We start from the raw sequence: 72089 nt of genomic DNA on the forward strand, positions 1-72089 counted from the left end.
AACTAAGGTTTGCTTTTTAATTTTTAATTATAATTAAAAAGTAAAAGTACACTTGTGAGGGATTTGTCAGGTCATGGCAGATTTCAATGCTTTCTGCACCTGTTCTTTTCCTTATCTAAATTATTATAACACTAAATTATCATTCTATCGATCTGTCTATCTATCTGTCTGTCTATCAGTCTGTCTGTCTGCCAACCTACCTACCTAACTAACTAAACAAACACCCAGTCACCCACCCACCCTAATGGGTAGGGCTTTGAGCTATTAACTAAAAGTTTTTTTTTTTTTTTTTTTTCCCCCCACTTTTTCCCCCCAATTTTTCTCCCCTAATCTAGTCGTGTCCAATTACCACGAGTGCAATGAGTAGCGTCCTCTATACTGATTCGACCCTTCACCGCTGACTGAGGACGCCTCTCAACTGACATACGCCCCCTCCGGCACGTACAGTCAGTACAGACTGCAATTTTCACCTGCACGAGTCGAATACACTGACGGGCACTGTGTACGGAGGGCCACACCCCCATCAGCATTATTCCTCAGCCCTGTGCAGGCACCATCAGTCAGCCAGCAGGGGCCGCAGTCGCACCAGTTATGATGACCTGTGATCCGACTTTCTTTCCCTCTAATCCTGAACAACAGCCAATCGTTGTTCGTGCTGCTGCCCAGCCCAGTCGGAAAGGCAGAGCTGAGGTTCGATGCGATGTATTCGAAACCCCAACTCTGGTGTGCTAGCGTAACTGAAAGTTTGAGAGTTCGAATCCCAGCTCTGGCATGCAGCCACTGTTGGGCCCTTGAGCAAGGCCCTTAACCCTGTCTGCTCCAGGGGTGCCGTACAATGGCTGACCCTGCACTCTGACCCCAGCTTTCAAACATCTATCTATCTATTATAAAATGCATGTGTTGATGTCAAATGTCTTTAACTTTGTGGTATGACTGACTAATTTCTAATCAGTGTGAATACCATTAGCTGGGTGTGCTCATACAAATGAAGCTATTTGGTTGTTGTCCCTTTATTTATTTATTTTTGTTAAGGAGTCATCTTCTAGGACAGCTGGTAGCCTAGTTGTTAAGGTACTGGACTAGTAATCAAAAGGTTGCCAGTTCAAGCCCCACCACTGCCAGGTTGCCACTGTTGGGCACCTGAACAAGACCCTTAACCCTCAATTGCTTTGATTGTATACTGGCAAAACTGTAGGTCGTTTTGGAAAAAAGTGTCTGCTCAATGCAGAATATGTAAATGAATATATGTGTGTGTGTATGTATGTGTGTATATACCTGCTCTGTGGTGGTCCTGTGGGGGTCCTGACCACTGAAGAACAGCATGAAAGGGGGGCTAACAAAGCATGCAGAGAAACAGGTGGACTACAGTCAGTAATTGTAGAACTACAAAGTGCTCCTATATGGTTAGTGGAGCGGGTAAAGTGAGTGTAGAAACAAGGAGGTGGTTTTAATGTTCTGGCTGATCGGTATATATATTCTGTATAGAGTAAAAATGTGTCAACGACTAGGATGTGGTTGGCAAACAGATGCCCCTGTGATTAGCACCCCTACCAGGGTGTGTGCTAAAAAGTTAACAAGTCCGGCTTTACAATCAAACCACCACTTAACATACACTATGACATTTAGAGTTGTTTCCACCCCTAGTTTTTGGGAATTTGTGCCTGTATTGTCAAATGAGTGTTTGTAAGGCCAGTCTGGTCAACAGGCCACTGGATTTCTTTTTTATGTACCTTGCTTTGCGCACAGGAGCAGAGTCATGCTGGGAAAGGAAAGAGTCTGAGAAAGAAGCCTATAATTCAATGCAATGGGTTTAGCTAGAACATCAAAACTCAGTACTCAGGAATGGTGTCCACAAACATCGTTTCTTATATACAACTTAAGGCTTTTAATATGAAAAAAATGCATAAATGAAAGAAAAGCCCAGATAATCACCTAATGATTATTTATTTATTTTATTTTCATTATTTATATATTCATTCATTTTCACTAACCGCTTTATTCAGGTCAGGGTGAGCCCAGTGCCACAAAGAAAAAGTGACCCTAAGGCAGGAGTATGCCCTGGACATCACGGCATCATTGTGGGGCATCACACCCTCACATTCTTATGCTCACTTACACCTAGGGGCAATTTAGAGTTTCCAGTATACTTTCTGCATGTCTTTGGGAGGTTGGAAGAAGCCCCCACGGACACTTAGAACATTGGAGTATTAAACCCAGGTCCTCAGAACACATTGATTTGCAGCTCCCACTGTACCAGCTGCATTACTGTACCACCCACAGTACATGACAGCACCACCATCCAGAGAAGTATGTAAATAATATGCTGGTCTTTACACTCACCAGATTTTAACACTTTTTGGAGATTTTTTGGAGTTTTTAGGCATCAAAATACTACTTAAGGGTGTAACTTTAAATATTGGCATGTCCTACCTCTAGTACAGTTCTAAAAAATCTATAGAAGCTGGTCTGACAGCTCATATTTGTCTGACAGTTTAATTGTGGTGCATACACTGATCAGCCATAACATTAAAACCACCTCCTTGTTTCTACACTCACTGTCCATTTTATCAGCTCCACTTACCATATAGAAGCACTTTGTAGTTCTACAACTACTGACTGTAGTCCATCTGTTTCTCTACATACTTTTTTAACCTGCTTTCACCCTGTTCTTCAATGGTCAGGACCCCCACAGAGCAGGTATTATTTAGGTGGTGGATCATTCTCAGCACTGCACTGACAATGACATGGTTGTGGTGTGTTAGTGTGTGTTGTGCTGGTATGAATGGATCAGACAGCAGCGCTGCTGGAATTTTTAAATACCGTGTCCACTCACTGTCCACTCTATTAGACACTTCTACCAAGTTGGTCCACCTTGTACTGTAGATGTAAAGTCAGAGACGATCGCTCATCTATTGCTGCTGTTCGAGTTGGTCATCTTCTAGACCTTCATCAGTGGTCACAGGGCGCTGCCCACAGGGCACTGTTGGCTGAATATATTTTTGCTTGGTGGACTATGAAGTGTTTATAAACTCCATCAGCGCTGCTGTGTCTCATCCAGTCATACCAGCACAACACACACTAACACACCACCACCATGTCAGTGTCACTGCAGTGCTGAGAATCATCCACCACCCAAATAATACCTGCTCTGTAGTGGTCCTGACCATTGAAGAACAGCATGAAAGGGGGGTAACAAAGCATGCAGAGAAACAGATGGACTACAGTCAGTAATTGTAGAACTACAAAGTGTTTCTATATGGTAAGTGGAGCTGATAAAATGTGACAGTGAGTGTAGAAACAAGGAGGTGGTTTTAATGTTATGGCTGACCAGTGTATATTGTACAGTTTTGGGCTTTTAATGTTAATTACTCCATCTCTACAAAGAATGGAAAATATGTTTTGCTATTTTCTGCACTTTTAAAAATGTTTCGGCCAAAGCAAACCTGTAAGTGCTTTCTACTTTGTTTTTTTGAAAATAGAAAGCAATTAGAGTAAGCCAGGTCAGTTATTTCCATAAGATCCAGTTGTATGCCTGTAGATGTTTCACTGTTGCTAATTCTACTTATTCATTAGTCTGTGTTTTTAAACTGGTGTGAAAGACGCTTTAACTTGTCATTAACACTGATGTGCTCATCGTCTGTTCTTCAGATGACAAGGCAAGGTTCTGCTCTATCATCACAGTGATGCTCACAACCAGGTTTTAACTTGTCCTACCTGAAAGCACCAATCACCTACGCATGCAAACTGCCACCCACTCAAGCACCCATCCATCTACACAGGAAACACAGAAAACCTAACACATGCCATTTTTAGCTTCCAATACACAGACACACACACACACACACACATACAGATGCACATATGACACTACCAAAAAGCCAAGTCACCTCTTCTATTTTTTAAATAATGTGTTTCAGCTGCAACAGTGCTAACAGGTGTAATGGATCAATTATATAAAGGAAATTACACACTTTCAACTTTGTAGCACCAGTTTAGAGAAGGTTCTTTCCTGTTCCAGCATGACTGTGCCCCTGTGCACAAAGTAAGGTCTGTAAAGGCATGAAAAACAGCTAGGTTTAAAGAAACGCCAGTGATCTGCACGGAACCCATGATCTCAGCCCCACAAAACAGTTTTGGAATGAACTGGAACATCAGTTGAGGCTTTCTTGACCAACATCAGTGCCTAGCCATTCAAATTCTCTTTTGACTGAATAGATGCAAATTCCCACAGACGTATGTCAAAGTTTTGTGAGAAGCCTTGTCAGAGGAGTGGTTGTAGTTATAGCTGATAAGATCACAATCATTTCAAGACATTGTTTAGATTGGATAGGTAGCACTGTCGCCCCACAGCAAGAAGGTCCTGGGTTCGATCCCAGGTGGGGCGGTCCGGTCCGGGTCCTTTCTGTGTGAAGTTTGCATGTTCTCCCTGTGTCTGTGTGGGTTTACTTCGGGTGCTCCGGTTTCCTCCCACAGTCCAAAGACATGCAAGTGAGGTGAATTGGAGATACTAAATTGTCCATGACTGTGTTTGATATAACCTTGTGAACTGATGAATCTTGTGTAATGAGTAACTACTGTTCCTGTCATGAATGTAACCAAAGTGTAAAACATGACGTTAAAATCCTAATAAACAAACAAACTACATTTTTGATGCACATCAATAATAACATTTTCCTTTTCTGGAATTAACAGACCAGCCAAAACCATTAAAAACAATCCCAGACTTACTAGAATCTACGCAATAGAATTACGCATTAATGCTAGTTGTGTTCCTCCAGTCACTCTATCAGTGTTTGTCTATGGAATCTGCATTGGCATTGGCATTACTATGTGCATGTAGTGTAATACCACTGTATTTGCCTACCCACGTACTTTTTAATTTGTTTGTTTATTTTCACTAAACCTCTTCATCCTGGTCATGGTGGGCTCTGTGCTGCCTGAAAACACTGTTTTATTGGACACCACACACTCATTTATTCGCATATATACACACACACAAAACGACTCCCCCAAGTACCAGTCTACACACAGCCACAGATAAACAAAAAAATAAAGCCAGATGCATGGACAACTCAAGCTTTTGATCATTGGTGCTATTAGGAGCGGATCTCCGTACCTGCTGAGAGGCGCGCTGCAGATTTAATAGTGATTCGGAAAACCACCATGGCTTTCGACTGCATCAGTAATTAAGCCTGAGCTTGAGGGGCTGGCTGCAGTCCTGCCTCAGCCTTTCCCTTCAAGCTCATTACTCTGCACAGATGTTGCATTTCACTCGCCCTCTGAAGTTCAGAGCCTCTTGCGCTCATGCCAGCACTGGTTTGCGTGGCTCGTACAGGCGGGCGCACTGTTAACTTGCACCATCTGACCTGTCAGATTATATCAGAAGTCAGATGTGTTTCATTTTATGTTTTTGTAATTGTTTAATTATTTTTATATATATATATATATATATATATACAGGTATATATTAAAGAATTCAATATGGAATGATTAAAAGTGTGTTTTAAGCGTGTTTAGGGGGTGTCTTAAACCAGGGGTTTGGTTGTGGGGGGTGGGTTGTAAGAAAAATACTAATAATTACAATAATTACAAATTACAACAAATTTTATTAAGGCACATATACTGATCAGCCATAACATTAAAACCACCTCCTTGTTTATACACTCACTGTCCATTTTATCAGCTCCACTTACCATATAGAAGCACTTTGTAGTTCTACAATTACTGACTGTAGTCCATCTGTTTCTCTGCATGCTTTTTTAGCCTGTTTTCACCCTGTTCTTCAGTAGTCAGGACCCCCACAGGACCACCACAGAGCAGGTATTATTTGGGTGGTGGATCATTCTCAGCACTGCAATGACACTGACATGGTGGTGGTGTGTTAGTGTGTGTTGTGCTGGTATGAGTGGATCAGACACAGCAGTGCTGCTGGAGTTTTTAAATACCGTGTCCACTCACTGTCCACTCTATTAGACACTCCTACCTAGTTGGTCCACCTTGTAGATGTAAAGCCAGAGACGATCACTCATCTATTGCTGCTGTTTGAGTTGGTCATCTTCTAGACCGTCATCAGTGGTCACAGTGCGCTGCCCACAGGGTGCTGTTGACTGGATGTTTTTGGTTGGTGGACTATTCTCAGTCCAGCAGTGACAGTGAGGTGTTTTAAAACTCTTATCGGCATTGCTGTGTCTGATCCACTCATACCAGCACAACACACACTAACACACCACCACCATGTCAGTTTCACTGCAGTGCTGAGAATGATCCACCACCCAAATAATACCTACTCTGTGGTGGTCCTGGGAGAGTCCTGACCATTGAAGAACAGCATTAAAGGGGCTAACAAAGCATGCAGAGAAACAGATGGACTACAGTCAGTAATTGTAGAACTACAAAGTGCTTCTATATGGTAAGTGGAGCTGATAAAATGGACAGTGAGTGTAGAAACAAGGAGGTGGTTTTAATATTATGGCTGATCGGTGTAAACAGAAATAAACGTGTACATGAACGTCCCCTTGTGGAGGCTTTACATTACATTCTGTAAACCACATTGGGACCAGATTGCCATTTTTATTAATTAAGTGTATTTCGTTTTTTTTGTTACGTTTTGATAAACTGTTTGTGTTACCTGGGTTGTGATAATAAATCATGGAGAAAATGTGGTTCGCTTGAAAAAAAGTAAAAAAAACTCCATCTTAAACCAGCCTCTTAAACCTGTCTGCTAGACTCATAAATGACCTAACTCAATCTGCAGGACACTTTCACACCTCTTCACCTAACGGGTGAAGTAATAAACGCCCAAAGTAAACGAGGAAACATTACTTTTGTCTGCGCTAATGATTTTTCCATTTGAGGCTCCAAGGTGCACCGGGCTATATTTACTTTTTTTTTTATTATTGCAAACAGGGTGAAAAACAACGCTACACATCTAAAGAACACAGTAAAGAAGAATTGTTGAAACAGTTAAACCAAAGCAGGTTTTTCAAAAGACTGACGAAAGAGCAACTGAAAAACACAAAGAGCCGGGCTGGTTTGTTTACATCCGTCCTGCTAGTCACATGATTGACGTGCTCTCAATAGGCCTTTATTAACACAACCTTTACAGCTTACAATTGAAAAAATAACGTCTTTGGCATGATACTACATAGATGGCACACACAGCGACTTCAGACTCGACTCAGACTTGTTTCAAATGTCTCGGACTCGACTTGTGACTCGCAAAAAATGACTTGTAGACAACAAAAGGCAGCAGCATGTATTAACATTAGTTACCTGTGACAGTTAATTATATATTATATTCTGACCTGCAACACACGCAATGGGTAAATGTTCCAGCCAGCTTCCAGCGTAGTGATGAAGCGTCGCTCCCTACTCCCTCCTTTGGATTTGAATCTCACTTAAAATGGTGGAATACCCTACGTAGTGCACTTCACTGGAACAGCTGTGAATGAAACGCTCCTACAGAATTGGCGCTAATGAGTGTAAGAACCGCTTTCTGAACCAATCAGACCTTCTGATTTAAATTTTTAGTAAGAAATGCTGTTATTTGTATTTATTTAGTTTGCAGCATCACACAGATGATGTGTCAATGAAACGCTTGATTGGCTTTCTAACGAGTTAGTGTTTTACTTCACAACCGGGAAAAGTTTGGAGGTTTTTAATTATATGCACATTTACAAACTAACGGATTATATTCCTAATGGGACATACGCTTATAAATTTCATTCTTATTAATTTTACATTTCCAATATACAATAGACCCTTGACTTACGAATTCAATTGGTTCTGAAGGGCTGTTCTTAAGTCAAAATGTTCTTTAGTTAAACCTATTTTTCCCATAAGAAATAATGTAAATAGAATTAATCTGTGCCAGACCTTCCAAACCTCCCCCTTACTTAACCTCTCTAATGTCTTAAATGCTCTTTTTTGTTATAAATAGAAGTATATTTTCCCTTAATCCTGAATTATAGAATAGATAATACTCTAATAAATAATAATAAACTACAATACACAGTAGTACTGTACATAAAAAACATTTCAGTACAGTACGTTTGCTGTACCATACATCGTAATAAATTTCCTTCTCTTTTTTATAAAATGTATCTACCAGAAACAACAATAACTCTCATATTTCTCTATTATTTCCTTCTTTATTTCAGTAGTATTGTATTTTGTAGGTGTAATTTCACAAAAGAAAGAATACTTTACTCAGCGATTTCCTTCTTCTCTCTCACTCACTGTCCCCTCTGTCTGATACACAGTGACACCTACTGGCAGGAGTAATTATACAACAACAAATGTAATACTATAGATTTGTTCATTTTCTCACCACTAAGCTTTCTCTGCACCTTAGTTGGGGCCATTTTAATATTGAATTTTACAAAATATAAAGACAACTATAAATAAAACTCTGTCCGCTGTCCGAATGTTTGCTCACGGTATATATATAGAGAGAGAGTCAACTTGTTCGTGACGTCACGTGTTTCAGGAATTTCGGTTCGTAATCCGAAATTTGTTTGTACGTTAAGTTGAAAAAGATCGTTCGTAACCCAAAATGTTTGTATGGTAAACCGTTCATAACTCAAGGGTCTACTGTATGTTTTGTGTATATTATATTAACTCGTAACTTGACTCAGACTCTAGCCTAAAGACTCGTGACTTGACTCAGACTCTAGCCTAAAGACTCGTGACTTGACTCTGACTCTAGCCTAAAGACTCGTGACTTGACTCGGACTCGTATGTTGTGACTTGTGAACATCTCTGTGATACTATGGTTTTACTGGGATTGTGATTGGTTTGGTCAAGTGTCTTTACAAGTTTCCTCTCAAGGTTTCTTCCTTGCCACCTCAATAAGGGTTTTTAATTTGTCAGTCCTGGAAGCTGTAATTAGTTTTGAGACCACGAATCAATTTACCTTGACTTTACTGATCTTTTGGTGGACATTTTTGTTGTTTGAGGAACAGCAGTAAAACCCGAAGCCTTAGAAGTCATGTTGAAGCTAATGATTCATAATGTTATTAAACTCCACTATTCCCTTCTCCTCATTCACGAATCCCACATTCCTTCTGTATCCACTTTCAAAGGTTTGTAATGAAAGCCACTTTGTTAGTGTGCAACTCCATCCCTAATGGTATCGCGTTTACATCAGACAGACCACGATCAGACAAACGGCATTGATGAGAACCGCCTTTGTAGGTCTGTGGGCTTGTATGAGGGACAACGGACAGCGAGACAAGCAAAAGAGATGCCTTTTATCACATGCAATTTCCCACCCCCCGTGTCTTTCTAGCTCTCTTTCTCAAACACACACACACACACACACACACACACACACACACACAACCTAACCTTTACATACCTCTTACATTACCATGGTTGACTGGTTAGCCTCAGATGTGCTATGGCAACACTGTCAATTAACGCAGTGAGATTTTAATGAGCGAGTTCACGCTGACAGAGCGCTTGTCTGTAAACACACTGTCCACTTGCACCACACTGAGAAAAACACTGGCTCCCTCCTAAATCATTAATGCCAGAGCTACTGAGCGAATATGTACGACAAGCCAGCCAGGATATGCAAACACACTTGCATTCTTGTGATCAGAAAGCCAGCGAAGCTTCAAACGCAGGACAGATATCACCGCCGCTAAGGCTTGGCCAACATCTGGCTCAGGACTGAAGTTGACCGAGAGCTTTTGTCCTGAGCTGCAGCCCATGTTGCTTCCTAAATATGTGGGTGGATGAAAAGAACATAGAAGAGGTAGATGTGGCAGGATTAGAGAGAAGGGGAAAAAACATCATGATTTCCACCCAAAGGCATTTCATCATCTCCTTAAAATAAATAAACTTCCTTGTACAATTAGATTCTTCATTAATTTTTAATGAGATGTTTAGATACTGCGTTTTGAAGGAGATTGCAAGCCTGGCTGCAACCACAAACATCTGCAAGAAAAAAGCAAACAGAGATTCATTCAGAGCGTTTCTTTTAATCAAGCAATATCAGATTTTATCTTCTATTTTGACGTCACATCCAACTGAATCAGCCGCTAAACCTGAACCCTGACCTGTGTAGATGAAGTACATTCAAGATGTACTTCAGCAACTGTCCACTTCAACAAAACTGTCCACTTTTACAAAAAGAGACTAAAAAAGAGAGACAGCTCGTGCACACAAAAAACAGCAATGAGGAATGACTGTAATAGGCACTAGTTTTAAAAGCCATCCGTATGCACAGACTCTGTTGAGGATGGCAGACAGTAATTAATTTATCAACACAGATTTAAATGTTTTTGTTTGTTTGACACTTTGAAAAAGGTATTATTTCTTGCCACTCAGGTGGAGCAGCAGTAAAACACACACTAGCACACCGGAGCTGGGATCTCGAATACATCGTATCGAATCTCAGCTCTGCCATCCGGCTCGGCTGAGCAGCCACATGAACATCGATTGGCCTGTTGTTTATATGGGGGTGGGGTAGTAGTAAGCCGGATAGGGTCTCCTTGGAACTGATACAACTACGAACTCTGCTGGCTGATTGATGGCGCCTGCACAGGGATGGGGAAGGAGTGCGTTGATCAGGGTGTGTCTCTCCGTGCACAGGGCTGATCCGCATTAGCACTCGCCTAGTGCAGGTGAAAAAATGCATACGGCTGCTGCCCACATGTCGGAGGGGGTGTGGGTTAGCTTCGTTCTCCTCAATTAGAGTGTACCGAACAGTTCATTCCAAGCACTAAATAAACATGATAATCATAATGAATAGAGGTGCTGTCTGTTTATTATAGCTATTGCAGTCAGGATAATTGGTGCCACTAAAACTATTCTGAGTGTGAAAATGACCTGAGGTGTGAATGTGTGTGTGTTTGCCCGGTGATGGCCTGGCGACCTGTCTGGGAGAATTGTTCCCACTGTGACCCAGAACAGGATAAAGTGGTAAAATGGACAATGAATGAATTAATGTTTACAATACACAACAATGCAGCAAAAGTGTGCTTGTTAAATGTTTTATTTTATAATCATTATGGATGTGACAATGCACCACAAGACAGTTAAAAATCGATTCACATGTGTAATGATTCTAATAGGTTTACATGTATAATGAATCGAAATTCACTTTAAACAGCAGAGGGCACTGGTGCTATTCACCTCACCTGGTTGACGTCACTACAGGGTTGCCAGGTTCGAAAATTTCCAGCCAAATTTATTGTGAGGATACTTTCCTTATTTGTAATATTCATTTATTTATTTAATATAGGATTTATTTAAAAGTTTTTTTTTTTTTTACACAAAAAGGGAAATGTGCAGCATTGTTTTACATAATTTGTACCTACTTCAGAAAGGACATTCATTATTTAGATAAATAAAATATTTAATTTTATTGAAAGAGAAATAATAAAAGGATACTTTGTCATTTGTCTTCAATTTCAGTTTGTTTAAAAAATCAGGAAAAAATTGTATCTGGAACCCGGTATCATGAATCACATCATGGGTAGAGTGTATCGTTACATCCCTAATAATCATAGGCATTAATATAGAGGTTTGCTAATGTTACTATACCAGTCTCTTCTCAAATAAAGCTCCCTATTAGATCTTAAAACTAATGACTGAAAGTTGCTTCCTATTAATAATTAGAACGCTCATATAGACCAGATTTATCTGTCAGACTGCCAAATGATGAAGTGACAGTTTCAGCAGCACAAAATGTCCGGATTTTTGGCAGATGAGAACTGGAGCTGTGCTTTTTTTCAGTATCTTGCTGTTTCTGCTGTCAAAAGCAACAGTTTGGCAGTTAATGTCTTAAAACTACAGCAGTGTCTTTTAACAACACATGGCAAGACTAGAAACACATGATTAATTTTCATTTAATTTCATTGTCATTAATCACCTTATCCTGGTCAGGGTCGCTTGGCTGGGTTCATTATTTATTTATTTATTAGGATTTTAACATGACAGAGACGGTAGTTATTGGTTACACAAGATTCATCAGTTCACAGTTTAATGTCAAACAGTCATGGACAATTTTGTATCTCCAGTTCACCTCACTTGCATGTCTTTGGACTGTGTGAGGAAACCGAAGCTCCCGGAGGAAACCCACACAGACACGGGGAGAACATGCAAACTCCAAACAGAAAGGACCCAGCTGGAGATCGAACTCGGGACCTTCTTGCTGTGAGGCGACAGTGCTACCCACTGAGCCACCATGCCGCCCTGGGTCCATTGAGTGCTGGGCAGGAATACCCTGGACAGGGTGACGATTTATTGCAGGGCTTTGGTCGTGGACCACCCCACACCCAACCTCCCCTTAGACATAGCAAATCATGTCCATGTAGACACCGGCCGTCTGACAGCACCGCTAATGCCAAGTTCACACTACATGACTTTCCAAGTCGTCAGGTCGCTGTACAGTTCACACTACACAACTGGATCTCTTGTAATCGGGAGTCTTTTAAGTCATTGTGGATTTCACACTACACGACTGATCGGGGGTTTCACACTACACAATCTACCATTAGGAGAAATCGCAGACGAGTCCGTCTGGTCTCCCAAACTACGTTTTTTCACAACAAACGCGAGAAGTGACGAGGGGCTTTACTATACTACGTCCAAAAATGCATGTCAACAATAAGCGAGCGATCAAAGTTGTTTGTGCGCTGATGTGCAGCGGAAAAGCAAAGAAGAAAAAAATCCATGAATCTGAGTTGATTTGGTTATGAGAACAGCATGTATTGTTCTGTAGTGAGTTGTGTTGGTATTATGTTTTGTAGAGAACGATAAGGTCAGAAATACTGTAAAACTTGTGTGTGTGTGTGTGTGCCGATGTATTCTAATAAAACTATATCATGCCCCTGTCCCACCTTTTACAACTCCACCCCTGCCAGTCGCCCGACTGATATCCAGATATTTAGCATGCTAGATATCTCTCTTCAGTCGGCGAGCGCTCGAAAAGCCGATCGGATCGAGTTGTTGAGTATTTCACACATAGCGATCGAGAGCCGAGTTTCGATCTCTGAGCAAATGCTGAGTTGTCTCCAAGCCGGCAAATCTAGCGGCGACCAGTCGGCGAGCGAAAATCAGGGCAAAAATCGTGTAGTGTGAACTAGGCATAAGATTCAAACAGGGATCTCAGTGTTATAGAGTAATAGACCACTACACCACTTGAGCGCACATATTATTCATGATATCTATTGATTTTTCATCAAGAATTGGTCTTTTTCTACATGTTGAAAACTGGTATAGATTGGCATGTTGGTATGATATCCAAAAATAAAAATGCTTTGTCATTTTAAGATGTGTTTTTCCCCCAGATATTTTAGATGATTTATGTCATTCAGATTTGTACATTATGCTGTCATCAGGTTTTTTTTTTTTTAACATTAATTGCATTGCTATATTCCTTCATTAGTTTTTAATGAAGACATATTATGCCCTCAGTCGTTTGCTGTATATTGGGGCGTGTAGCTTCATTCATTAGCTTCTACAGAAGAATTCACTGAACATCTGAGCATATGGTTTAGGTTTTTTTGGTTGAGATATGTAGCTGTGTGTGTGTGTGTGTGTGTGTGTGTGTGTATGAGTGAGTGAGAGAGAGCTGATGTTTTAGCATCTGTTTTTTAAAGATGACATAAGTAGCACCCACTATTAATAACATCTGCTTTAATCAAGCAGACTAGGGTAATCATTTTTAGTGAAAAAGTCTTATTATTATATTTAGAAGTTTGGTAATACTCTCCCATCAACAAACTGTATATTAGTACTGTATATTTCTGTTTATTTCTAAAATCTTTTTATTTTTTATACATGTCAAGAATATAATAGTTTGTGAAAATCAAACCACAATCCTGATGGTACCCATTTTAATAAAAAAAAAACATATACACTGATCAGCCATAACATTAAAACCACCTCCTTGTTTCTACACTCACTGTCCATTTTATCAGCTCCACTTACCATATAGGAGCACTTTGTAGTTCTACAATTACTGACTGTAGTCCATCTGTTTCTCTGCATGCTTTGTTAGCCCCCTTTCATGCTGTTCTTCAATGGTCCGGACCCCCACAGGACCACCACAGAGCAGGTATTATTTAGGTGGTGGATCATTCTCAGCACTGCAGTGATACTGACATGGTGGTGGTGTGTTAGTGTGTGTTGTGCTGGTATGAGTGGATCAGACACAGCAGTGCTGCTGGAGTTTTTAAACACCTCACTGTCACTGCTTGACTGAGAATAGTCCACCAACTAAAATATATCCAGCCAACAGCGCCCCATGGGCAGCGTCCTGTGACCACTGATGAAGGTCTAGAAGATGACCAACTCAAACAGCAGCAATAGATGAGCCATCGTCTCTGACTTTACATCTAAAAGGTGGATCAACTAGGTAGGAGTGTCTAATAGAGTGGACAGTGAGTGGACACGGTATTTAAAAACTCCAGCAGCACTGCTGTGTCTGATCCACTCATTCCAGCACAACACACACTAACACACCACCACCATGTCAGTGTCACTGCAGTGCTGAGAATGATCCACCACCTAAATAATACCTGCTCTGTGGTGGTCCTGTGGTGGTCCTGACCATTGAAGAACAGGGTGAAAGCAGGCAAAAAAAAATATGTAGAGAAACAGATTGTAGAACTACAAAGTGCTTCTATATGGTAAGTGGAGCTGATAAAATGGACAGTGAGTGTAGAAACAAGGAGGTGGTCATAATGTTATGGCTGATCAGTGTATGTATGAATTCTCTCTAGCTACATCTGCAGTTGTTTTGGTTTACCTGATGACAGAATTCATCTGAACAGCAGGAAATGTTACATTCAATTCCAAAATGTGCTGTTACATCACGCTCCTGTGTTTTTTCCTTGTTCCGTAGCTGCCTCGAGCTTTAGTTTCTGTCGGCCTGCTGTGGAGTACAAGGCTCTTCCAGAAGACTTTAAGTATCAGCTGAACCGCTGCACTGGTGGAAACCTTACTTGGCACGAGGGCCGCGGGAACGTAACAGCAGGCGGTCGGACTGTCAAACTTCTGCAGCAGCCTGGAACTGAAACCCTGCAGGTAACTTCACAAAGCTCTGTGAACAGTCTGTCATTTCAAAAGGAGGTTATACTGCCTCCCTACAATTCATTAATAGCACCCATGAAAAGGGCAAAAGTTTATAAGCTGATAAAACGTGGATTTATTAATAATAATAAATTTCTCTACTAGTTTAACAAGCTTTTTCTTCTTCTATTAGTGTAAATTTGTGCTAAAGTAATGTATGTATCAGCTCAATAAACAGGGTATACAAAATAATGGAAACAAACTATATCATTATCAAATTGCTGTACGACTAACCTTTACATTTAAAACAGCTTTAATCCTTCAAAATGATATATGATGGCATGTTAAATCATTCTTTCCGAAAAAGGGGAAATAAAGCTCCTCTTCACAGTCTGCACTTGACTTTCCATAACACTTCAATTATGTTTAAATCTGGTTAATGGGGAGGCCAGTGAGTGCTTTACTTTATCCTGAGGTACATTCACCCACTACTGAATTATTTTAGGAGTGTGTATAGAGGCACTAGACATTTATTTTTTTTAGTGCTTTATCCTGGACTGGGTTGCTGAATCACTTACTCACAGCCAGGAGCGATTTAGGGGAGTGAGTTCATTTTCAATCCTCTGTATTAGGGGGTTGGTTGAAAACTGGGTTGTCTGAAGTAAACATGCAGAAATGCTCACAGATGGTGATCAGAGGTGAGATTCAAACTAGGGCTGGGCGGTACATCGCAAATATCGATATTACTTTTTACACGATGTTGAAAATGACCATATTCGATATATCGAGTATGCGTAGAATACACAGGTTACCATTTGAGAACATTTAAAACAGAGCACCAAAGCACTGCGCGGAACCCTGTCCTTCATGTATGAGCAGGTGAGTGCGTGCACGTACACACATGCAAACTGAATCACTGAGTCAACGAGTCTGAAAACGACTCTTTTCAAACTAATTATTCATTGGAATCGAATCGGGGAGCTGTGCTCTTATCTGTGGTAAAGATTCATTCGTTCATTCATTCATTCGGGAGCAATCAGAGCTTCCAAATTCAGATCTTGGGCGGAATTTCAATCTCTCTCTTCATTGGTTGTTGTATAAGTGACAGCTTAGTGAACGAATTACCAGTTTTAGCTTTTTACCGCGAAAGCCGAGAGAATAAATTATCTAAACCGGTTTTCATTAGTTAGGAGGATAAACACAGTTGTTAATGGATTTATATATTTTGGAAATATTCTGGAAACATACAAGATGGCCTCCAAGAAGCAAAGCATTATCAAATATTGAACTTTTTCTGGATTTTTTTGATGCTCATTTATTCGAAGTAAAAGGGACAGCAGAAATGTAATTGTGAGATTCTGCTGGTTTGTTTAATGTTGTCTATATATATATAACATCAATATTGTTAATATTAATACAAATACAGCCTTGTAATAATTAGAGATGAATGAGTACCGATACTAGTATCGGGTATTAGCCCGATACCGCGCTCATTAACTCGTACTCGTACTCGCAAACGAGGCTCCGATACTAAACCTCCGATACTGTGTTCCTAGTGCACGTTGCTGCGTTAACGCAGGGATTTTCAACCTGTGGGGCGGCAGTGCTTGTCTGGGGGGGGCGTGACATTACGAGATTTTTTCACTTCTAAAACTAAAGCAATTCATTTTTCACCCACGGGAGACAGATTGAATCATTCTCACTGACCACACTCACACGCACGTTTAATGTTATTTAGTTCCGTTTGACAAAAAAAAACAAAAAACGATAAAGCTAACAATAGAGCTAACAGCGAAGATAAACCGGTTACAAAAGCAGCGACCGCTGTTACAGGACGTGTTTGTGTTCAATACTCTGTTCACAGTGTCGATACAAGTGATTCAGGAGTCGACTCATTTCGTCAATCGTTTACGATTTACCTAGGTGAACCACGAATGTACGTGCTGATAGAATCGGCTCAGATGGGATCGGACTGTATTATCTTTTTAAAGTAAATATTCCAATCAGCAGAATCGCATCGCATGTATGATGTGCACAACGTTAATTACGTGCGTTTATTAATGAACGTTTACGTTAGCTTGTCAGAAGCTTTCTCAGTGATGTCTGTGTGGTGTCTTTTTGTTTTGTTTTTACAATTAGTGATGGCAACCCAAGCAACTGTTCCACTGCACTATTTTACACTAAAAACTACACTATTCCATAATGCTCCAGATTGCATCATTCTAAATAGGTATCGGTATCGGCGAGTACAAAAATACAGGTCCTTCTCAAAAAATTAGCATATTGTGATAAAGTTCATTATTTTCCATAATGTAATGATAAAAATTAAACTTTCATATATTTTAGATTCATTGCACACCAACTGAAATATTTCAGGTCTTTTATTGTTTTAATACTGATGATTTTGGCATACAGCTCATGAAAACCCAAAATTCCTATCTCAAAAAATTAGCATATTTCATCCGACCAATAAAAGAAAAGTGTTTTTAATACAAAAAAAGTCAACCTTCAAATAATTATGTTCAGTTATGCACTCAATACTTGGTCGGGAATCCTTTTGCAGAAATGACTGCTTCAATGCGGCGTGGCATGGAGGCAATCAGCCTGTGGCACTGCTGAGGTGTTATGGAGGCCCAGGATGCTTCGATAGCGGCCTTAAGCTCATCCAGAGTGTTGGGTCTTGTGTCTCTCAACTTTCTCTTCACAATATCCCACAGATTCTCTATGGGGTTCAGGTCAGGAGAGTTGGCAGGCCAATTGAGCACAGTAATACCATGGTCAGTAAACCATTCACCAGTGGTTTTGGCACTGTAAGCAGGTGCCAGGTCGTGCTGAAAAATGAAATCTTCATCTCCATAAAGCTTTTCAGCAGATGGAAGCATGCAGTGCTCCAAAATCTCCTGATAGCTAGCTGCATTGACCCTGCCCTTGATAAAACACAGTGGACCAACACCAGCAGCTGACATGGCACCCCAGACCATCACTGACTGTGGGTACTTGACACTGGACTTCAGGCATTTTGGCATTTCCTTCTCCCCAGTCTTCCTCCAGACTCTGGCACCTTGATTTCCGAAAACAGTACTTTGGACCACTGAGCAACAGTCCAGTGCTGCTTCTCTGTAGCCCAGGTCAGGCGCTTCTGCCGCTGTTTCTGGTTCAAAAGTGGCTTGACCTGGGGAATGCGGCACCTGTAGCCCATTTCCTGCACACGCCTGTGCACGGTGGCTCTGGATGTTTCTACTCCAGACTCAGTCCACTGCTTCCGCAGGTCCCCCAAGGTCTGGAATCGGCCCTTCTCCACAATCTTCCTCAGGGTCCGGTCACCTCTTCTCGTTGTGCAGCGTTTTCTGCCACACTTTTTCCTTCCCACAGACTTCCCACTGAGGTGCCTTGATACAGCACTCTGGGAACAGCCTATTCGTTCAGAAATTTCTTTCTGTGTCTTACCCTCTTGCTTGAGGGTGTCAATGATGGCCTTCTGGACAGCAGTCAGGTCGGCAGTCTTACCCATGATTGCAGTTTTGAGTAATGAACCAGGCTGGGAGTTTTTAAAAGCCTCAGGAATCTTTTGCAGGTGTTTAGAGTTAATTCGTTGATTCAGATGATTAGGTTAATAGCTCGTTTAGAGAACCTTTTCATGATATGCTAATTTTTTGAGATAGGAATTTTGGGTTTTCATGAGCTGTATGCCAAAATCATCAGTATTAAAACAATAAAAGACCTGAAATATTTCAGTTGGTGTGCAATGAATCTAAAATATATGAAAGTTTAATTTTTATCATTACATTATGGAAAATAATTAACTTTATCACAATATGCTAATTTTTTGAGAAGGACCTGTACATGTACTTGTACTCGTACTCTGTTGGGAAAAAATGGTATTGATGCATCCCTAGTAATAATACAAAATATAAACACTGATTCTGTCACATTGTATCAGAACTACAGTATTTGTGTTTTTAAGATAACTTATAAACAAAAGCTAAAATATGGGCAGTGGCCTGCCATTGTACTTTAGGTTTACGTTATATAGTATCATATATCGCGACTTCTCAAAAGCATATCGAGATATGACTTTTTTAGTCATATCACACAGCCCTAATTCAAACCAAGGTCCCCAGCTTTACATGCTGTGCCACAGGACCATTACTATCCTGGAATATGAAGACCATGAGTGTTAATATTTAGTTGCCTCTTCTTCTTGCAGCAATAATAGCTGACACTTTGTTTGACTTTTAAGAAGGTGGGAGGTAACCGGAGCACCTGGAGGAAACCCACACAGACACGGGGGGAACATGCAAACCACACAGAAAAGACCTGGAACACTTCACCTGGGAATCAAACAAAGTTTTTTCTGTGAGGCAACAGTGCGACCCACCGAGCCACCGTGTCGCCCTTGATTTTCAAGGTCAGGGCTGTATTCAGGCTGCTGGAATTTCTCCACAAGACATCATGGCAAACCACTTCATTATATACCAGGGTGCAGTCACGCTTGGACAGAAAAGGGCCTTTTCCCAACTGTTGACACAAAATTGACAGCACTGGCCTTGCATTGCATTGACTTGCATTGACTACTCTGGTGGCGCAAAGGTCTTCTGCAGTAGCCCACCACTGCTGAGATCCGGGGTTGACACACAGACAGGATTTGATATGTCTGGGGGGGATGGTCGAAGCAAAACTGCTCACAGACGGTGATCAGAGGTGAGATTCAAACCAAGGTTTCCAGGAACCAGCTCTACCTGCTGTGCCACAGGGCCATTATTGTCCTGGAATATGAAAAACGCCAAAAACGAGTATGTGCACCATATGAAGCACCTGGTACAGTAAAATTGCCTAGTATTTATTGGTCCTAATGAATTTTATACAGTGACCATCTTACATCACTGCATGTACTGTTAGATTTGATTAGATTAGACAAAACTAAGGTATGAAACACTCTGGACATTCACACACACACACACACACACACACACACACATACACATACACACACACATACATACATACACATACACACACACATACATACATTCACATTCAGGGTAGTTTTAGTAGCTCCAGTTAACCTGACTGCATTTCTTCGGACTGTGGAAGGAAACCAGAGCACCCATAGAAAACCCAGGCAGACACAGGGGGAACATGCAAACCACACTTCACCTGGGAATCGAACAACGATCTTTCTGTGAGGCGACAGTTCTACCCACTGCACCACCGTGTCACCCCTGACTTTCAAGGTCAGGGCTGTATTCAGGCTGCTGAAATTTCTCCACAAAAGACATCACACCAAACCACGGCATTATAGACTTCTCTTTGCACCAGGGTGCAGTCATGCTTGGACAGAAAAAGGTATTTTCCCGAATGTTGACACAAAATTGACAGCATTTATTGTATAATTCATTTATACACTGTGCTCTGGTGGCGCAGAGGTCTGTTGCACTAGCCCACCACTGCTGAGATCCGGAGTTGACACACAGACAGGATTGGATATGTCTGGGGGGGATGGTCGAAGCCTTGTGATGGATTGGTGTACTGTCTAGTGCAAGGGTATTCCTGTCTGTCATTCCTAAGTGTTTCCTGGTGGAATCGAACCTTCTATGACCCTGATCAGGATGAAACAATTGATGAAAATAAAATGATATGATTTTATACACTTGTTAGCAATGAAATAACAATGAAAAAACACCTGCATTTTATTATTATTGTCTACATTCTTTTGGCCACAGAGTGTAGCAGGAACGAACCAATTATTATCATTAGCCGGCTAATAATTAAGTGAACTCTCTAGAGTGCTTGGTTGCTTTGAAACCACCATGCTGATGTGCAATTAGCTAATTAAAAACAGTAGTACTTGAAGACTAATAAATTATAGATGCATGTAATAGCAATGATTGCAATTGCAACAATTTACCGTGGCATTTCTCAGCTTGTCCTAGAGGTCCAGGATAGTTTTCACTTTTGTTTAGTTATATTTAATGATGTGTAATTTTTTTTGCTTTTTGCTTTATCTAATAACATTAGTTAGTTATAAGAACTTTTAAAGGGTATATAAAGCTGTGCAGTTCAGCTTTCACAGATCTGTAACCATGGAGAAATTACCATTGCCGAGCACCTTTGAACTTTGCTAGCACTCTTCTTTAAAGCAAGGCAACTCTCTATTAAAAAATGCTTCCGGCTTGCCATCACAAACCTCAGACTTTTTATATCTATCCAGTTTCAGTTCTTTACACTGTGTGCTTCTCTCTTTGTAGCTCAACTCGTTCCCTCTTGGCTTTTTGAAACTCTTTATTTGACAGCAGGATGCATCACACATCATATGTGCAGTCAGGCCAGAAAAACATATTCTCACTTTTAACTGGACTGTTTGTGTCTATTGACTTCATGTGAAGCTGCTGCCCGCCTGGTTTCCAATCAGCCCAAACACTGACACATCACCCCACCGCTGCGTTCTCTTTACTGGCTTCCTGTAGCTGCCCGCATTCAATTTAAAACAATGATGCTTGCATACAAAACCTAAAATGGACCAGCCCCAAGCTACCTTAGAGAACTCATAAAACCCTGCTCTGTACCATGCAACCTTCGAGCCACAAGCTTCGCTCGTCTTGATCCTCCACCCAGAACTCGAGGCAGACAGGCATCAAGACTCTGTACTAGCAATCAATTGGTGGAACAAACTTCCCTTGGCTGTTTGAACATCTGAGTCTCTCGCCATCATCAAAAGAACTAACATGCACTTTTATACTATCTGTCTAAAAATCTTCTACCTATACATTTGTTCTGTATCCTTGGACTGTTGTGTACTTCAACTAGAGTAAGAAAATGTTTACTGTGGAATGCCAGACTGTGAGGAATTGACTCACAATTTCTGAAGGCATCTCATTGCTGCTACAGAGGTAGCACTATTTCTGACTAAATGATCTTGCTCACCACCACCAGAGAAAAATAGGAGAATCAAATGTGTACTGGTGAACACCTTGTACCTTAAATACTGTAACATTGTATTACTAGACCGTACTGCAATGTACTACTAACTTCAGGTAAGACAGCAGGATGCACCACACATCTTATGTTCTCACTTTTAACTGGACTGTTTGTGTCTATTGACTTCATGTGAAGCTGCTGCCCGCCTGGTTTCCAATCAACCCAAACACTGATACATCACCCCACCGCTGCGTTGTCTTTACTGGCTTCCTGTAGCTGCCCGCATTCAATTTAAAACAATGATGATTGCATATGAAACCAAAAATGGCCAAGCCCCAAGCTACCTTAGAGAATTCTGTACCACACAAGCTTTGAGCCACAAGTCTCGCTCGTCTTGATTCTCCACCCAGAACTCGAGGCAGACGGGCATCAAGAATTTTCTGTACTAGCACCCAATTGGTGGAACGAACTTCCCCTGCCTGTTCCCTTACCTGTTCCATCTTCAAAAGATGATTAAAGACCTCCTCACTAAGCACTTACACTGAGAACTAACATTCACTTCTATACTATCAAAAAATATTCTACCTATACCTACCGATACCTGTTCTGTATCCTTGGACTGTTGTGTACCTGAACTAGTGTAAGGAAATGTTTACTGTGGAATACCGAAATGTGAAGAATTGGCTAACAGTTTCACAAGGCATCTCATTGCTGCTGGGCATGTTTCATTTAAGGTGAAAGAAAAGGTTATACACTGATCAGGCATAACGTTATGACCACCTTCCTAATATTGTGTTGGTCCCCCTTTTGCTTCCAAAACAGCCCTGACCCGTTGGGGCATGGAGTCTGACACCTTTCTATCAGAACCAGCATTAACTTCTTCAGCAATTTGAGCTACAGTAGCTCGTCTGTTGGATCGGACCTCACGGACCAGCCTTCACTCCCCACGTGCATCGATGAGCCTTGGCTGCCCATGACCCTGTCGCAGGTTTACCACTGTTCCTTCCTTGGACTACTTTTAATAGATACTGACCACTGCAGACCGAGAACACCCCACAAGAGCTGCAGTTTTGGAGATGATGTGACTTAGTAGTCTAGCCATTACTATTTGGCCCTTGTCAAACTTACTCAAATCCTTACGCTTGTCCATTTTTCCTGCTAACACATCAACTTTGAGGATAAAATGTTCACTCGCTGCCTAATATATCCCCCCTACTAACAGGTGCCGTGATGAAGAGATAATCAGTGTTATTCACTTCACCTGTCAGTGGTCATAATGTTATGCCTGGTTGGTGTACATTCTTCCCTGAACTGTATTAGTCTGCATAAGGCTTCTCACTCTCCTGTTTAATGCTTTTGGGGCTTTTATTTATGAATTGTGTTGTGTAAATGGTTTAGTCTGTTTTAACAGTGGTAGCACTGTTTCTGACACTTCACATTCTAAATGATCTTGCTCACCACCACCAGAGAAAAATAGTTTTACCTTAAATACTGTCACATCCTATTACTAGACCCTACTGCAATGTACTACTAACTTTAGGCGAGAACTTCAGCTTGAATGAACAAGCTGTCCCAAAGATGGTGTGGCGGCTATATTAAGAAGTAAACTCCACCTGTAAATCCACATAGCCTGGTGGGGTAGGGGTGCGACTTGTGTATTACCACCCCTTGCTTGTTTTGAGGGTTGTATATTTTTTCTTTTTTTGGGAACTGGGTTGTTGTAGACTGCCGTGACCGTAATATAAAGTTGGTTCCTAGTGTGTCTTTTGTCATTTTTAAACAGATTCTTAGGTTGTGTTTATACCTGTCAGCTTTGTTTTGATTAAAACGAACCCTGGTGTGATTGCTCTGTTAGTGCGGTTTGTTACAGGAGGTGACCGATAGTTTTTGAGCAGGGGGGTCTCGGTCCATTACTAATCGAATTCTGGTGCGATTTGTTTCAGGCATGAACATAATCCAACCACACACAGTTTGTGAGTCACAAAATGCGAAACTAGACGTGCCACGAGAGAACACAGTATATTTTTGGTGTGTGTGGAGAAATTTCTGGCGCTGTTTGACCACTGTAACTGTAAATGCAATGGCTGTATTAAATACACTGATCAGCCATAACATTAAAACCACCTACTTGTTTCTGTACTCACTGTCCATTTTATCAGCTCCACTTACCATATAGAAGCACTTTGTAGTTCTACAATTACTGAGTGTAGTCCATCTGTTTCTCTGCATGCCTTGTTACCCCCCTTTCATGCTGTTCTTCAATGGTCAGGACCCCCACAGGACCACTACAAAGTAGGTATTATTTGGGTGGTAGATCATTCTCAGCACTGCAGTGACACTGACATGGTGGTGGTGTGTTAGTGTGTATTGTGCTGGTATGAGTGGATCAGACACAGCAGCTCACTGTCACTGCTGGACTGAGATTAGTCCACCAACCAAAAACATTCAGCCAACAGCGTCCCATGGGCAGCATCCTGTGACCACTGATGGAGGGCTAGAAGATGACCAACTCAAACAGCAGCAATAGATGAGCGATCGTCTCTGACTTTACATCTACAAGGTGGACCAACTAGGTAGGGGTGTCTAATAGAGTGGACAGTGAGTGGACACGGTATTTAAAATGGACAGTGAGTATAGAAACAAGGAGGTGGTTTTAATGTTATGGCTGATCAGTGTATATACATTTTTGGCTGCAATTCATCTTTTAGAACTTTAGCAGAAGCATCATGGTGGCGTGACACCAATAATGAAGATATAATAGCTGTGAGAGATCACTTATCACATTTAAGTACCGTGTCTATAACTGCTATATTGCCTTCATGCTACAGCTTCACTCTTTTAAAGAGCCATTCTCGTTATGGCTTCAGTTCACATGTAAGCCATAAACCCGAGCCACGAGAGAGATGGGGTTACTATTCCGAGTCAATCTGACCGACTGCGTTTTGCATTATTAAGGTGGCCGATATATTACATGCATTTTCCTACATTTTCTGGCATGCCCTTCTCCAAAGACATGGCCATGAATAACAAAGACAGAAGAGGTGAAATAAAGGAATAAAATCCATTCTCTCTCTCTCTCTCTTTCTTTCTCTCTCTTTTTCTTGTTGTACCCCTTCCCCCTTCGTGCTCTCTATACAACCATCCATCCAAATCAGGACTTTATTTGTAGAGAATGGAAAAGATGCAGTTGAGCCGGGAGGCAGTGCAAAAGCGATGGCTCTTGCTCCAGAACAGCTTTTAATAGACTGCAGCGTCTCCTGGCTCCTGAACGCTGCTGATGGATGACCGAATACTATGGGCAGAGATATGGACCGTAGTCTGTGCTCAACACAACTGATCCGTTACGTTTTTATATTGTCAAAACATCCTCCTGTGGCCCGTGTTTTATGCCCCAAGGTAAATCCAGATTCCACCAATAGGGCACGCTTGATTTTATTGTACTTTCAAGTTGAGTGATTACAGTTAAACCCACCCAGTTAATCCCAAGTTTGATTTGTGAAACGTTATTACAGGCAAGAACATGGAGTTAAAATCCTTTTTTTTGTTCTATAATTTAAATTGAGGTGCTGTTCATTCACTAAGCTCTTTTGTGTTAAGTGCTGAAAGCTAATCATGTGGATTTTTTCATTTCATTTTTCCAGACTCCTCTTCAGACAGAATCATTAGCTAAGATTTATTAGAGACTGGAGCCATCTGAGAGTCTTGGAGTGTATAGTGTCTAACCGCAGTGCACTTCTCATGTGCTTTTGGGGTAATTTACAACCTTAGGCACATTTTCATATACAGATTAATATAACTTTATTATATTCAGTCAGTTATTTCATCATTGGGCTTATATGCACTTATACAGCAAAGTAGCATTTCCGCAAGCTGTTAGTTTTTATTACACCAAATTAACATAATTTCACTTTTAATTATTTATATATATTTTTATTTGCTTCTAATGAGTTATTTAATAGACATATTTCCATGCATATTGAACTATTTTATTGACTGAGTGGCAGAATTACTACATTGATGTACAGTGGTATAAAAAAGTAATTTTCCTGTCCCAATCGCTTCTGTAATGGTTTTTTTTGTTACATTAAAGGATTTGATCAGATCATTAGACAAAGAGGAAAAAATACAATGCATCTTGTAACCATAATTAGATTTACTTTAGGACAAAGGTCACTTTTGGGACAAAGTAATTATTAACTGCAGTCCATCTGTTTCTCTACATACTTTTTTAACCTGCTTTCACCCTACAGGACCACCACAGAGCAGGTATAATTTAGGTGGTGGATCATTCTCAGCACTGCAGTGACACTGACATGGTGGTGATGTGTTAGTGTGTGTTGTGCTGGTATTAGTAGATCAGACACAGCAGCACTGCTGGAGTTTTTAAATACCGTGTCCACTCACTGTCCACTCTATTAGACACTCCTACCTAGTTGGTCCAACTTGTAGATGTAAAGTCAGAGACGATCACTCATCTATTGCTGCTGTTTGAGTTGGTCATCTTCTAGACCTTCATCAGTGGTCACAGGACGCTGCCCATGGGGCACTGTTGGCTGGATATATTTTTGGTTGGTGGACTATTCTCAGTCCAGTAGTGACAGTGAGGTGTTTAAAAACTCCATCAGCACTGCTGTGTCTTATCCACTCATACCAGCACAACACACACTAACACACCACCACCATGTCAGTGTCACTGCAGTACTGAGAATGACCCACCACCCAAATAATACCTGCTCTGTAGTGGTCCTGTGGGGGTCCTGACCATTAAAGAACAGCATGACCACGTGTTAATCAGAGTGTCGTGTAGTGTAAACTTGGCATAAGCTGTACAACAGCCAGGTGTATGTTTACATTACATTTACAATGTTGTAGCATGTCAGACAAATGAAAGAAAACAGTAACATTCATTTTTTATTATTATTTCATTTGTCTGACATGCTACAACATTGTAAATGTAATGTAAACATACACCTGGCTGTTGAATGTTACTGTTTTCTGTTTTGGATTAATTATTTATGTAAACAAAATACACAAATATTTTTAATAATAAATGTTCTTTGTACAATTATCACATTCGTTCTCTGAACATCTTTACATATTTAAACAAAACCTGTTAATGTAACTCAAATATGCCTAAATGTGTTGAATCGAAATTGAATCGAAAATCGAAGATCGAAGATCGAATCGAATCGGGACCTTGTGAATCGGAATCGAATCGATCCAGGAAATTAGTGGCGATACCCAGCCCTAGTTGATCGGTGTATGTGCTTCATATGTCACTTTTTTACTGATTTTGATTTGATTGTAAATTTGTGAGTGTGAACACAGGGACTAAAATGTAAGAATGTATTATTTTCCTGTTTGGTCCGGACCAAGAGAACCAAACTACATGTATAAACACAACGTTAATGTTACTGAATATTGTCAAGACAATGTGTTCTGTATTCAGCTGTGTTCTGTATTCAATTTTCTTTTTCTTTTTTTAGCTATTTTACTCAAATGTTTTAGTTGGTGTGTACAGATAAATGCTTCACATGATGTGACATCCTCATTTGATTCATTCTTTGCTGTAAAAAAAAAAAAGAGTTCCACACAAAGCACTAATGCACCACGTCTGCTTGTTTAAATATACCAGGTTGAGTAGAATGAAAGCTAGCTTCCTTTTTTTAGTAATTCTATTATTCTATTTGTGAGGAACTGTTTATCTGCGATGAACAATAGGGTTGTTGGAACACTCATTGTCCTGTTGGTGTTGGTGTGCCTCACTGAACAGCATCTACACTACAGCCGGATGCTCAGTGACCGATTAGCTCCGTATCTGTGATGATTTGGACTTTGATTATTGGTTCTTGAGCTTTCGGGGTGCACAATTGGTTCTGGGAGCGTCTCTTATGATTCCAGTCATCACACAGGGACTAGATGAATGTGATAGCAAGGACATGTGTTTCTAGACTAGTCCCACAGGGTGTACCATCCTCTGATTCAGCTTGTGTGTGTGTGTGTGTGTCTGTGTTTTTTGTGTATTTCTGGTGTTGCAAATGAAAGATCTCCCCAGGGCCACTCAAGAGCGAACACTGCTGGTAAAATAGGTTGTCATGGAAGAAGGGAGGGAAAATGAGACTAAGGGCAAGAACTGTGAAGGGGAATGGAAATTGGAGATGAATGGGAGCGGGGCAGAAAAAAAACAGACACAGATGGCAGTTAATGGGTGAGGAAAGCAAAACAAATAAAAGAAATGGCACAAATTAGAGCCCGTAGTGAAAAGCATTATGTGTGAGTAAATGATATGACAAACAAAAGGTAAATAATTTAACATGCTGGGCTATAAAGTAAGATATAATAATACAAATAATTAAATAAATTACCATGGCTGGTTTTTAATACCCTGATAATACTGCGTGTCTAATACGCTCCTAATGTGTGAGTAAACACAGGACATTAAATATTAAAGCAGTTTCTTTAAACAGTACGATCCATTTGAATGATCTATTTAATGGGAGCGGCACAGTGGCTAAGTGGGTAGCACTGTCACCTCACAGCAAGAAGGTCCTGGGTTCGATCCCCAGGTGGAGCGGTCCAGGTCCTTTCGGTTTGGAGTTTGCATGTTCTCCCCGTATCTGCGTGGGTTTCCTCTGGGTGCTCCGGTTTCCTCCCACAGTCCAAAGACATGCAGGTGAGGTGAACTGGAGACACTAAATTGTCCATGTCTGTGTTTGATATAACCTTGTGAACTGATGAACCAGGCCATGGTGTGGCCAGTACGATCCATTTGAATGATCTATTTAATGGGAGCGGCACAGTGGCTCGGTGGGTAGCACTGTCTTCTCACGGCAAGAAGGTCCTGGGTTCGATCCCCAGACGGGCCAGTCCGGGTCCTTTCTGTGTGGTTTGCATGTTCTCCCCATGTCCGCGTGGGTTTCCTCCGGGTGCTCCGGTTTCCTCCCACAGTCCAAAGACATGCAAGTGAGATGAATTGGAGATACTAAATTGTCCGTTTGATATAACCTTGTGAACTGATGAACTGGGCTCGGTGGCTCGGTGGGTATCACTGTCGCCTCACAGCAAGCAGGTCCTGGGTTCGATCCCCAGGTGGGCAGGTCCGGGTCCTTTCTGTGTGGTGTTTGCATGTTCTCCCTGTGTCTGCGTGGGTTTCCTCTGGGTGCTCCGGTTTCCTGCCACAGTGTAATGAGTAACTACTGTTCCTGTCATGAATGTAACCAGTGTAAAACATGACGTTAAAACCCTAATAAACAAACAAACAAACAAATCTACTTAATGGAAAGACTGATTCTGATACTGATATTGTTTTGCTCTGTAGTGCTGTCGTAGATCAGCTATAAAAGTGAATTTTTATTGGAATATTTGACATTATTTGTCTTGGTATGGTGTTAGTGGTTATTAAATGCATTTCAGATGGGCTTAGTTTAATTAGATCTGTTTATACGACAATAAGTGTATCCGTGTGTAGGCTAATAGGTTATCCTTCTAAAATTACATAATCCATCTTAATGACAGCACAGAGTGCAACACTGCTATTATAGGAATAAAAAAATATATTTCCCAGCGCTCTCTGTGGCAGCTTGAATTTAATCACCGTCACGGGGCATTGCTCAACTAGTCGGGAGAAAGATGCTGTGAATGTGACACTTGTTATTGTGCCCATGAAATGCAGTCTTAACAAGCTTTGACACACGATGCGCCATATGTAGTCTATTTCACACGTTTTCTTTCTAGCATTCATTCCAACTGTCTCGTCTTCTTTGTTCTGTTTTTCAGCTTTGCACGGGAGACTCGTACTCTGTTTATCACACCAGTCCTACTCTGCCAAGTCTGTCCAGGCCGGTGGTTTTGTGGTCCCAGCAGGATGTTTGTAGGTGGTTGAAAAAACACTGTCCTCACAACTACCTGACCTATGTTGAGGCCTTCTCCCACCATGCTATTACAGGTACAAGTCCCTCACCATTTCGATCACTGCTGTCAGAGACAACATGATTCACTAAGGGCAACTGGAATGTCAAATTTTGGGGCGCCCAGGTGGCACAGCAGAATATTCCTGCGAATACACCAGCACTGGGTTTCAGAACTCCCTGAGTTCTAATCTTAGCTCTGCTATTGCTAGAACAATTGGCAGCCCCTGCAGCAGAAAAAAATGGCCACTAAGTCTGCTGGGTAGGTAAAGACTGGACTAATAAGTGGGCAGGGTCTTCGACACTGTGCATGGACCTTGGTTTCAAGGCGTCTGTACAGAAGTGGAGTATAGCGTAGATCTCTGCGTGACTCTCCATGCACGAGACTGGTCTCATGCCAGTATGGGCGAATAAGAGGGGTCGTTAACTGCGTACACGATTGGGGTCCCCAGCAGCGGAAGACTAATTGGCTGTGCTAAATTGGAAGGAAAAATGCTTTTGAAAGTAGAAGTATTGAATAGAGCAGGAATTATCACATTAGCACTAGTATCATATAATGTCTTACATTCTACATTAGCAAAAAAGTATAAGATGCGTTTCACGATGCACGTGGGGAGCGAAGGCTGGCTTGTGTGGTCTGATTCAACTTAATCAATTTAGACCAACACAATATTAAGAAGGTGGTCATAATGTTATGCCTGATCGGTGTATAATTTAGTCCATTATTGTCATATTTTAATCAATATTACAATCATTTTAATTGGTGTAAATGACATAATTATGCTGTCGTAATTATGGTTTTTTTAACAATTACATTTGCATAGGTCACATAGAACAGTGTTTTGTTATTTGTAATCATTTTGCATATAAAGCAAAGTTAAATAAATCCTCCTCTCCCGACTGTAACACATTTAAACAAAGAAGAAAATGTCATTTAAATAAAACTTTAAAAAAAAATAAAACAAACGTAACCACAAATTCGGACCATTTGCAAAATAAGGATAAACATCATATTTAGTTTAACAATTTGGATCCGATGATGTTGAGATTTTAATCAGCTCAAAACCTGACTGAGATTGTGAGCCAGACTTTCTCATCTAACGTCAATGCCTGACTTCAGAACTGCTCTTTCCCCTGATTAATCACAAAGTCCCACAGATCCACTCTTGTAAAAAGCTTTTCTAGAGGAGTGGAGGCTGTCGGAAAAAGAACATGCACATTTTAATTAGTGCTATATTCATTAAAATAAATAAATAAATAAATATATACTGTATATATAATTATTGTCAGTGTAGAATAAAATTACTGTATTTTATGTCACTGGAACCAGACATTAAATATGCATGTTCAACATTTAACCCAGTATGTTGTCACATTCTGACAGTGATATTTTACACAGTTTGACAGCTGTGAGCTAAAGGTCACTGACGTCTGGCTTTCCAGTAAGTCAAATACTGTCAAAATCTGAAAAAATTGGAACATTTTGGAATCTTACCAACTGTACAGTATATACAGTGTTCTAACTCTGTTCAATTACTGAATGTAACTGTTCTATTTATCACATGCAGTAGGGTTGGTTTTGTTTGTCTTGTTACATTCCTTTATTCCTTGAGTATTTTTCTCATAAGCAAATAATAATGATTCCTAAATCAGATCCTGAATGAATTGTTTTTGTCCACACTAAATTAAGGAATCTGATCAATCTAATACTAATAAGTGTGTCATAATAAAATGGGCGGCACGCTCACAGCAAGAAGGTCCTGGGTTTGATCCCGAGGTGGGGGTCCTTTCTGTGTGGAGTTTGCATGTTCTCCCCGTGTCTGTGTGGGTTTCCTCTGGGTGCTCCGGTGTCTTCCCACAGTCCAAAGACATGCAAGTGAGGGGAATTGGAGATACAAAATTGTTCATGACTTTGTTTAATATAACCTTGTGAACTGATAAACCTTGTGTAATGAGTAACTACCGTTTCTGTCATGAATGTAACCGAAGTGTTAAACATGACGTTAAAATCCTAATAAACAAACATAATAAAACATAATAACAGTAATTTGAGCTAGTCCTTAATATTATAGATCTATGTTTTTTTATTTGGATTTTAACATCACGTTTTACACACTTTGGTTCATGACAGAAACGGTAGTTACTTGTTACACAAGATTCATCAGTTCACAAGTTTATATATAACACAGTCATGGATAATATTGTATCTTTTTTATGTAAATTTCCCCATTGTGGGACTATTAAAGGATTATCTTATCTTATCTTATCTTATCTTTTACCTGACTGCATGTCTGGACTGTGGGAGGAAACCGGAGCTCCCAGAGGAATCCCACACAGACACGGGGAGAACATGCAAACTCCACACAGAGAGGACCCAGACCACACCACCTTGGAATCGAACCCAGGACCTTCTTGCTGTAAGGTGACAGTGCTACCCACCGATCCACCGTGCCACCCAGTTCTTACTGGATAGGCGCACTGCCTATGTCATCATTTTAACACAATATAAAGTTTGTAGTTTTACTATTAAATAAGCTTTTATTAGTTATGTGTATAAAAGTGTCTAATTTTGTTTTTAGAGTCTCTCTGTCGTGTTTCCAGAAAGGTTGGGACATTTTCGTTCTTTTGTTTATTTGTCAGGGTGGCACGGTGGCTTGATGGGTAGCACGGTGGCTTGATGGGTAGCACTGTCGTCTCATAGCAAGAAGGTCATGGACAATTTTGTATCTCCAATTTACCTCACTTGCACGTCTTTGGACTGTGGGAAAAACCGGAGCTCCCGGAAGAAAACCCACACAGACACGGAGAGAACATGCATTTTACAGTCCTACATTTCTATGCATTGGTTATCCTAATTTATTAATATAATCATATTTACTTCATTATTATTACAATTTAATTTCATTATCATATTTTAATAACCATTACCATCATTTAATCATTATTCCCTTAGGGTCTAAGTGACAGCCTGTTCATAATCATGGTTTGTTTTTAACAATAACATGTGCTGAGGGTCACATAGAAGGACACCTGTGCAAACACTTGGAGAACATACCAAATTATACACAGGCAGTAACAGGAACCAAATATTGAACCCATGCCCTTGGGATTAATGTGTTCCATACACTTATTGGTCAATTTATTTGAAGCACCTTACTTAAAGGGTAAAAACATTTCTTTGAGAGTGCTTTGATTTTGACAGTATTCAACTTACTGGAAGCCAGAAGCCAAAGACCTTTAGCTGAGAGGACTCGCCCTCCTGTCAAACTGTGTAAAATATCACTGTCAGAATGTGACAGTTTAATGGGTCAAATGCTAAACATGCATATATTTACGATGGCTGGTTCCACTGACATAAAACGTAAACTGTATGAATCCATGTACCCGACCTTCCTGGTATTACCAGGTCAAGCTGCTGCTGCTGGTGTGACAGAGTATGTAATGTTTTTCTGGCACTCACTCCCCCCTAATACCCATCACATAAAGCCATAAATGTCCAGCTGACAAATCTGCAGCAGTTATGCGATGCAATCATACTAACGTGGACCAAACTCTATCTATCTGCTGCAGCTGGACATTTATGCTGCAAATCTACTCCTCTACCATACCCTAAAGGTGGTTTGGAATTAGATTAGGTGATAGGGGAGGTCATTTAAATAAACTGGACTTGCTGTTATTGAGCCACTTTGAGATACATTGTGCTCTTTGAAGTAGTTTTTATAGGATGGGTGAAATTTGACAATAAAGGGATGCACATAAACAGGAACAAAGCTCAGACAGACTGTGGCTTTACTTGATGGGTATTAGTGGGCAGTAAGTGCCAGAAAAACATCACACACTTTGTTACACTAGCAGCAGCAGCTTGACTTGTTAATACCAGGAAGATCGGGTACATTGGGTCTGTCTGAAAACCCAGTGAGCTGCCTTGCTGCCTACTGGCTACCTAGGCAGCTGCCTGAGTAGAGAGGATTCTAGAAGATAAGAAGATATACTTTATTGGTCATATATACATATACAGATGTACAGTACAATGAAATTCTTTTCTTCGCATATCATAGCTTGTTTGGAAGCTGGGGTCAGAGCGCAGGGTCAGCCATCGTACGGCGCCCCTGGAGCAGACAGAGTTAAGGGCCTTGCTCAAGGACTGGATTTGAACCGCCAGTCTTCCGGTTGATAGCCCAAAGCAAAGCCCTACCCACTAGGCTACCACTGTCCCTGATTCTAATAAGACATTGTACTTATAAGGCAGGTTATTTAGAATCAGAATCACTTTATTTCGTTTATGTTACACATACGAGGAATTTGCTTTGGTGATACACACAATAATACACATAATAGTCCACATAGTAGTACACACAATACACATAATAGTACAGATTTAGATGCACTACTTAGGGTGTGTTCGAAAACCCAGTGAGCTGCCTTGCTGTCTTACTGCCTACATAGGCAGCTGCCTCAGTAGAGAGGATTCTAATAAGTCATTGACTTATAAGGCAGGTTATTCGAACGTGCTACTCAGACAGCAATTCCATCAGTTTTTGCTAACACAGTTAGCCTCATGCCATTACAACCAATGGGATCAGGTAGCACAACGCGCTAGCATGTCAACTAATATCTCCCTCCGTGTACCGAAAACAGTCAAATTCACTGACGAGCCCGAATTGGGATTGCCTTCACCGCTAAGGCAGCATCGGATGCTCACTCGCTCTCGAGTCAAAATACAGTTGAAATTTTAAGATACCTTACTAGTAAGCATGTTAAGGCGTCTAGGATTTCGAACAGCCTCCTTCTCGGGAGTGCGCATAGGATGACGTAAAATGCTGCCTATGTAGAGAGATCACTAAGTTTTCGAACACACCCATAGACAGCGATTATGTCACCACAGTTTTCGCTTACTAAGCTAACACAGTTAGCCTCAGGCCATTCAAACCAATGGACTGAGGCGGCACAACCCGCTAACATCTCCCTCTATGTACTGAAAACGGTTAGATTGTCACTGACAAGCCTGAATTTACAAATAAATGACACTTATGCACCTTTATAAAAAATAAAAATCAATGAGATTTTTTTGTGTGAAAAGTTGTGCCGCACTGAATGCTGGGATTGCCTTCATCACTTCAGATGCTCCCTCGTTATTTTGTCAGTTTATCGCTTTGAAAAAAGGCACCTCAGTAGGCAGCAGTTTAAGTTATCTAAGAATAAAAACAGCCTTCTTCTCGAGAGCGCACGTAGGATGACGTCAAATGCCGCCTGTATAGAGATCTCACTAGGTTTTTAGACAGACCCAAAGATTCATACTGCTTAAGGCACGGCCTGATTCTAATATTTGCGATTTGCAGCAGTAACTAAGATTCATCAAAATCAGTGTAGCTTCGTCACTGCAGCCCATCTGCCTCAGGGTTTTATTGATGAAGGTGCCCTTCTGCTTACCACTGCTATAAAGTGTTGTTATTTATACACTGCTGCTGTCAGCTTGAACAAGTTTGTCTGTTCTCTTCTGACCTCTGCTATTAACAAGACATTTTTGCCTTTTTCTGATGCTTACTGGGTGTTTTTTTCTTCCCACACCATAATATATAAACTCTAGAGACTAGACTAGTGTTTTGCATAAAATTACTAGTTCCATCAGTACATCACTTTAAAATGTCATTATACAACATTAAAACCTCTTTTCTACACTCACTGTCCATGTTATCAGCTCCACTTACCATATAGAAGCACTTTGTGGTTCTACAAGTACTGACTAGTCCATCTGTTTCTCTGCATGCTTTGTTAGCCCCCTGGTGACATGGTGGTGGTGTGTTAGTGTGTGTTGTGCTGGTATGAGTGGATCAGACACAGCAGTGCTGATGGAGTTTTTAAACACCTCGCTGTCACTGCAGACTGAGAATAGTCCACCAACCAAAAATATCCAGCCAACAGTGCTGTGCACTGTAGGCAGCGTCCTGTCACCTCTGATGAAGGTCTAGAATATGAGCAACTCAAACAGCAGCAATAGATGAGCGATCGTCTCTGACTTTACATCTACAAGGTGAACAAACTAGGTAGGAGTGTCTAATAGATTGGACACAGTATTTAAAAACTCCAGCAGCGCTGCTGTGTCTGATCCACTCATACCAGCACAACACACACTTACACACCACCGCCAGGGTGAAAACAGGCTAAAAAAGTATGTAGAGAAACAGATGGACTACAGTCAGTAATTGTAGAACTTCAAAGTGCTTCTATATAGTAAGTGGAGCTGATAAAATGGACAGTGAGTGTAAAAACAACGAGGTGGTTTTAATGTTTTGGCTGATCAGTGTGTGTATATATATATAACAAATAAAGGCGTTCTATTCATTCTGTTCTATTTACTAAAAGAATCAGAAGCATCTAAGCCCTCATACAGTTAACCAATAAAGACTTTTCTAGTATCCACAGCAATGAGCAGGTCATGTTAGGTCAGTGTGTCACTGAGTGTTTAATAATGACCAATGTATTTTAAAAAGGTTTAAATCTAAATCCAAATGTTTCCCTAAATGAATCATGCACCATAAAGACAGAGCTTATTTCAGATGTAATTCTCCTTTAAATGTAGATTGGAAGCCCCACTGTTATTAAATATTTAAAGACATGTAATAGGAGCTTTTCTTCTCTAAGGGTGATTTCCTAGCATGGCCTATGAAATAAAACACAATCATGCACATTATGTATGCACAGTTTTAGATTTGTTTGGAATAAATTGTGTACAATAGATTACACAGTGACTATTATAGTATTTAATAAATTATTAGAACAGGGATTTCTAACCTCACTTAAGCTGTTTTAACTTAACAGTTTACAGCTGTTATAGAGATGAACAGAGAGGTTATAGAAGTAAGAATGCTGTTTTTTACTTTAAAGTAATAAAAAATTTAACATTTGTGTGACCAGACTAATATACTATAGGCTACAATTTGAAGTATACTTCTGTATAACCAAAGTCAGTCCAATTTTAACTGCATTTAGTTAGAACATTGCCCACAATTCCAAAGTTTGTTTGTTTGTTTATTAGGATTTTAACGTAATGGTTACATTCATGACAGGAACAGTAGTTACTTATTACACAAGATTCATCAGTTCACAACTGTGGGAGGAAACCGGAGCACCCAGAGGAAACCCACGCAGACACTGGGAGAACATGCAAACTCCACACAGAAAGGACCCGGACCGCCCCACCTGGGGATCAAACCCAGGACCTTCTTGCTGTGAGGCGACAGTGCTACCCACTTAGCCACTGTGCCACCCCCACAATTCCAAAGCAAAAACCACCAAGCAAGGACACAGCACAATTGAGCAGTTTAAAGTATAAATGCAAATGCAGTTAGTAAAAACAACCGGTTGCATTTTTAAAATTTTGTTTATGCATTTTCTCCCCTTTTTCTCCCGACTTTTTGCGTATCCAATTACCCAACTGCATTATGCTATCGCTCTACTGATGTTGATCTCCACCCTGATTGATGAGAGCGAGACTAACACACGCCCCTCTGACACGCATGCAGTAGCTGTCTGCATCTTTTTACTTGCACAAGGCGAGTTCATATGCGGATCAGCTTTGTGTACGGAGAGCCACTCCCTGATCAATGCATTATCCCTCGGCTCTGTGCAGGCGCCATCAACCAGCCAGCAGAGGTCGTAATTGCATCAGTTATCAGGAATCCTCATCCGGCTCCCACCCTGTATGAACAACAGCCAATCGTTGTTCATGTAGGCTTTGAGCTTTCCAAAATGTCAGCTCTGGTGTGCTAGCGTGTTTTGCGCCACCTGAGCGCCCATGTGATATGTGATATCAGTATTAGTCTTAAACCTGCTCTTAATTAAAATTTTACTTGTTAGGAGTTGGAAATGAAATAAAGTAACCTTTTAAAAAAGCAATCAATTTCTTATTTGCCTTCTACAGGATAATTTATTATTCACTGTTCATTTACATTTAATCTTTTGTGAAGGTAAACAATCCCATTACACTGCTCGATGCTTGATAACGTACAGAGTAAAACTCTGCATGTGAAATTGTAGTATGTACAAATTTGCTCATGTAATTTTATGATTTATGATTATTGCCTTCTACCCTTAACAGAAATGAAAGCATGGTGGCTCAGGGGCTTTGAGGTTAGAGGCCATTACCAGTTAATGATCTTAATCTTATTTATTAGTACATTATGATGAGGACATTATGTTACTAGTAAAACTATCTGAGGAAACCAGAGTCTGAAAATAAAAGTCGGCAGGCGTGTGAGTTTCCCTGTTTAAAAAAAGAAAATGGATTATTTTGGTGTGTATAGGCTTGCAGTGTAACTGACTCTGCATTTAGCATGATGTGGGTGTGTGTGTAAGAGTGTTTTGTGTGTGTGTGTGTGTGTGTGCATGCACATCACGCTTAAACGAAACTACTACCGCTGTCCCTTGTCCCCACCCTTTCTCTAAAGGGACTCATCTGGCTTTCTGTTCCTGTCCTCTCTAATTGGATGCAAAACACCTGGGGCTCAGAGGTGCTGTTAGAAACCGAGCAAGAGATGGAGAAAGACAGCCAGAGGGACAGATACTAAGAGAGAGACTTGATCTTTTATTTAGGGGAGAGTACAGGCACAGAGACAGCAGCAGCATGGCTGACCATTTAGAGATCCAGCTCAGTAGGATTCAGGGCTGTTAGACGGATGGCAGGCTCAGTTCTTTCTCAGGCTGCTGCTTCTCTCAGCACGACACCGTCTGCCTAGTGGACACTGAATGACTTGTAAAATCTTGAAAACTTTGTTGTTTTCTCTCTACGTGACATTTATTCTCTGTGATGTGCTGTGTAGTTGATGTACCTGTGCGTGCTCTACACCATATAGAAGCACTTTGTAGTTCTACAATTACTGACTGTAGACCATCTGTTTCTCTGCATGCTTTGTTAGCCCCCTGTCATGCTGTCCTTCAATGGTCAGGACTCTCCCAGGACCACCACAGAGCAAGTATTATTTAGGTGGTGGATCATCCTCAGCACTACAGTGACACTGACATGGTGGTGGTGTGTTAGTGTGTGTTGTGAAAAGTAGTAAACATGCGATTCACCCCAATACACTGTAGATTACAAAGGTAAGGATCTGAGACCATTCGTTTATACAGAATCTTTCCAGATCCTTCACATTACTAGATATAATTAACTCATTCAATTAGTTTCCTGTGGACTTTAGGTCAGGGAATTGGAATGACCATGGCAAAACCATTAAAGCAGTAAAACACACACACACATGCATTTTAAAAGTTACACAAAGCAAAAGTCATGTAACATCATCACATACAGAAGTAACACCAACTCAAACGTATCATAACAACATGTGTGCTGTGGACTGACTAGTCCACCATTTAATTTCATACCCAAACAGTTGGTACCATTTATTCATTTATTGTGTTTTTCCATTGCTTTATTCTGGTCAGAGTCACGGTTGGTGCGATTAATTGGGCGAAATACAGAAAACAACCCAGACAGGTCTCCAGTCTATCACAGGGTGTATACACACACACATATGCACACACTTTTTAGTCATGCATTTTTAAGTATTCAGCTGGCCTGACTGCATGACACAAGATTTAGGCTTGTGAAAGGAAACCGGAGCACCAGAAGGAAACTTCTGACACTTCTGAATGCAGACACAGAACCCACATAGAAAGGTCCCTGGTCTGAAAATCAAACCTAGGCTTTTATTGCTGTGAGGCCGCTGATTGGTACCGATGTAAAGTTTAAAACCCAGCTTCTGTGCTGATATTGTTAGTGGCAGTGGCATGGGTTACTTTCACATCTGTAAACACACCATTAAAACTGAGGAGGTGCATGTGTATTTTGGAGCACCGTATGATGATATATAGGCCACATCTTTTTCAGGGAGTCCCAGTCCCTACTGGTTTCTGTATGGCAATGTCAAGCCAAATTTAAGGGAATTTTGATATCCAGTTATGAATTAGTGTGCATAAGATCAGCATTTTTATAAAAAATGTTAATCAACTGATCTGGATCTATCAGCAACAGATAATGATGGCATCATTGGTGGATATACACCGATCAGCCATAACATAACAGCCATAAAACCACCTCCTTGTTTCTACACTCACTGTCCATTTTATCAGCTCCACTTACCATATAGAAGCACTTTGTTTTACAATTACTGACTGTACTCCATCTGTTTCTCTACATACATTTTTAGCCTGCTTTCACCCTGTTCTTCAATGGTCAGGACCCCAAAGGACCACTACAGAGGAGGTATTATTTAGGTGGTGGATCATTCTCAGCACTGCAGTGACACTGACATATTAGACACACCTACCTAGTTAATTCACCTTGTAGAGACGATCGCTCATCTATTGCTGCTGTTTGAGTTGGTCATCTTCTAGACCTTCATCAGTGGTCACAGGACGCTGCCCACAGGGCGCTGTTGGTTGGATATATTTTTGGTTGGTGGACTATTCTCAGTCCAGCAGTGACAGTGAGGTGTTTAAAAACTCCATCAGCACTGCTGTGTCTTATCCACTCATACCAGCACAACACACACTAACACACCACCACCATGTCATTGTCACTGCAGTACTGAGAATGATCCACCACCCAAATAATACCTGTTCTGTGGTGGTCCTGTAGGGGTCCTGACCATTGAAGAACAGCACGAAAGGGGGCTAACAAAGCATGCAGAGAAAAAGATGGACTACAGTCAGTAATTGTAGAACAACAAAGTGCTTCTATATGGTAAGTAAAGCTGATAAAATGGACAGTGAGTGTAGAAACACGGAGGTGGTTTTAATGTTATGGCTGATCGGTGTATGTCACTGTTAACTGAATTGTGATTCTACAACATTCCAAATTTGTTTTGTATTAACTATATTATAGGGTAATATTCTTCTTCATTTAAACTCTTCATTGAAATATGCAGTGGATTCAGAAAGTATTTAAACCAATTGATAATTTATTGCCATATTGTCGTATTCTGTATTGTTGGTTCTGAGGGTTCCCTATCTTTTTTTCTGAGAGCTTGAGAGCTTGTCCCAGAGGGCTGGAACAGCTTTTCATATTGTGACAACCAATTCTCAGTTCTCAATTACTTTTCTATCCACTTTCTCTGTTGCGGGCTGTTTGTTATTTTGGCCACCTTATTCATTTGTGATTGTACTCTTTTTGTTAGTGTCTTTTTAGCCAACATGTTATTCTACCTTGGTTAAGTATCTTTACCTGGGTCTTTTTTACATTCATGTAAGTGTGGAACTTTTCTCACGCTTCAGTAGCAACCCGCCACGATACACTTTACAACACCAAGGTAGGGATCTAAGACCATTCATCTATACAGTATCTCTCCATATCCTTCAAATTACTAGACCTATGATTGTGAACACTTCAGCTCATTTTACCAGTTTGTTATAAGGTGTAGGTCAGGGGACTGGAATGACCATGGCAAAACCATTTTGTGATCAATGAACCATTTTAAGGTGCGCTTTGGATCATTGTCCTACTGAAAGATCCATGCAGTGCTCAGTTTAAGCTCTCTGGCTGAAACAGTCGGGTTTCGATTTATAATCTGTTAGAACTTGATGGGGTCCATGACCTTGTCCAGGGCCTGTGGAAGAAAAATAGCTCCACTACAGATCTATTACTTTACAGTAGGAATGTGGTATTTTCTGAATGGCTGTCATTGTGTCTGCACCACAAACATACCTCTGGTGTTTGTTGACGACGAACCACAGGACATTATAACACGCATCTGACCACAGGACATTATACAACCCCAAATCAGAAAAAGTTGGGACAGCATGGAAAATGTAAATAATAAAAAACACAGAGTTTCTTACATTTACTTTGACTTTTATTCGATTGCAGACAGGATGAACCTGACATATTTCATGTTTTGTCTGGTCAGCTTCATTTCATTTATTAATAAACATCCATTCCTGCATTTCAGGCCTGCAACACATTCCAAAAAAGTTGGGACAGTGAAGCATTTACCACTTTGTAATGTTGCCATTCCTTTAAACCACATTTAAAAGACGAGGATACCAAGTGATTTAGTGTTTCAGCTTTTATTTTGTCCCGTTCTTCCTGCAAACACGTCTTAAGATGTGCAACAGTACGGGGTCGTCATGGTCGCATTTTTCGTTTCAAAATTTTCCACACATTCTATATTGGGGACAGGTCAGGACTGCAGGCAGGCCAGTCGAGTACCCGTACCCTGCTTTTCTGCAGCCATGCCTTTGTTATGTGTGCAGCATGTGGTTTTGTATTGTCTTGTTGAAAAATGCATGGACGTCCCTGGAAAAGATGACGTCTTGAAAGCAGCACATGTTGCTCTAAGATCTCAATGTACAAACTGGAGATCCTCTGGCCATATTTGCTCATCAAAGATGCTGCTTTTGTACCAAACCATGATTACAATCACCTGTTGACATCACCTGTTTGGAATCACATCATTATTTAGTTTTTTCACCTCATTACTCGCCTTAAATTGCTCCCGTCCCAACTTTTTTTGGAATGTGTTGCAGGCCTGAAATGCAGGAATGAAGGTATATTAACAAATGAAATGAAGTTGAGCAGACAATCTCAAGTTCATCCTGTCTGCAATCAAATAAAAGTCAAAGTAAATGTAAGAAACACTGTATTTTTATTTTATTTGCATTTTCCATACTGTCCCAACTTTTTCTGATTTGGGGTTGTAATTACAGTACCATTTTGACACTGAGACATGAAAATGTTTGCAATTTTTTAGTATCGATCTGTAGATTCTTCATTCTATTCAAACCATCCTTCTCATTGTGCATATGGTCAATATAGACACACGTCCCTTCCAGGCGGATTTTTTTAATATCTGCAGTTGCTTTTTACATCTTCATTATTGCTCAAAAAAGTCAGTTTAGCCTTTTGTTTCTTGTAGCCATTTCCTGATTGTGCAACTTAATATCTGTACCATGTATTTAATATGTAAATAAAAGATTAAAAGAATAAGAAATTGAGTGTTTTCCCAAAAATAATGTTTTCCAGGAGTGCCAATATTTGTGGAGGAGACTTTAGCTGTAGAAATGCTCACCAGCCACATTACTAGAAACACTTGTCTGTGTATGCATCAAACTATGAGCTGGGTGGGATTTTTAACACATCAGTGCTAGGGCTGGCTTGATACCACTTTTTTTCCCCCTCTTTTCTTCCACTTTAGCGCATCCAATTTCTGCCCATCAATCATCCTCTTACTAATGCTGGTCCCTGCTCCTGATTGGGGAGGACAAGGCTGCTCCACGCCCCCTCCGATACGTGCACAGCAATCGAACATCTCATCACCTACACTTGACGAGTGCAGTGCAGTACAGCGCTGTGTACGGAGAGCCACACCCTCTACTGCACTCCTTTCCCATCTCCGTGCAGGCGCCACCAACCAGCCAGCAGAGGTCGTAATCGCACTAGTCTGAGAGAGAGTCCCCATCCGGCCTAAGCCCGCCCCTATCCGAACAACAGGCCAATAGTTGTTTATGTGGCCGCTCAGCCTCAGACAGCAGGCAGAGCCGAGATTCGATACGATGTATTGGAGATCTCAGCTCTGGTGAACAGCGTGTGTTTTACCGCTGCACCACCTGAGCAGCCGATACCACTTTATGTCTGATACCGATACTGCAAATTGAGTATCTGCCGATACCGATACCAATTCGATACTGTCATTTTTCCTCTCAAACAACTAAGTAGTAATAATACGTCTCAATGCACCATGGTTAAACTAGCTATCTAAATAACAATGCTCAGACTGGAATAAATACAACATCACACTTATGCAAAACTGCTGTTTTTATTTTCACTTTTACACACAGAACATTTAGCAGCATTTTTGACTTGTTTAACAAAAGTGTCTACAATTGGAAGATGTGGATGTCAATCAAATGCGATGGACCAATTAGAATTGACGCAGAGTTGAGTTTTTTTCGTTAAAGTTCTGTCACGTTTTTAGTTTATTAAAAACCAAAGTGCGCTTATTAAAAACCCTGCTGGATTTTGAAGAGGAAAATGGGAAACGGTGTAGTTTGTTTTATTTCATAACACTAATGGATTCATTGTTGAGGATGTGAGAGATCTCCAAGCTGGGACAAGACTGATTTATCCAAGTCCGATTTATCATTTATAAAGCGATTTTTATTGTGTTTAAACTGTGTTTTTAGATGTGGCAGTAGTAGATGATTTTTATTGTGTTTAAACAGTGATTTAGATGTGGCAGTAGTAGATGATTTTTATTGTGTTTAAATAGTGTTTTTAGATGTGGCAGTAGTAGATGATTTTTATTGCGTTTAAACAGTGTTTTTAGATGTGGCAGTAGTAGATGATCTCTATTGTGTTTAAACAGTGTTTTTAGATGTGGCAGTAGTAGATGGTTTTTATTGTGTTTAAATAGTGTTTTTAGATGTGGCAGTAGTAGATGATCTTTATTGTGTTCAAACAGTGTTTTTAGATGTGGTAGAAGTAGATGATTTTTATTGTGTTTAAACAGTGTTTTTAGATGTGGCAGTAGTAGATGATTTTTATTGTGTTTAAACAGTGTTTTTAGATGTGGCAGTAGTAGATGATTTTTATTGTGTTTAAACAGTGTTTTTAGATGTGGCAGTAGTAGATGATTTTTATTGTGTTTAAACAGTGTTTTTAGATGTGGTAGAAGTAGATGATTTTTATTGTGTTTAAACAGTGTTTTTAGATGTGGCAGAAGTAGATGATTTTTATTGTGTTTAAACAGTGTTTTTAGATGTGGCAGTAGTAGATGATTTTTTGAAATGCTAAAAGTTGAAGTAGATCAGTGTGTTTTATTTTCTAAATGGCTGTTGCAGATGAGTTGTAGATCAGTGGCACATGTTAATGATGTCATCAAGCGTGAGTGGCAATAAATGACACTTGTCATGTAATGTGAATTACATATATGTTGTCTGGCCCTTTAAGAATGTTAAGTGTACAATGCTAGGCTATAGGGAGCGAGTGTGTAGGGAAGAGATTAGAAAATGATAGTCTCCGGCTGTGCTATGTTGTTCTGTGTTTGCACGGAGCGTGTGTGACATTAAAGTAGCGTTCTCGTGAAACCCCACTCGAATGTTTGAACATTGAATTATCTTACAACACTCTGTTGGAACGTATCTTCGTGTGTTATTTGCTTTACACACAAACAATGGCCTTATTTACATTTAGTGTTATTTACATTAAGTGTTATTTACATTAAGTGTTATTTACATTAAGCAAGAGTATCGGATTGGATTACACGTTTTTTTTTCCTTTCCATATCCAATCCAGTCATTTGGGCCAATATCGGACCGATACCGAGTATCGTATCGGTGCCAGCCCTAATCAGTGCCAATGTTGGGAGGAAAATAGTGGTCCGACTAAAATAATAATAACAAAACCAACAATGTCCTGCTGTCAGAAAGTGCTCACTGATTAAGTGCTTGGTGAGTGCATTTCAACAGTAAATGCATTGATGAAAAAGTCCAGCTGTGTATTTACCTTAGCAGTCATCTTGCACAAGTCCTGAGAAGATAACATTTTTTTTTATTTATTTAGGAATCCAAATGCAGAATGACACATATTTTGTTATATTTTTTTACTCTCATGTTTAGGCCGAGCTTTGTTAAGACTAAACGGTGAGAAATTAGAGAGAATGGGTCTCGTGCAGGAGACTCTCAGACAAGAACTTCTTCAGCAAGTCTTGCAACTTCAAGTGCAGGAGGAGAGACGCAACCTCCAGCTGCTCAGCAGAGGTAAGAGGACTCAGAGAAACTGGTTATGATGGACATGGTGTGAAGTGTGATAAAAAATAAAAGACAGCGAGAGTGTGCTCGTCTTTCCGCATGAGAAGAAACTCTCGATCTTTTTCTGGATTCTGTATTCATTCCTTTATTCTTCTGTCTCTCACTTTCTCGCACTACAGGGTCTTTCGGGAACCTGTCATAGCCACAGCCACGCGTGGGCAGCTCTGCCAGGCTCAGTGTGCTGTGAAAGGGCATCAAGGCATGAGGGAAGAGGCCGTTTGTGTCTTCACTGAGAGACCTTTGCCTTAGACTTTCAGAGGCCCTCGGGGTCTGGGCATGGCTTTCAGCATCGCTAGCTGAACCTCCATCTCCATCTTAAGTTCCAGCTGAGCACAGACTGAATCTGTAATGACAAAGAATTACAAAGAGCCAGAATCCTCTCAGAGTTGGATATGTAGTCTTTATGTGAGGCTGCTGACCTGACCAGGAGTGCTGGAGAGCAGATTTTTTATAAGGACAAGTATTTCTTTTCGTGTTTTGATCATAAAGGACTATGTTTGTTGTAACACCTTAAAATAACTCACTGTAATAATTCTCCAAGAGGAGAATGTCATAAGATAAAAAAAAAATAGAAAATGAAGGGAATCAGGACTCACATTGGTCAGTCAGTTGCTCACATCATCAAAGTTGAACTACCTGCCTATTACCTGCATATTAGTGCATCTATATCATGTTTCAACTGCATATTAGTGAGAAATTCTAGTGCACAAAATAAGCTACACTCACTGTCCACTTTATCAGCTCCACTTACCATATAGAAGCACTTTGAAGTTCTACAATTACTGACTGTAGTCCATCTGTCTCTCTACATATCTTTTTAGCCTGCTTTCACCCTGTTCTTCAATGATCAGGACCCCCCCAGGACCACTACAGAGGTATTATTTAGGTGGTGGATCATTCTCAGCACTGCAGTGACAATGACATGGTGGTGGTGTGTTAGTGTGTGTTGTGCTGTTATGAGTGGATCAGACACAGCAGCGCTGCTGCAGTTTTTTAATACCGTGTCCACTCACTGTCCACTCTATTGCCACCTTGTAGATGTAAAGTCAGAGACTATCACTCATCTATTGCTGCTGTTGGAGTTGGTCATCTTCTAGACCTTCATTAGTGGTCACAGGACGCTTCCCACAGGGCGCTATTGGCTGGATATATTTGGTTGGTGGACTATTCTCAGTCCAGCAGTGACAGTGAGGTGTTTAAAAACTCCATTAGCATTGCTGTTATGGCAATGCTCTGTAGTGGTCCTGGGAGAGTCCTGACCATTGAAAAACAGCATGAAAGGAGGCTAACAAAGCATGCAGAGAAACAGATGGACTACAGTCAGTAATTGTAGAACTACAAAGTGCTTCTATATGGTAAGTTGAGCTGATAAAATGGACAGTAAGTGTAGAAACAAGGAGGTGGTTTTAATGTTATGATTGATCGGTGTATATCTACAGTACAGTAATAAATCTTAATTAAACAAATATACCTAGATATAGTCTTTAAACAGTTTGATAAGTTCAGGACTGAAATACTCAACTCAACACTGTTCAGAGTAGTGCCAAAAATGTTAACATTTATTTTATAAGGGTTTTTGTCATGTTTTACACACTATTGGTTACATTCATGACAGGACATGTAGTTACTGGTTACAAGATTCATCAGTTCAAGTTTTTTTTAAATGTCAAACACAGTCAAGGACAATTTTGTACCTCCAATTCACCTCACTTGCATGTCTTTGGACTGTGGGAGGAAACCAGAGCTCCCAGAAGAAACCCACACGGACATATGGATAACATGCAAATTTCACACAGAAAGGACCCAGACTGTTCCACATGGGAATCAAACCCAGGACCTTCATGCTATATGGTGACAGGGCTACCCACCGAGCCATGCCAGTTGTAACATTAATTAAAGTGTGTAATGTCAGACTAACTTGTGCCAATACATTACAGTACAGCATTTTTTCTTCAATGATGCTATTCAATTATGCTATGACCAAAAAGGCACATTGTTTGTTTAATTACATGTTACTTGGTTTAAGATACAGTAAGGCTGCCAGTGTAAACTACCAGCTCCACTAGTAGCCAGGCTACTGAAACATCTCATATTGACTGACTGTTTTAGGAACAAAGGATAGAGATAGATGTACTAAGAACATGTGATCAGATTATTGCCAAAATGTTTTTTTTAAGTGGTTCAATTATTCACAATGAATCAAATGCTTTGGTTTAAAAGATTATGTTTTAGACAGCGCCTTGCAGAACTTTTTACCCAATTAAACCTTTTCACATTTTGTAGTGTTACAAACTGAAATTGGTCATGATTTGTTTGTTTATTAGGATTAGGTTCCATTCATGACAGGACAGGTAGTTACAGGTTACACATGATTAATCAGTTTGGGTTCAGTGTCACACACTGTCACAGCAAATATAGTATCTTTAATCCACCTTACTTACATGTCTTTGGACTGTGGAAAGAAAATTGACCTCCCGGAGGAAACCAACACAGACACAGGGAGCACGGATAAAACTCAATGCCCCAAAAAACGATGGTAACAATGTATATACACAAGATGCGGCATAGGACACACCAAATTGACCCATACATACTTGCTAAAAGGAGACCAGGCACCCAATTGCCCATTCTGTGGATCAAGAACTTCAATTAAACACATTCTCAGTTTATGCCAACAGATGAACATCATCAGAACAAAATTCTAAAGTACAAACAGGAAAATCTTTACCTCAGTACCCTCTTAAAAACTGCTTAAATTCTTGGAAGCACTTACACTTAAAAACGCCATATAGGCGCCCAGGTGGCGCAGCGGGATATTCCGCTTGCACACCAGCATCGAGTTTCTGAACTCCTCTGTTGCCACCGGTCAGCTGGGCGCCATCTAGCGGGCATAATTGGCAGTGCCTGCAGCAGATACTAACTGGCCACCGTATCTGCAGGGTGGGGGCCGGACTATGTGTGGGTGGGTGGGTGGGTCATACGCTGTGTAAGGACCCTTATTGGCGGAAGAGACGCCTGTGCAGAATGCAGGGGCGAGAAGAGGAGGGCTGTGAACGTGTCGAAAGAGGCGTGTACAGTGACGTGCTCTCCTTGGATGCAATCAGGTATCCCTCAGCAGCGGAAGACAAATCTGAGTGCGCTAAATCAGGAGGAAAACGGGGAGAAAATACAAAAAAAAAAAAAAAAATAACGCCATATAAGGAAAGATAAAGATAAAACAATTAAAACTCTACACCCTCATTGTTACATAATCACTCTAACCACCATACGGACATGTTAAGAAAGCAAATCGACCCACCACTTTGACTTTTAAAGACCATTAGCTAGCCACGATAATAGCCACAGCAGCTGACATGGCACAAGGAGAACATGCAAACTCCACACAGAAAAGAACTGGACTACTCCATCTGGGAATTAAACCCAGGACCTTTATGCTGTGAGGCGACAGTGCTACCCAGCGAGCCAGTGTGCTTGAAAGCGGTCATGAAACTAGTTAATTAAACCCTCCTGAGTTAATATGAAGCGCAGTACCTTCCAGGACCAGAAGTGTTTTATCTTAAAATCCTGTAACACTTTAATCACAACTGTGTTTTACTTTTGTTTTATGGGTTTTAAAGTAGTAGTGGTAAATATTTTTTTCTATATTATGAGCTACTATGAGCAAATTCATTACATATAATTCCAGTTACTTCATTTTAGTTCCAGTTTGTAATACTACAAAAAGTGTGGGGAGAGGGAGTACATTTTCATGCAAGGCAATTCTTTATGTTTGGCCAAAGACAAAAGGTTCAGTACTTTTAGTTCTTTTTTCTACCTTTATGACATGCTGCATTTTACATGAGGACACTACAGGAGCTCCAAGTATAAAAAGTTGATACTCTCTTTGTACTTTGCCTTGCATACTAATCATTAACTGCTTCATAATGACCTTTAAAATACTTTGCTCACAAAGTTGTTTCAAAAGTTAAACAGTAAAGACAAGAAGTAAACTAAATTAGCAATATTTAAGTCTTTATGTCATTGCAATGCAAAACTTTGTGGTATAAAACATTTTTGACATTGTCAAAAGTCAGACAGGCTTACACAACACTTACTTTATCTGGGAAAGTGTTTGCCAACATCCTGATTTCTTCTTGTTACTCTAAATCTTTTCATATCATTATACAAAATGTTAAATAAGATATAAAGAACATTTGTAAATGATCAGTCATTAGATTTCAAATTTTATGAAACACTTGTATCATCACTTGGGACCTGTATCATCATTCCCAAACCTCTGTAGCCAGATGTCATCTTTTTGCCATGGCCCAGCTGCCTTTGAAGAATTGCTTTGATCACGTTAGAGAGCTTTTGAGCATAAACTGCCTGTCATCGAGTTTTTAAAGCAAATGTAGGATCAGACTTCATGATTCTTTTGGTTAGAAATGGTTCTCATCTTGCAGCACCACATTTATCAATCATGTCCTGAATCTTTCTAATGGTGAATGGTGAATTAATGAACACTGATGTTGTTCTTTACATGTTTATCCAGGGTGTTTGTAACTTTCTGGATTATTTTTCAAGACTCACTTGGAGCAATTATGGTTGGCTAGCCACTTGTTTTTAAAGAATCTCAGCTTTGCCACCCGACAGGCTAAGCACCTACACGGAAAACGATTGACTTGTTGTTCAGGGAGGGTGCCGCAGCAGATTCCTCATAACTGATTGAATTACGACCTCTGCTGGCTGATTGATGGCACCCGCACAGAGTTAGGGAATAATGTGGATCAGGGTGTGTCTCTCTGTACACAAAGCCGATCCACATATAAACTCGTGCAAGTGAAAAGATGCAGTCGGCTACTGCACTCCTGTAGGAGTGGGCGTGTGTTAGTCAAAGCTCTCCTCAGTCAGGGTAAAGTTCAACATCAGTACCTTGGAAGCATAATGCAATAAACTAATTGGATTTGACTAAATTAGGAGAAAATTGGGGGAAAGTGCAAAAAAAGAAAAAAAAAAAGATATTGACTCTTACTGTGGACCGCTGGAGTCCCAGACATTGAAAGTGTCTTTGTGACATTTTTCCCGAATAAGATATTTTAATTAGGAACGAAGTGAATACTTCTTAATGGCGCTATAAATGATAAAAATAAGCTACATCTGAATTCTATATAAATTGCTACTAACCAACTGTGTGACATGTTCTACAATTGACATGTAGTGGCTTATACATTTATGGAATCTGTACTTAGTAACATAACGAAAACATGAAAAAGTATAACGAACCATACGTGTTGTTGAATTATTTACAGAAGACTCTGTAGTTGGTAAATACTCTTAGCATTATCTCATAAACCAAACCAAAATGACAGCATTGCATTACTACTCATGGACTCAGAGAGCTAACAAAGTGGTGAGTACCACATACCTTGGCATTACAACTTTCTCCTAGATGTGTATAACAACTTGGAGCTCTGTCCTCTCATTCTGCACACATTTTTTAGAACTGGCTACATAAAAAAAAACCCTAGGGTATTAAACAGTTTGCCTAACTAGTGCACAAACAATGCTGTTACTGTTTTAACATACAGATGGGTGACAACAAAAACCTGAACAAACAATATCTGACAAAATGAATGCAGTTGCTGTGAAAGGCATTTTGTTATGGGTCTGCTTTTTCCATCAGTCAGAGAGGTGACTGCAAATAAAAAAAAACGTTATACACTATGACAGTTTGCCCATCTGAATGGCATGAGGTAACCAAGGTAACCAATTTGCAGTAACCAAGTTCTAACCAACAAGTTAGACCCAATTGAAGGAATATCTTTATACACAACACTTTTTTACCCTGAGGACAATCCCAGCACTTTATTACATCATGGTTACTTTATTACATATGTTTGTACTGGTATTCTGGATATTCTTTTATGCTTTAAGGAATATTATTCAATAGAACATGTAAATAAAGACCTTGTTAGTAGATCTACTGAAATATGTAAAAACAAGTGCGGGTCATTTATCTCCTTTGGCTCTGTTGTTGTTTACTCAGAGGCTTGTAGATTTTGTGTGTGTTTTTGTATAAATGATTTGATGAGTGATATTAAGTGACATCATTACGAATAAGTATTAAAGCATTACTACAGTAATATGTGCCAACACTACCTCATTACTACCGCTTGGTGTTGGATGTCTGGGAATGTACTTTAATTTTTTGGGTGCTAGTCTGTGTAGCTTATGTTTTAAATGAGTAGACTGTTATAATTGTACTTTTTAAACCAAATATCCAAATTTACTGAGCGTTTGGATTCCTCTTGAGATGAATAAATCTTTGTGGGTGATATTAATGATGTTTTGCACATTATTTACACAAATATAGCTTTGTCTGTAGCACAGAGTCCATATTTCCAGCTAATTAGTGACCTTATTGATTATCACCTGGATGGTCAGTAATATAAGTCAGTAATTCAGTCTAAGAGTAAATGCATGTGGCTCTGTGATGGATTGGTGACCTGTTCAGAATGTGTTCCTATTCTGTGTTTCCATGATCCTGCCCTAACGTAACCTTGACGAGGATGAAGTATTGACTAAAGATGAGTTAATGAATGTGATAATGAACCCAACTCATCTGATTAATTGAATTAGGTTGTTAAACAACAAGGAAAATAAAATTCAGCACACATGCTCTGGTACTGGGCGGCACAGTGGAACATAGGTTAGTGTGGCTCCTGCACAGCACCAAGGTTCTAAGGACCTTGGTTCAAATCTGACCTCTGAATATTGTCTGTGGGAAGTTTGTCATGTCCATGTTGTGTCATGCCCATAAGGGTTTCCATTGGGTGTCCTGGTTTCCTTTCACCTCAGAATACATGAGGAAAATAGGTTGCCTGCTTAAAACTATCCATAGGTGTGAGAGTGAATGAGTGATTCTCTGCAATGGTTATGCATGCTTTGTTAGCCCCCTTTCATGCTGTTCTGCAATGGTCATGACTCTCTCAGGACCACTATAGTGGTGGTGTGTTAGTGTGTGTTGCGCTGGTATGAGTGGATCAGACACAGCAGCACTGCTGGAGTTTTTAAACACCTCACTGTCACTGCTGGACTGAGAATAGTCCACCAACCAAAAATATCCAGCCTACAGTGCCCTGTGGGCAGCTTCCTGTGACCACTGATGAAGGTCTTGCAGATGACCAACTCAAACAGCAGCAATAGACGAGCGATCGTCTTTGACTTTACATCTACAAGGTGGACCAACTAGGTAGGAGTGTCTAATAGAGTGGACAGTGAGTGGACACTGTATTTAAAAACTCCAGCAGCACTGCTGTGTCTGATCCACTCATACCAGCACAACACGCACTAACACACCACCACCATGTCAGTGTCACTGCAGTGCTGAGAATGATCCACCACCCAAATAATACCTGCTCTGTAGTGGTCCTGTGGGGGTCCTGACCATTGAGGAACAGGGTGAAAGCAGGCTAAAAAAGTATGCAGAGAAATAAATGGACTACAGTCAGTAATTGTAGAACAACAAAGTGCTTCTATATGGTAAGTGGAGCTGATAAAATGGACAGTGAGTGTAGAAACAAGGAGGTGGTTTTAATGTTATGGCTGATCGGTGTATTGCACTATTCTTTTTCACAGTTGGACGTGGTTCCTGAGTTTATTCTGCCATCTACTGGCCTTTTTCTTTCAAATACAGATTAGCATACCAACCCACTCACAATCATTGAACTGGGATGAGTATTAAACCCAGGACTCATGTTGCTCTGCCCATTTTACTACCTGCCCACCGTGTACATTAAAAAAAACGTTATCCACTGTGGTTGACTTTTTTCACTTTATTTTTAATAGCAGATTTTTTTTGGACAGGGTATCTTTAGTAACCACTTCATCCTGATCAAAGTCTGAGTTTGGGTCCCACCAACCAATTACAGGGTGTCACATACTGAGTCACTTACTGACTCACTTACAGCTATGGGTAATTTTAGAATAGCCAGTTTATTTGGTTACATTTTGGGAGATTTAGAGAAACTGGAGAGATTCCACTCTTACACACGGTGAACAGTGCGTCCATACAAACCATGACCAGAGGTGAGGTTAAAACCAGGTAACCAGAACACCTGAATCAGTGCAGCACCCACACTACCTGCTGTGCCACTCTAGTGTAAAAGTAGGTGAAGAAACTCACACAGACTTGGGGAAAACATGACAAATGCTACACAAACCGGTGATAATCAAGCCCAAGTTCTTGCAGTGTCTGTGTTTATCTTCTAAGTTCTTATTATACGAGGGTTCTTCAAAAAGGGTTCTAGGGTTCCTTTTTTAAACTCTATTTATTAAGAATTTTAAAAACAAATGACATCACTTTTATACATAGTCACCAGTCAGCATTTTTCCCAGCATATAACAACTTTTTAATGCCATCAGCAGAAAAATGTTTGTGGTTGAGTGTGTAGCCACTGATGCACCACTGCTTATACATCATCATCACATGAAAATCTTCTTCTCCTTAAAGCTTGTTTGAGCATCCAAAAAGGTGAATATCAGGTGTCACTAAATCTGGACTATAAGCTATAAGTCTCTCACCGTTCACCAATTAAGATAATATAAGATAAGATAATCCTTTATTAGTCCCACAGTGGGGAAATTCACAGTGTTGCAGCAGCGAAGGGACAGTAAAGCACTCAGTACAAAAAATAGACAATAAAAAGTACAGTGTATAACAATAATAATAATAAAAAGTCAAAAACTCTGAAAAAACTAAATATTTACAAATAATTACAAACAATAATTGCACATGGGAAAAAATATTGCACATATTGCACATTGTAATAATTACATGGGGAAAAAGTTGCACATTGTTATGAATAATGAATGATTTAGAGTGTGTGCGTGATCTGTCTGGAGCAGTGCTGGTTATACAGTCTAACAGCAGCAGGAAGGAAGGACCTGCGATACCGCTCCTTCACACATTTGGGGTGAAGCAGCCTGTCACTGAAGGAGCTGCCCAGTGCTGCCAGAGTCTCATGCATGGGGTGGGAGTCGTTCTCCAGCATGGATGCCAGCTTGGCTAACATCCTTCTGTCTCCCACCACCTGCACTGGGTCTAAGGGGCTCCCCAGGACAGAGCCAGCCCTCTTAATAAGTTTGTCTAGTCTCTTCCTGTCCGCTGTAGATATGCTGCTGCCCCAACATACCACTCCATAAAAGATGGCTGATGCCACCACTGTATCAAAAAAAGTCCTCAAGAGTTCCCCCCGCACTCCAAATGACCGCAGTCTCCTGTCCACTCCAACATGATCCAGTTTGTCCTTCAGGAGCCCTGGCCGTATGGTGTTAAAAGCACTGGAGAAATCGAAGAAGGTGATTCTCACAGTGCTCCCAGGTTTCTCCAGGTGCGAAAGAGCTCCGTGTAGCAGATAGGTGATGGCATCATCCACCCCGACGCCAGGTTGGTAATAAAACTGAAGAGGGTCCATGGATGGGCTCACCAGAGGGCGGAGGTGGGTAAGTACCAGCCTCTCCAGTGATTTCATCAAATGTGAAGTCAGTGCCACCGGTCTGTAGCTGTTTAGGTCCTTTGGGTGCTGTGTTTTCGGCACAGGTACCACACAAGATGTTTTCCACAGCTGTGGTACTCTTCCCAGCTTCAGACTCAAGTTGAACATGTGCTCAACTACCCCGCACAGCTGATCTGCACAGGACTTGAGGAGCCTGGCACTGATGCCATCTGGACCCGCAGCTTTCTTCACCTTGATTTTCTTCAGCTCATTCCTCACCTGGGCTGTTGTGAAGGACAGATTGGAGCATGGGGGCTGGGTGTTGGAGTGCATGAATGGAAAGTTAAAGTTGCCAGCAGATGAACCAGTGGGAGGTGGTTGTGATAAGGGCGTGAGTGTGAGAGACGATGGGGGAGGGTAGCCAGTTGGTGGTGCCACAGAAGGGGGATTCAGCCGTAATGTCTGTGTAGGGGGAGGGACAGGTGAGTGATCAAATCTATTGAAGAACAAATTGAGTTCGTTCACCCACTTCTGGTCCCCCACCACCTGGGAGTCGGGCTTCTTGTGGCCAGAGATGGTTTTTAGGCCTTTCCAAACTCCGCTGACATTGTTCTGCCGTAGTTCTTCTTCCAACTTCTTCCTGTAGCCAGCTTTCCCCTCCCTGATCTTCCTTCTCAGTTCTCTCTGCACAGCTTTCAGCTCATCCTTATCGCCCGATCTGAAGGCCCTCTTTTTCTTTTTTAGGAGAGCCTTTATGTCAGGGTTTATCCACGGCTTATTGTTGGAGAAACACCGAACAGTCTTGGTAGGAACAGTGTTCTCCACACAGAAGTTGACATAGTCCGTAATGCAATGAGTGAGACTCTCAATGTCCTCCCCATTAGGGTCACACAGTTCTTCCCACACTGTTGTTTCAAAACAGTCCTTCAGAGCCTCTTCAGTCTCCTTAGACCATTTCTTAACAGTGCGGGTGACTGCTGGTTCTCTGTGCACAAGGGGTTTGTACATAGGCATTTAATATATAAAATATTAAATAATATATTAATATATAAAAGTGCGGAAACTTTTTGAAGATCCCTCCCAGGTTCTTTGGGTTTCTGGGTTCTTTGGGTGCACAAAGAAGCAAATCTAATGACAATGACCACAAGCTGTAGAGCTGCTGAAGTCGGAATCAAACATAAATTCTAAGCATGAGCAAAAAGTCAACTTTGCAACAATTGATCCTTGGTTCCCAAATAATTAAAAAGTGTTATTAATAGAAACGTCAGTGAAACATTTGGGGTGTTGCCAGAGCATTGCTGGTCCTGGCTGGTTCTGAGGGTTCCATATCTTTCTCCAAAAACTAGGTTGTCACAAACAGGCAGAGTTGCCTGTAATATTGTGAAAACCAGTTTTCAGGAGTGTTTCGGTATCCCTGTTTTTTCCACTCTCTCCGTTGTGGGCTGTGGATGTTTTTGTGTTTTTCATTTGTTACTTTGTTTTCGTTATTTTGCCCATCCTATTTATTTGAGATGATCTGTTTTTGTTAGGGACTCTTTAGCCACAATATTGCTCTACTTTGGTTAAATCATTACTTGCAGTACTTGAGTTTTTTTTTTCATTTTTGCAGGCGCAGGATTTCACCTCACACTTTACTCATGAGGTGCGACCTGCCCTGTTATAGAGCTTTTATACTGACATCATATAAAACATGAAAACATGTCAGTGAATCTGTAGCTTTCATTTTTCTTTGTACATGCATAAAGTTTTATGGATACAGATATTAAACATTTCTGTATGATATAATCTCTGTTCCATAAATATGCCACATTCTGGTGGTCATCAATTGATTTTAACTTTGTTATGTTCATTTACATTTTACATTTACATTTACATTTTCAGCATTTAGCAGACGCTTTTATCCAAAGCGACTTACACAATGAGCAATTGAGGGTTAAGGGCCTTGCTCAGGGACCCAACAGTGGCAACTTGGTGGTGGCGGGGCTTGAACCGGCAACCTTCTGTTTACTAGTCCAGTACCTTAACCACTGAGCTATCACTGTCACTGTTCATTCTCATTGGCTTTTATTTTCAATTCTACTCTTGCACAGTCAGGATTCAAGAGGCATTCGCTAGGCTTCTGTGTGAACTTATGCAGTGTGCTTACTACTAAAAAGTAAGAAAAATTTGAAGATTTCATTTCATACTTCACATTCTTTTATCTTATGTCTGTTAACATGAGAGTGTCCATGGCAACGAGTCTCCTGACTCCTTAGTTTATGTTTTATATTGGTGGCTGATCCTTATGTTGTTCCCTTGGTAACACCATCTTTACTTGCTTCCTTTTCCTCTCTGTGTTAAACTGCCCTGCCTGCCACGCCCCAAAAAAAGAGTAAAGACCATGTGTCCTACAGACTTGTTAACTAATTGTGTTACAGATAAACAGTAAAAATAAGTTCATGTACTCAATGTGCTTTAATGTGAAGTTGCTACAAGTTAGCATTTCAGTAGTTAGTGATTAAGGATCGAACACCAGGGATTATTGGTCATGATGCTTAGGATCAGTATGAAAACAAATCTATAACCTTGTTGTAGAGTTTTTGTTAGGCAAAACAAACTTGGTTGAATACTTATTCTTCCTACTGATGGCTAACTGAAACTTAAAAATAACTGGAACATGGCAGTCTTGGTATTTCAATTCATTCATTCGGCGGCATGGTGGCTAAGTGGATAGCACTGTTGCCTCACAGCAAGAAGGTCCAGGGTTCTATCCCCAGGTGGGGCGATCCAGGTCCTTTCTGTGTGGAGTTAGCATGTTCTCCCCGTGTCTGCGTGGGTTTCCTCCGGGTTTCCAGACTCCACACAGAAAGGACCTGGACTGTTCCACCTGAAAGTCAATCCCAGAGTCATTGTGTCATCCCAGTATTTCAATTATTTTTGCAATCTTTATTGTAGGGTTTTTTATATATATTTGCCTAAATATAAATAATATAAGTTACTTAATTAAGGCTGCAGATAGTTCTATTATGTGGCATTGTCTCCTTATATGTTGACATGACTGCTTTAGCTGTTAACTTTTTTGTGCCCAAATTGTTTGTTTGTTTTATTAGGATTTTAACGTCATGTTTTACACTTTGGTAACATTCATGACAGGAACGGTAGTTACTCATTACACAAGATTCATCAGCTCACAAGGTTATATCAAACACAGTCATGGACAATTTAGTGTCTCCAATTCACCTCATTTGCATGTTTTTGGACTGTGGGAGGAAACCGGAGCTCCCGGAGGAAACCCACGCAGACACGAGGAGAACATGCAAACTCCACACAGATTGTGCCCAAATGAATGCAAGTCTGACTTGAGGTAAAGTTGAGTTGAGCTTTTAAGTGGCAAATCTGGAGCAGGGGCATCTTTGTGCCAGCTGTGTTATAGCAGTTCTGTTTTTTTGAATTACCACATAGACAAGTTTACCTTTAGCAAAGAGAGACCACTGTTTAATGTACTTAATGAATGCAGTCTAACTGTATTTATAATTATTGATTTATTATTATTATTATAATGTCATGTTTTACACACATTTATGACAGGACAGATAATCACTGGTTACACAAGATTCATCACACAAGTTTTTTTAATGTCAAACACAGACATGGACATTTTTATATCTCCATTTCACCTGACTGCACGTCTTTGGACTGTGGGAGGAAACCTGAGCTCCTGCAGACATGGGGAGAACATGCAAACTCCACACAGAAAAGACCCAGACCGCTCCACCTGGTTATCAAACCCAGGACCTTCTTGATGTGAGGCGACAGTGCTACCCACCGAGCCATCGTGCTGCTCCAACTGCATTTATATGAAGACAAAGAAGTCATCAGTTATGATCGATCACCTACTAACAAAGATTAAGTAGACCATGTCACATGAAATGTAGCACTATAGTAAAAAAACAACAACAACAACAACAACAACACTAATACAAAAAAGTAATGTAGCTATAAATTTCTGGCCCAGCAAACTATCAGAAAACCCAAATTAACCATTTTGTTGATGTCTCTGCTGATGGCTAAGCTTGATGTTTTCCTCCATAGTCCAGTAATTAACACTGCTGACTGAGAATTCCTCCACCTTATCCAATACACGTGTAAGCATAATTGAGCTGAATCTCTCTCGCCTACACTCTCCAGCTGTAGTAACCTGACACTCATCTACCCACTTGTAAGCACAGAAAATGAGTGGGATGCTGTGCCCACTTTAGTGTTCAGAACTGTCTCTGGAGTAAAATACGTACAAATTCTCTTGTAACCATATTCAGTAACACTTAACAGTTGAAACTGTATCAGATCATAAACTGCATTATATCCCACACACAACCTGTCTGCTCTTCAAAGCACAGTGGATTGCATTAAGCTAAATAATAAAAAAAAAAAAACAACAAGTGCATAATACCTCCTGTGTGTCTGTGTGGTTCAATTATCCAAAAATCGTATTAGGAAGCACAGGTTTAGAACATATGCTGCTTAATGTTGTAATGATGAACACTCCATGTCTGTTATAATTTTACCATGCTTTTATCTTTTCATTTGTTTTTAGACTTCCAGTTTTGCACATTCCAGATTTCTACCCCCTTTCTACCATATCACATAACAGCCATCAGACTAGGAGAATAAGGACTAGAGTATATTATTTATTCAGATAATAAAAGCACCCAAGAAATTGGTGCATTTTCTAAACATATTTAGACCTCATGAACATCTGTTGCTTTTACATACAAACTACTTAAAACTGAATTCTTTTTGCCAAGGTTGGGAAAATCCAGACTGTCACTTTATATTAATAATAAACATTTGTCCACATGGTAAGATGTCATCCAAGAACTACCTAAACTAGTCAGCCATGATTATCAAAGCCTTACAAGTGTAGCTAATTACACGGCAAGCAATTGAGGGCCTTGCCCAACAGTGGCAACTTGGTGGTGATGGGTCCCCCCCTAATGGTCCAATGACTTTCTGATCACTAGTCCCGACCTTTAACTGCTGAGCTTTCACTGAATTAAAAGCGAGCTGTAAATTGCCATGGGCTTAGAGGCTACCAGGGTGACATGATGACTCAGTGGGTAGCACTGTCACCTTACAGCAAGAAGGTCCTGGGTTCGATTCCCAGGTGGAGCGATTCAGGTCCTTTCTGTGTGGACTTTGCATGTTCTCCCCATGTCTGCATGGGTTTCCTCCGGGAGCTCCGGTTTCCTCCCACAGTCCAAAGACATGCAAGTGAGGTAAATTGGAGATACTAAATTGTCCATTACTGTGTTTGACATTAAAGACTTAAGCTGATGAATCTTGTGTAACCTTGAGTAACTACCTGTCCTGTCAGTCCTGTCATGAATGTAACCACACAAAGTGTGTAAAACGTGACACAAAGATCCTAATAAATAAATAAATAGAGGCTGGCATGCCAAGAATAAACTCTTGCTTTAAATTCAGCACCTTAAATCCTGATTACATTTTGGTAATAATTACACTGACATAGGCTGATTTATTTGCCCAGGGTGACCAGATAAAAAAAAATAAGCCAGTTTTTAGAAAAGCTCTAGAATCCACACCACCAGGTGGTAGTAAAGCTCTCACTAACTAGTTAACATGCAGTCCATGAATACATAAACTAAACGCTTCTGTGTGGTCAGACCTGGACATTGCTGAGCAATCACAAGAGAACCATGACCCTGCATGATCTATTATAGTTCAACACAAGAACATGAAATACAATTAACAGTTAACACAAACCTCACACATTCATATCAATAATGCAGCAAAAGCAAACGTTTAAATGAGTATAAAATAAGGGCAGTTCAAGCAGATGGAAAGTTGGATAGAAAGCCAAGGTGGAGAAAAGTGTAAAGGAACCAACTGCAAGAAGAGTAAGTTTAACTTGCATGCACTTATATACACTAATATACACACTTGTTGACTCAATTTTGTGCCCATGTTTTTGTAATTTTTACCTTGGTACACTGGTCCAACAAAACAGTGTTTTCATCCATCTATCCTAACATAGATAAATCCTCAATATTAATCACATACTGTACTTCCATACGTTTATTAGACAATTGGGGAGGTCAGCTTAATATATACACTGATCAGCCATAACATTAAAACCACCTCCTTGTTTCTACACTTACTGTCCATTTTATCAGCTCCACTTACCATATAGAAGCACTTTGAATTTCTACAATTACTGACCGTAGTCCATCTGTTTCTCTACATATCTTTTTAGCCTGTTTTTACCCTGTTCTTCAATGGTCAGGACCCCTACAGGACCACCACAAAGCAGGTATTATTTGGGTGGTGGATGATTCTCAGCACTGCAGTGATACTCATATGGTGGTGGTGTGTTAGTGTGTGTTGTGCTGGCATGAGTGGATCAGACACAGCAGAAACACTGGGCGTAAAGCAGTAAGACTCTAAACAGGGTACCAATCTATCTCGTTTAAACACAGCTATGATGAATTCACCGACAGGCATGTTTTCTGAAGGAATTCTAAAACCACACAAAGGAAATCATTTATAATTATTCAAAGTTTATTAGGATTTTAACATCATGTTTTACCCTCTTTGGTTACATTCATGACAGAAACGGTAGTTACTCATTACACAAGGTTCATCAGTTCACAAGGTTATATCAAACACAGTCATGGACAATTTAGTGTCTCCAATTCACCTCACTTGCACGTCTTTGGATTGTGGGAGGAAACTGGAGCACCCGGAGGAAGCCCACGCGGACACGGGGAGAACATGCAAACTCCACACAGAAAGGACCCAGATCGCCCCACCTGGGGTTTGAACCCAGGACCTTCTTGCTGTGAGGCGACAGTGCTACCCACTAGCCACCCAATTATTTAAAGTAATGCATATCAATTTTAATACTTGACTCCTAAACTTAATAATATAATATAAACTGATTGTGAGTCAAGCCTTCTTACCCAAACCTTGAGAATTCTCTAGTACCAATGCAGGCTTTGCTTGATATGAAATAGACTGAATAAAATGAAACAACTGATTGTCTCGGGTCAGGACTAGTTGTCCTTATCTACCACTAATGCTTAACATCAGGCCACAAAGAGCTGCCCAAATCATGTATCGTTCTTTGTTGAAGGCCCACAGGATTCATCATGTAGAGACTGATGTTGGTTATGACCAAGTCTGCTGTTCTAGACAACAACAAACCTTTGATGTAAGGCCTAAAAATAGGCCACAAGAACGATATTAAAATCTCACCGCGGCCTCAAAAAGCCTACAGGATTAAACCTGCGGAAACACTGACAGCAATAGACGGCTCTTGTGCGAGGCGGGGTGAATGTGCCAGTGTCGTGACTCTACCAGGCTGCTTTTATCACAGCATTAATGTTTTAGGAGAGCTGCCAGTGGCAGGCTCGTTCGTCGTCTACACGATGTGCACGGCGGATATGACATCTTAGCAAGCAGAAGCTTTCGTGCATGCCGGTTCCTCCCAGACAACAAACTGGTCTGAGACTGCAGCCTCAAGGTTAACCCGCTACCATGGAGACATGTCAGCCAATAAAAAATCAGCAGACAGTTGCCATGTGTTTTGTTCTAAGGATGACCTATTTTTTTTTTTCTAATGCAAGCCAGATGCCAGCGTGTAACACACAAACACACATTCTGTAAATGAATAACATGCAGACACACAGTAATTGTATTTTACACAGAAGAAGATTAAATAAACAAAATAACATTTGTTTTATTATTTTTGGCTTTTATTTAGACTGTGTGATAATCTGAGATGAGTTTTCATTTTGTCTTGGTATGATGACAAATTCAAAATCACACTATGATGAAAAACTGTTGTCATGGGAACAGCATGAAAAGTGAAAGTAAAATGTGCCATCTTTCTCACTAGTTAATTAATGTAAACACATACGTATTTATAATTAAAGCCTCAATCCACCTAAGCATGAATGAACTAAGGCTAGTTTTATTATATATTTCAGATTGTTAAAACTACAAAGATGCCGCTCAGGTGGCGCAGCGGTAAAAACACATGCTGGAACCAGAGCTGGGATCTCGAATACATCGTATCGAATCTCAGCTCTGCCTGCTGGCTAAGGCTGAGGGGCCACATGAACAACAATTGGCCTGTTGTTCAGATGGGTGGGATTAAGCTGGTACAATTATGACCTCTGCTGGCTGATTGATGGCGCCTGCACAGAGATGAGAAAAGAGTGCTCTCAGGGTGTGTCTCTCCATACACAACGCTGAGCTGCACTGCACTCGTCAAAGTGTAGGTGATAAGATGCATACGGCATGCTCTACATGTGTTGGAGGGGGCGTGGGTTAGCTTCGTTCTCCTCAATCAGAGCAGGGATCGGCATTGGTGGAGAGGAAGCATGACGCAATTGGGCAATTGTACACGCTAAAAAGGGGGAAAAATGCATAAAGAAAAAAAACTACAAAGATATATAGAGATTAAAAAAAAAACAGGAGTCCACATATCCCGTTTAAATTACACACAATGTCTTTTGACAGCTCCGGTTTCCTCCCACAGTCCAAAGACGTGCAAGTGATGTAAATTGAAGACACTAAATTGTCCATGACTGTGTTTGACATTAAACTTGTGAACTGATGAATCTTGTGTAACCAGTAACTACCGTTTCTATCATGAATTTAACCAAAGAATGTAAAACATGACAATAAAATCCTAAAAAGCAAACAGACAAACATTGACGTTTTATCAATCTAAACATAATCACAAATAATGAATAAAAACATGTTTTCTTTGCTGTGTAATTCTGAAGTGTGATCAGGTACATCCTATTTGTTTCAGTTGTCCTTGAGATGTGTCTAGAACTCTGCAGCTATTCAAATTAGTTAGATATAGTTTCAAAAGGTGCACATCTGGGTCTACACTGTCAGGAGGCGGCACGGTGGCTAAGTGGGTAGCACTGTCACCTCACAGCAAGAAGGTCCTGGGTTTGATCCCCAGGTAGGGCAGTCCCGGTCCTTTCTGTGTGGAGTTTGCATATTTTCCCTGTGTCCACGTGGGTTTCCTTCCGGGTGCTCCAGTTTCCTTCCACAGTCCAAATACATGCAAGTGAGGTGAATTGGAGACACTAAATTGTCCAAGAGTGTGTGCGATATAACCTTGTGAACTGATGAATCTTGTGTAATGAGTAACTACCGTTCCTGTCATGAATGTAACCAGAGTGTAAAACATGACATTAAAATCCTAATAAACAAAAAAACAAACATTGTCAGGACAAACACCAAGCTATGAATTTTAAGAAACTGTCTGTGAATCTTCATGGAGCCATGTACTTGCTAGTTTGGCAGAGATGAACTCAAATGCACGACGCTTAGCCAAGGTGGTACAATACACAGTACAATAAAGAGACGCAAACAGAAGAGGAGAGAAATAACTAACAATAACAAGTGGCCAAAATAGAAAAAAAAAGACAATCAAATCAAAAGTCTCAACCCAAAGCAAGGTGTGTGAGAACAGATAGCTGAATGTGGTATAGAGGTAGGGGATATCACACTCTACACACCCGCCCAGGAAAGAAAAGAAGGACATTCGCCCCACAGGGAGATAAGCGTAAGCTGCAACAAGCAAACTTTACAAAAGGCAGGTATCTTGCATTGACAAAAAGCCTCCATCTGAGTTCCCAGGAAATACGTAGAAAGCTGAACCAGGGGCAGCTCAGCATACCGGCCTCATAGATGGTGCAAAGGAATACGCAACACAAAGCATCAGTGGCGAGCTGCACTGCAAAGCAGGTATTTAAAAGCTCATCATGGCTGTAGGGAATCAATGCTTACACATACAGTGTATCACAAAAGTGAGTACACCCCTCACATTTCTGCAGATATTTAAGTATATCTTTTCATGGGATAACACTGACAAAATGACACTTTGACACAATGAAAAGTAGTCTGTGTGCAGCTTATATAACAGTGTAAATTTATTCTTTCCTCAAAATAACTCAATATACAGCCATTAATGTCTAAACCACCGGCAACAAAAGTGAGTACACCCCTTAGTGAAAGTTCCTGAAGTGTCAATATTTTGTGTGACCACCATTATTTCCCAGAACTGCCTTAACTCTCCTGGGCATGGAGTTTACCAGAGCTTCACAGGTTGCCACTGGAATGCTTTTCCACTCCTCCATGACGACATCACGGAGCTGGCGGATATTCGAGACTTTGCGCTCCTCCACCTTCCGCTTGAGGATGCCCCAAAGATGTTCTATTGGGTTTAGGTCTGCAGACATGCTTGGCCAGTCCATCACCTTTACCCTCAGCCTCTTCAATAAAGCAGTGGTCATCTTAGAGGTGTGTTTGGGGTCATTATCATGCTGAAACACTGCCCTGCGACCCAGTTTCCGGAGGGAGGGGATCATGCTCTGCTTCAGTATTTCACAGTACATATTGGAGTTCATGTGTCCCTCAATGAAATGTAACTCCCCAACACCTGCTGCACTCATGCAGCCCCAGACCATGGCATTCCCACCACCATGCTTGACTGTAGGCATGACACACTTATCTTTGTACTCCTCACCTGATTGCCGCCACACATGCTTGAGACCATCTGAACCAAACAAATTAATCTTGGTCTCATCAGACCATAGGACATGGTTCCAGTAATCCATGTCCTTTGTTGACATGTCTTCAGCAAACTGTTTGCGGGCTTTCTTGTGTAGAGACTTCAGAAGATTCTTCCTTCTGGGGTGACAGCCATGCAGACCAATTTGATGTAGTGTGCGGCGTATGGTCTGAGCACTGACAGGCTGACCCCCCACCTTTTCAATCTCTGCAGCAATGCTGACAGCACTCCTGCGCCTATCTTTCAAAGACAGCAGTTGGATGTGACGCTGAGCACGTGCACTCAGCTTCTTTGGACGACCAACGCGAGGTCTGTTCTGAGTGGACCCTGCTCTTTTAAAATGCTGGATGATCTTGGCCACTGTGCTGTAGCTCAGTTTCAGGGTGTTGGCAATCTTCTTGTAGCCTTGGCCATCTTCATGTAGCGCAACAATTCGTCTTTTAAGATCCTCAGAGAGTTCTTTGCCATGAGGTGCCATGTTGGAACTTTCAGTGACCAGTATGAGAGAGTGTGAGAGCTGTACTACTAAATTGAACACACCTGCTCCCTATGCACACCCGAGACCTAGTAACACTAGCGAGTCACATGACATTTTGGAGGGAAAATGACAAGCAGTGCTCAATTTGGACATTTAGGGGTGTAGTCTCTTAGGGGTGTACTCACTTTTGTTGCCGGTGGTTTAGACATTAATGGCTGTATATTGAGTTATTTTGAGGGAAGAATAAATTTACACTGTTATATAAGCTGCACACAGACTACTTTTCATTGTGTCAAAGTGTCATTTTGTCAGTGTTGTCCCATGAAAAGATATACTTAAATATCTGCAGAAATGTGAGGGGTGTACTCACTTTTGTGATACACTGTACACCAGGGCAAAGATAACAAACAATATATAAGGCTTTAAGTATTCATGGTGGCCTCAGCAATATAGAAATAGAAGAAGCCTGGCACAAACTCAAACCTTTCTACAGCTGTCTCTCTGGCCAAATTGAGCATCTGGCAAGTAGAGCCTTGGTCAGGGAGGTAAGAAAACCCAGCAGTCACTCTAAAAGAGCTCTGTGTAGAGATGGGAAACCTGTTGGACAAACAATAATCTCTGCAGCACTCCATAAATCAAACCTTTACTGCAGAGTAGCAAGATGGAAGCCACTGAATAATAAGCACGTGACAGGCTAGAGTTTGCTAAATGACATGTAAAGAAAGCATGTGGGACAATGTGTTATGGTCCAAAAGGTATGTTTGGTGCCAAAACAACATGGCACATGATAAAAAGAACACCATACTTACAGTAAAGCATGGTGGTGGCGGCAAGGTGAAGGGAATTATGAACAGAAGAAGAAGAAGGATGCCATTGTCATGCCTTGCTCAAGGACCCAACAGTGGCTGCATAGCAGAGACTGGATTTGAACTGACAATCATTCTGCTAAACAACTGAAGATGAAACATGACAATGACCCAAAGCAAACCGTCCCATCAACAAGATAATCGCTTCACCATATGAAAAATCAAAGATTTGAAATGGACCAGCCAGAGCGCAGACCTGTATCCTGTTGAAATTCCGTGGGGTGAGGTGACCTGAAGAGGGCTGTGCACAGGAGATGCCCACACAATCTGACAGATCTGGAGCACTTTTGCAAGGAAGAGTGGGCAAGGAGTGCCAAGTCAAGATGTACCATGTAGATAGACTCTTACCCAAAAAGACTGAACGCTGTCATAAAATCAAAAGGTGCCTTAGAAAAGAGAGCTGACAGTCACTCAAAAATAACTGCAATAGGCAAAAAAACTGCACCACAATCATCTCATTCATGCAGAACAAGCATGCTAGGAACTCTTCTGCTAAGTAGTATAGAAAAAAACAGGAATTGCTCAACAACAGTTGCAGGACAAACTGAAAGCAGCAAGAACAACAGTAAAACAGACAAAAATAGGCAATAAAGGTAGACACATTTGGGCAAATCAGAACACTTTTGGGGCACTGTACTTAATAAAGAAAAAAGAACTTGCAATAATATAGCTAGTCAAATGTTAAATCCCAACCCCTAGAATTAAATGTGGAGAGAAGATGAACATCTCACTCACTCACTTTCTTAACCGCTTATTAAGAAAGTGAGTGAGTGGTGCTGGAGCCTATCCCAGCTTTTCAATGGAGCACAAGGCACACAGTAACACCCTGGATGGGGCGCCAGTTAATCGCAGACACACATACACACACACACACACACACACACCCATTCACATATAGGGCAATTCAGTGTCTCCAATTAACCTGACTGCATGTTTTTGGATTGTGTGAGGAAACCGGAGCTCCCGGAGGAAACCCACGCAGACACGGGGAGAACATACAAACTCCACACAGAAAGGACCCGGACCGCCCCGCCTGGGGATCGAACCCAGGACCTTCTTGCTGTGAGGCGACAGTGCTACCCACTTAGTCACCGTGCCGCCCAGATGAACATCTTAATATTACAATTACCCCAAAATAATTTGACTGATTCCACTAAAACAAGGTGAAAAGAATTACACCGCCAAGCAAATCTCAATCTGCTCATCAGAGAGACTTGGGAATTTCAAATTAAAAGGAAATTAAAGACATTTTGATAAAAATAACACAAAGAAATTAAACCACAATGCTACAAAAGCAAGTTATTTCTTATTTGCCAACAACAGCTATGCAATAGTATTAATGTTGTTTGTGGTGTAATTCATAATAATAATAATATTTTTACTCTGAATATCAGTTTCATATTTTTAACCATGTCTCTTTTTATGCTTATAAATAATTTTTAGTTTATATTGAAGTACAAACTCAGGTCACATTGTGTGTAAAGTTTAGGTGAATATATGCAATGGCGCAGCGGTAAAAACACACGCTGGAACCAGAGCTGGGATCTAGAATACATCGTATCGAATCCCAGCTCCGCCTGCCGGCTAAAGGCTGAGCGGCCACACGAACAACGATTGGCCTGTTGTTTAGATATGGGCGGGACTAAGCCGGATGGGGTCTCTCTCTCATGACTGGTGCAATTACGAGCTCTGCTGGCTGATTGATGGCGCCTGCACAGAGATGAGAAAAGAGTGCTGTCAGGGTGTGTCTCTCCGTACACAATGCTGAGCTGCACTTCACACGTCAAAGTGTAGGTGATAAGATGCATACGACATGCTGCCCACATGTCAGTGGGGGCGTGGGTTAGCTTCGTTCTCCTCAATCAGAGAAGGGATCGGCATTGGTGGAGAGGACCATTGGACGCGCTAAAAAAGGGAGAAAAAAGAAGAAAATGTATAAAGAAAAATAAATAAATAAATAAATAAACAACAAAAGTGGAAGTAACTGAATTCCTCTCTGTTTCTGTTATAAAAATGGACCATACAACATAAGGTGCAGGATTGTAAAGTATTTGGACACTACTTTAATGAGTCAGTTTGACTTTCAGCCACACTGATTGCTAAAAGATGCCTAAAATCCATTATTTAGCCACGGGTTCCCCAAAGACAAACACAGGCAGTAGATCCTGTCCTTCTGAGGAACTAAACGCTCAGTGTAGCACTGTCAGAGGATTGCACTTTCCAACAATTCAATTAACACCCTGTAAAAGCTACGCTGATCAAATGTAATTGCTTTTCTTATAAAGTGAAAAAAAGCAACAACACCTCTGCTCAAAGAACTGCACTGCTCTAAAAAATTGTCTTAGGCTTGTGTCCACAGTTGTGTTTCCAGCTCAGGCTACAGTTTAGGGAAGGCTCCTTTCTGTGCCAGCATGACAATAGCTCAAACAATGGTTTGCAAATTATAAAGCAAAATACTTGACTAGTGTGCGCTCAGGTGGCGCAGCAGTAAAACACGCTAGCACACCTGAGCTGACAACTCAAACTTGTGAGTTTAAATCTCAGCTCTGCTACCGGCAGGCTGGGTGCCCACACGGACAATGAATGGCTCATCCGTTGGTTTGGATGCTGGAGGGGTTTCCTCATAACTGAGGCAGTTTAGCCCTCTGATGGCTAATCAATGGCACCTGCATCAGAGACGGGGGATAATGGAGATCAGTGAGTGACTCTCCGTGCGCGAGACTGAGCCCCTTATGAACTCATTTTGTGCAGGTGAAAAGATGCAGTCGACTACTGCATACTTGTCTGACCTAAACACTTTTGAGATGAACTGGAATGCAAGTCATGGCTTATTACCAAACATCACAAAATGTTAACATATATAATGTAAAGTGACCATGGCATAATTACTAGTCTTTTTAACTATTACATTTTAACTGTTAAAAATAATAAATATATAGATCAAGTCATGACATAACCAACAACTACTGGCAGCCATGAACTGCCAAGAAAACAGCCCTGAGTATTCTTCTGTAATGCTAGATTGAAGAATCCAGAGCAAGGGATCTGATAGCATTGTTTAATACACGACCTCCACAGATCCTTCAGGCTCTTAGGTTGTGTCTTGTGGACTGTCCTCTCCAGGTGACCAGGTCATCCCACAGATTCAATGGAGTTTAGGTCAGGGGACTGGGATGGACTGTGTGGATTTGGATGTGTTTTAGATGATTGTCCTGCTGGACAATCCAACTATGATCTAGTTTTAGCCTCTTGTCAGAGAAAGCAAGATTTTATTTATCTCCTGGTACTTTATAAAGTCCATGCATCCTAACAAGTTGATTAGAGTCTTTCAAAAAAGAAACAACCCAACAGCACCTATTGACCGTACTTAGCATTGAGCATTTTCTGTTTTTTTAAAGGCAAACCCTGATGGCTGATTTTATTTGTGTGTTCTCTAATCTCTCTCTGTGGATGAATGAATAAAAGCCTTGCACTGATGCTTAAGAGTTTATGCACACTCAGTGAAATATAAAAGTATACAGTGTATCACAAAAGTGAGTACACCCCTCACATTTCTGCAGATATTTAAGTATATCTTTTCATGGGACAACACTGACAAAATGACACTTTGACACAATGAAAAGTAGTCTGTGTGCAGCTTATATAACAGTGTAAATTTATTCTTCCCTCAAAATAACTCAATATACAGCCATTAATGTCTAAACCACCGGCAACAAAAGTGAGTACACCCCTAAGAGACTACACCCCTAAATGTCCAAATTGAGCACTGCTTGTCATTTTCCCTCCAAAATGTCATGTGATTTGTTAGTGTTACTAGGTCTCAGGTGTGCATAGGGAGCAGGTGTGTTCAATTTAGTGGTACAGCTCTCACACTCTCTCATACTGGTCACTGAAAGTTCCAACATGGCACCTCATGGCAAAGAACTCTCTGAGGATCTTAAAAGACGAATTGTTGCGCTACATGACGATGGCCAAGGCTACAAGAAGATTGCCAACACCCTGAAACTGAGCTGCAGCACAGTGGCCAAGATCATCCAGCGTTTTAAAAGAGCAGGGTCCACTCAGAACAGACCTCGTGTTGGTCGTCCAAAGAAGCTGAGTGCACGTGCTCAGCGTCACATCCAACTGCTGTCTTTGAAAGATAGGCGCAGGAGTGCTGTCAGCATTGCTGCAGAGATTGAAAAGGTGAAGGGTCAGCCTGTCAGTGCTCAGACCATACGCCACACACTACATCAAATTGGTCTGCATGGCTGTCACCCCAGAAGGAAGCCTTTTCCGAAGTCTCTACACAAGAAAGCCCGCAAACAGTTTGCTGAAGTCATGTCAACAAAGGACATGGATTACTGGAACCATGTCCTATGGTCTAATGAGACCAAGATTAATTTGTTTGGTTCAGATGGTCTCAAGCATGTGTGGCGGCAATCAGGTGAGGAGTACAAAGATAAGTGTGTCATGCCTACAGTCAAGCATGGTGGTGGGAATGCCATGGTCTGGGGCTGCATGAGTGCAGCAGGTGTTGGGGAGTTACATTTCATTGAGGGACACATGAACTCCAATATGTACTGTGAAATACTGAAGCAGAGCATGATCCCCTCCCTCCGGAAACTGGGTCGCAGGGCAGTGTTCCAGCATGATAATGACCCCAAACACACCTCTAAGACGACCACTGCTTTATTGAAGAGGCTGAAGGTAAAGGTGATGGACTGGCCAAGCATGTCTCCAGACCTAAACCCAATAGAACATCTTTGGGGCATCCTCAAGCGGAAGGTGGAGGAGCGCAAAGTCTCGAATATCCGCCAGCTCCGTGATGTCGTCATGGAGGAGTGGAAAAGCATTCCAGTGGCAACCTGTGAAGCTCTGGTAAACTCCATGCCCAGGAGAGTTAAGGCAGTTCTGGGAAATAATGGTGGCCACACAAAATATCGACACTTCAGGAACTTTCACTAAGGGGTGTACTCACTTTTGTTGCCGGTGGTTTAGACATTAATGGCTGTATATTGAGTTATTTTGAGGGAAGAA

General features: G+C 40.8%; 1 protein-coding gene across 1 annotated transcript; it reads left to right on the plus strand.

The window, feature by feature from the left end:
* Positions 1-12043: 12043 nt before the first annotated feature.
* On the plus strand, positions 12044-46379 carry samd10a (sterile alpha motif domain containing 10a). Its single transcript, XM_062998331.1, has 5 exons — positions 12044-12056; positions 14861-15042; positions 29722-29890; positions 45462-45602; positions 45773-46379. The coding sequence occupies exons 1-5, from the start codon at positions 12044-12046 to the stop codon at positions 45793-45795; spliced, it is 528 nt and encodes a 175-aa protein (XP_062854401.1). The 3' UTR covers positions 45796-46379.
* The last annotated feature ends 25710 nt before the right edge of the window (positions 46380-72089 follow it).

This window comes from Trichomycterus rosablanca, chromosome 7, assembly GCF_030014385.1.
Source record: "Trichomycterus rosablanca isolate fTriRos1 chromosome 7, fTriRos1.hap1, whole genome shotgun sequence".
NCBI lineage: Eukaryota > Metazoa > Chordata > Actinopteri > Siluriformes > Trichomycteridae > Trichomycterus > Trichomycterus rosablanca.

Excerpts from the sequence above, each read along its gene's own strand:
- samd10a (XM_062998331.1), top strand. Across the intron at positions 15,043-29,721 it reads CTGGAACTGAAACCCTGCAG|CTTTGCACGGGAGACTCGTA; the intron begins GTAACTTCACAA and ends TCTGTTTTTCAG. Across the intron at positions 29,891-45,461 it reads CTCCCACCATGCTATTACAG|GCCGAGCTTTGTTAAGACTA; the intron begins GTACAAGTCCCT and ends TCTCATGTTTAG.